The sequence below is a fragment of the Taurulus bubalis genome, assembly GCF_910589615.1.
Source record: "Taurulus bubalis genome assembly, chromosome: 6".
NCBI classification, from domain to species: domain Eukaryota; kingdom Metazoa; phylum Chordata; class Actinopteri; order Perciformes; family Cottidae; genus Taurulus; species Taurulus bubalis.
Window position 1 is genome coordinate 19,439,676 of NC_136594.1, and position 60,855 is coordinate 19,500,530.

The window sequence follows — 60,855 nt, forward strand, 5'->3', positions numbered from 1 at the left end:
GAGAGGAGGAGAGCGAGAATTGTGGAATGTGGGAGAGAGACAAGAAAGTGAATGGATCAAAGAGAAAAAAGATGACGAGACGGAGAGAGAGAAATAGAGAGAGAGATAGAGCGAGAGAGCAGGCGAGCGAGGAGGAGGAGACGGTGCGATTAGTGTGAGCCTGAGCTCTGATTGGTCGAGCTGTGTGTGTGTGTGTGTGTGTGTTTCTAGCCAGTGGGCGGAGGATTAAGCCTGCGTCACGTGGTCCCTTTAGCTTCTTTTCCACACAAACACACACCCTCATTCGCAGAGGGCACACACACATATCCTCTCACATACACACTCACAGCTGTTGAGGCGTCTCTCTGTGACAAACGGCGGGGCAGCCGAGGAGCAGAGCCCGCAGGAGTCTGGGAGAATCTGTTGGCAGCTCGGAGCAAAGAGCATCTATACGGACGATCTGCTCGGATAAGTGGACCGACTGGTTTTCTGATCGCACCCAGGCTCTCACTTTCGGTCATTCATATCCCTCTCTCTCTCTCTCTCTCTCTCTCTCTCTCTCTCTCTCTCTCTCTCTCTCTCTCTCTCTCTCTCTCTCTCTCTCTCTCTCTCTCTCCCCCACTTGCCTTTTCCCGGCTTCTCTCTGGGACTCAGTGTTGGAATTTGAGCGCAGACTGTGAGCAGCAGAGAAAAATAGAGACATGTGTTTTGCCCCAGCTGTTTACTACTTCTGCCTGATCTCTCCCATTCACTGACCGAGGAGGAAATACAAGGTTGGTTGGGCTTGGCTTATTTGTTTCTGGACTGGTTTCTTGTGTCATTACACCTCGATTTTTGTTTGGATATTCATTATTTAGTTTATAGACTCAGAATCTGTCTTTGTTTTTTTGTGTTCCCACATGCTGCCAAAGCATGACTCAAACTCCCATCCCTAAAACTGATTTGTAGTTTTAGGGGAATTCCATGTTGATTTGGCTGCTCGGGCACACACACACGTGCACGCACGCACCCACGCAGGCACACGCTCCTGCCCTATAAACAGTAACCGTGCAGTGAGCGTGAGCACCAGAGAAGATTAGCTGTGGCTGTTATGTGTAGAACAGCAGAGGCTGCATGTGAAGGAACACACAGTTGATACGTCTTCACAAGAAGCAGCCTTCAGCATACGTCTCTCAATAGTTAGAGGGAATGCCCGTACAAACTGAATCAAAACAAGTTTGTTTTTCGTGCGTGTCTCTCTTGCAATCTGCACAATGAGGTTGCACAAGAAACCAACAGCCCAAACTACAACCAGCCGCTGGCTGACATGTGTTGCAGTGGCAGACAAGAGCAGCGGCGGCTCACGCGCCGGCGGGCTCAGAAGAAGAGTTTTCTCTTCCTCATTGTTAAGCGGCTGGAAGATCTGTAAGCTGCTGAGCATTTGGCACACACACACACACACACACACACACACACACACACACACACACACACACACACACACACACACACACACACACACCGTCCTCTAGTTTCACAGCTGGATCTGTCCTGCAGGCATGTTTAAACAAACTGTGTGTGTGTGTGTGTGTGTGTGTTTACAGGTTTTACACTGCAGGTGACTTGTGTGGTTCATGCCTGTCTATGTGCTCTTTTACAGTGTGTGTGGATATAATTAGCCAACGTACAGATTCTTTCCTGGTATTGTTGCCGTTGGGTCGTAACACAACCCAAAGGGCTGTTTGTCTATTTTTAGTGGTGGAGACTCGAACAGCCAGGCTGTGAAGCTTCCCCCAGGCAAGATAAAGATAAGAGGTGTGTGTATGTGTGAGAGCTGGTTGGTGGGCGTAGTATGTTCACTGCCTGTATTGTTGCGACTTTATTATCAGAGGTTTTTTTTCTACTAATTTTGCATGCGCCATTACACGCCCTTTGAGAACAGAACATATATTTTGAAAGTAGGGAGCCAGAGAGACAGGACGAGACAGAGAGATGCAGCAGCAGATACCCGGGTTAGACGCAGGTTTCCAGATTAGCTGCTGTCATCAGATTAAGATGGAGAGTTGTGTGTCTCTGCTCCAGCTCCAAATGTCAGAGGACTAGTGATGCATTATGGGAGAGCACTGTCCTACAGATATGCAGTTAGCTCCCGTGATAGAGACGAAGGAAGGAACTAATTTAATCAAATAGAAATGTGTCTTTTTTTTATTGGATTTGAATACAGTCATGCATGAACATGACTTCTCATCATGAGTCATGATTTGATGCATGAGCTGCAACAAGTAGTTGAGTAATCGGTTAGTCGTTTGATGGAAAGTTAATTGGCAACTGTTTTGATAAATACTTATTTGTTTCAATAATAGAATTTTTTTAAGCGAAACTTTGCTGGTTTCAGTCTCCTAAAAAAAATTAAAAAAAATAAATAAATAAAAAAAAAAAAAAAAAAGATTTAGCTTGTCTTTGTCATATAAACTGAATGTGGTTTTGGACTGTTTTTGAGACAAACTTATAAAATATAATAAAAACATTTAAAGCTGACACTACTGTTCCCCGAGTAGAATATACTTTAATCTACACATCCAATGTCATTTATTGTTTTTTATAGTCCAGTGTTGAAAACCCAGAGGAGTGTTTGATGACGCTCTCTCTCTTTCTCTCATGTCCGGCACTAAAGGTCACAGGGCGAGAGGTTGCAGTCACCTTGCCTCGGGCAGCAGTCGCAGTCTAGCGCCCTTCAGTAAACTCAGCCAGCCTCGTCTGTATCTGCCACATATTAATGGAGCTTAAATCAATTACAATACAGCGCTGTCACACAATGTCATATCTTTAAAGGGTAATTGTGACTCAAATTTCCAACCGGTCACTGAACTCGATCTGAACTTCTGGCATTGTCGTGAAAACGTCAATGTGTCTGATTGGATAAGTGTTGAAACCAATCATCAAGAGAACATCTGCCGTGAAGCATGACATTTAAAGGATGCACATTTGTGCTGTAATGCGATGGATCAGATTTCATTCTTACTCAGATTAATTGTGCACACTCACACCGCCACCCCCCCCCTCTCACCCTCCCAAACCTCCCAACCGTCGATCTCTCTGGATGTGACCAGACTGAGAGGATTCGAGATGGGGACAATGATCTATTGAGAGAGGCGGAGGGAGGGAGGAAGGGAGGAAGCTCATGCTGAGGACTGCTGTAGTGTGTCTTGTGACCGAGTGTACTGGTGTTTGTGTGTGAGTAAAAGGAGGGGGGAGGCCGGGTTTGGAGCTCGGAGGGGGGTGTAACTTTATTTTGGTGAGGCTACAGCTGTTTCAGTCGGCCGCACAGAATTCCACTCATTCTGCATATTTCAAGCGTGCGCGTCTACTGTCAATCATTACTTCTCGGATGTGTTTCTGAGCTGTGTGGCGCATTGTGTACACATTCAATTTGCTTTAGGAGCAATTGGACACTTTGAACAAGTGCAACAGAAGAATAAGTATCGAGGTAAAGGAATTCAAAGCTGAGACGGAGACTGTAAAAGCGGTGTTGATGACGTCGTGCAAACATGGCACAACGGCGAATCATTCCTCAGGTCTTTCTTCTTCACCAACCCGTCATTTTGCGGTTTCATCCCAGCCTGCTTTGTGCACTCAGAAAGCAGAACAGTGCAGGCAAGCAGGAGGATGAATTCAATATCGGGTTACATAACTCTTCCCTGCACAGCTGCCTTCAATTAAAGAGGATTTCTGGGGCGGCTTTTATTCACTTCCATAGTATAAATCACAGCTTTCGTAGTGGGATCAGGTCGTGAGCGAGAGGCCTCATGTGCTCCTATGGGTTCTCTGTTTTGCAGAAAACACGGATATGTCTGCACAATATTGTCGTATTAGAGGTGTTAACTTCTTTCTTTTAGTAAAACGTGTAACTGGATGTCATCTCCAAAACACAGAGATCATCTGCATAGAGGGGATGTGACAGAGAAACCAGTTGAAATGGGGAAAACATTGAGGTGGAAACGCATTGAGCTTCCCTTGAAGCGACTTGACTTCTCTGTGTCCGATAAGAGAGGAAGCAGCGCTGGTTATATCAGGGTCAGAATAATGGCCGCTTTAGGCCATTAGTAATCCTGTGGAAAGCATACGCTGAATGTTGTTGCTGTTGGCTTTCTTGCATATTTGCATTCGTACAGTCCAACATCCAACAAGAGAAGGCGTGAGGTCATGATGAGAGAAATAACTAAACACTTCAAACAAGTTACACGTTGTATCCACGAGGATTTTCTTATACTCTTGTTTTTTTTTCTGAGTATGACTCCTCTCTATACATTAAATACATGTGTCATTCCACTAATCTCAACCATCATTTTAAGTGGCATTTGACCTGAGTGAGTAGCTTAGTGGCATGTGCAGACCAAATCACCTCAACAACCCCTCTGTTTCCCATCAGACGGAGTTCAGAGAAAAGGTTAAAAGGGAGAAGTCACTTCTGGTGGAGGAACCACAACATATTGATCCTCCTGCTGTCAGATGACCACTGGGAAAGCAGCTTGAATCTCTTAAACTTCTCTCTCTGCCCCCCCCCCCCCCCCCCCCCCCCTTCAAGCCAAGACACCATCTGCTCGGGCTCCCATAAGCCCCACCTCTCCCTAATACACCACCAGCTTATCCTTTGCTACTGCAAACTGAAAAATGCAGTATACAACTGCATTTTTCAGCATGTTTTGCCTGTCTCGTCCACTGATTCATCTTTATATTTCACCCAGCATGGTGTGCATGTTATCTCCTGTTAAAGGATATCCCAAAACCAAAGTAAAAAGTCAGGCCACGGTCCAACCAACAAGGGGTTTGTGAAGGATACTGCGTTTGAATCAGAAGTCTCCCAGTTTGTCTTTTTCTTTCTTTTCTCAGACTTCCTCTAAAATGCGTGTTGCATCACAGAGTCAACTCTTTCACGAGCACAACAAGCGTTATTTTCAAATGTATTTCCATTGTCTTTATCGGCTGGGTCCCTTTTTGGCGCGTCACCGAGGGATTTAGGGTCACTCTTGTTGCTTTTACTGTAACAATTCCTGTATCCGGCAAACTGCTTGTTGTCGTGCCAGCTGACTTGAGAATGAACGGTGGGAGTAAACCACCTCGCCAGTCAAGGTCTGGATGATCAAACACGGATCATGTCCTCCTCGTGCGCTTCGTAGGACGGCGTCTCAGCCGAGGGACCCGACTAACGCCTACGTGCTGCTGTGACTCTGTCATCTGGTCATGGCATGTTGTTTTTCAGTATATTGGATTGCTGGTTTAGAATATATATATATATATATATATATATATATATATTACTTTTTGATTATTCTATTGAGTAACTTGGTCAGAAAGTTACCTGCTACAAAAAATGACAACGATCATTTAACTTAAGCGATGGATATTAAACATGAGTGTTGTGTCCATCAGTGAAGCCTTAGTTGTTTGTGTGGTAGGTGTGTTGGTGGAAGTAAGGCAGCATACAAATTACATTGATAATAGACATTATGAAAGTTTGCAACGTGTTCCTTTTGCATTTTGCGTTCTTCGAGCAAATCTGGTTTGCATCCTAATAATTTGCATACCACATTGTCACCAGGGCTTTAGTTTGAGTCCTTGTGCATTCGGTTCAGTTTCCTTCACTTCCTTTTCATGTGCATAATGTAAACATTACAACATTGAATTGCATTCAATTCATTTCATAACTTTGCCTTTCAAATGACATGATTTGTGTTCTGTTCTTCTCAGGTGAGAGTCAGAGCGGCGGCCATAGAGCGAGCAAGACAGGTGACGCAGGCATGAGCGCGGACAGCCATCAGGAGGTGGTGACCACCCCTCCCCCACCGAGTGGAGGGACTAAGGAGCGCTACTTTGACCGTGTCAACGTCAACGATCCGGAGTACATCAGGGCCAGGAACATGTCACCTGACCTGCGGCAGGACTTCAATGTCCTGGATCAGAAGAAACGTGTCACGCAGATCTTACAGAGCCCCGTAAGTCCATTAACTGCTTTTAAAAATGAGGGAAATTCATGCAACCTCCCACTAGACAGGCATCGTTTAGGACAATGGAGAGATGGGAAGCTGCTAAAATGGTTGAAAAAGAAGGTAGAATGTATCAGCTGATGCCATCGTTTCCCCTTGAAGTAACACAATGCACATACAGAACCGTGTTACGTAAATGATACCGACATGTTGCGTTGAGGGTCCTGAAAGATAGATGGTGTCCAGATTCTTGAGGTAAACTTGCAACTCTAAATCCCCTCTATCTGTTAACTTGAGAATTAATGTGTTGGTCTGTTCCTCAATGTATGAATATGGAGTCTGGAGACTTTTTTTCCCATAAATATAATGGAAGGAGTAAAAAGTCCATGAATGTTAGTATATTTTTTTAGAGAGAATAGACCGAACAGGGTGGTTCAGTTTTAAAGATCACTGAATACCAAATGGAGAACTTGCTGCAAGCAAATACTGTTTCGCCTCACTGACTACTAGTATGGGTCATCAGTTCCCATTTTCTCTTCTGTCAGTTATTATTCCCCAATCAAGTGATTTCTAAAGACGTTACAGCATCAAATGTGCTTTTGTTGATGTTGTGACACCGACCACAGAATCAAAGCAATCAGCAGCGTGCTAGAGCCCTATTATAACCAGCTGCCACGCCTCGCTCAGGCTTACTGTCAGAGCAGGCCCAGTCCAGCGGCTCTCATGTTGGGTCAGGTTTTGCTGAGGTAAACAACTCTGTGAGCACAGAGCATATTCCAGCCAACACGCATCATGTTGTGGTTTAATTTTTCTTTCCCTGGAGGTCTAGATTCCTGAGCATTACTGTTGTTCTAGTAGCCAAACTGAAGTGCTGGAGGTACAGTTGGAAGTACGAGGCTGTATCTTTGCCGGAGGTTTTACAGATGGCTGTAACCTGCAAAGATCCGAATTCAGTGCAAAGATTGCGATTATAAGAGGCTTAATAAACACTAGCCACAGCAACACTTGAACACACTTACAATAATTTAATATTTGCTATGCTATAGCCTGAGCGCATTTGCATCCCTGAGGAACTCGGCAGCTAACGCTGACAACAATAATACCCATGAGCAAAGTCGAGCTCAGTGTCGTGCTCTTTGAACAGTTGCTTCACCTCGAGGGAAGATTTTACGAGTTCAGTTCAGCCCACAGGGTATTAGGAATATTTACTCTGCACTATTGACTTAAGGCTGGTCTCTGACTGAAGGGCTCCTCACTGTTGACAATGGGATCATATATTTGCAAAACTGTGTGTGTGTGTGTGTGTGTGTGTGTATGTGTGTGTGTGTGTGTGTGTGGCACTTTTAAGGAGTCCGCAGGGACAGATGGTGAAGTTAAAGTTAGATATGGGATAAGGTTAAACGTTGCATAGGCGATGAATGTCATGAATGAATGTTCCCCCCATGCAGAGTTCTACAAGTGTGGAAGTGTGCATGTGTACTTGTGATTGATATTGGGTAGTGGCCGCCGTGGCTTGGCCCGGTTCTTTTTAAGCTTTAAATGTGATCCGCATTCTGCATATGCCCAGTGTGGTTTTCTTGGCCCACCGTGTTTTGTGCCAGATGTCTGGAAGGGCACCAGCATAGTGCTGCTGATGCAGGTTTCCACTTGACACTTTGTGTATGCCTGTGTCGGTGTACGTGATTGAGTCCCACAAGTGCAGTTGGGGGGGGTGAGCAAAATGAGGAAGTCTATCCCAGGGCCCTGCTCTAACTAGACAGTTAAGCTCGTCTGTGGCCGACCATCACTGGTGTGTTTTGCGGTGTGTCTCCCACAGCTGGCTCCAGTCTGTCCTTATCAGCCAAGATTTATCATGTTGAATTAATGAGAGAGAGAGCTGTGTGACCAGAGCCTGACAACACCAGCACAAGGCCAAGCAAAACAGTGCCGGCCATGGTGATCTGTCAGACATGTCCACCCTTTAAATTACAAACACAAACACGTATTTCATGCCTCTGTCAAAGTCTCAGGCAGGTGCAGAAAACTAATGGAGGGTGCCGACCTCCAGCTGACCTTTGGCTCGATTCTCTGTGGTGTGTTCAAATGCTCCACTTGACGGTGTGCAGTGTTAGTCAAATGACGCGCAACTAACAGGTGCTGAGGAAGAAAAGCCTGTTGATAAACACCTTTTGTGGTACCTGTTGTCTTTGAATGGAACTTGAGGCTTTATCGAGCCAGCAAAGGAAGCCCGGCTCTGTTGAACCTGCCCCGTGGTACCCTCCTCGTAGTACCCCACTCGGCTCCCAGTCAGCAGTGACAGGTGGCTCCCTGTTGGCTGCAGAGGGGTGTTCAGTCCTTACATCAGGACAGTTGGCCTCAGTGCCGGTTTACTCATGTTCAACAACAACAAGTGTGTGTCACCAGCTGGCCGCGCACACGTGTGCCCTCTCTCATAGCAATTTATCTCTCATATTCAGCTGCAACAACAACATCACCAGCTGGGTATCCACACATGGCATCTCTCTCTCTCTCTCTCTCTCTCTGTCTCTCTCTTGTTTTCTCTGTCTCTCTCTGTCTGTTTGTTTTGATTCCAGTGTTATGCGACTAGTGGCGGCTGCAGATTACATGTCTGTAGCGCTCGGATGGCAGGTTGTATTTAAAGTCGGACCAATATAGACCAGGCGGGACTGAATCAACTCAGAGGACTTCATCCACTCGCCTCATTCATGCAGCAGTTGTTTACTTTTTGGAAACGGGGGGCTACAGCTGAACCTTGAACCCATTCAGTCCCTTTGTGTTCTACCAGGCTGTTTGGACTCTTACGTATTGCCTGTATGCAGCAACAATATGCAAAGGGGGGCAAAGTGAGAAACACATGGGGGTGGATGAAAGGGAGGGAGGGGAGGTAATGCATACATGTATAAATTAGAACACATGAAAAGGGACACGGGCACACATATTGATCACCACCTGATAATGGTAGTGTTTTCATCTCTATGCATACAAAAGCAAAATAATCCTCAAGATTTTGGATGCAGTTAATGACATTTAAAACACTTAAAGACATACATATTTGTAGAAATTATTTGAATATGAAATGTCCTGTAGATAAACAGCCGAGCATTGTTTTCCTTCAGTGAACTTCTGGTTAATTTGTGTGACAATCTACTTTAGTTTGAATAATACTGGATTTATTTGGTTATTTTGAATCATACGAGGAAGGAAGAGAGGAATGGAGGCGAGAGATTGTTCAGGCTTTTGGTGGAGTGTTTTGTATGACATGCAAGGATTACAATTTGGCTTGAGGTGGCTCGTGAGGCACACTGAGGGGATTTTCCGTTGCATTTTGAGAGCTTGGATACAGATTTTGGCTGTAAATACAAGTCTCATGATGTCATGGTCGTTAAATCAAGATATTCATTTGTTTGTGTTCAATTCTGTGGTGAAGTCTCTCCTCCTCCCTGTGATGGGAACTAGGTTGGCGTGACAAGAAGTCAAAAGGTCAAAATCCTCCAGAGGCTTGAAATCAAATCAGATGAAATTTAATTTGAGTTATGCTTCCTTCCACATGCTGCTTCTATTTTCTGCATATCCGCTCATCTCTCTTTTCCCCTGCTATTAGATTTTCCTCCCCACTCGTGTCCCCGTCTTGTGGCTCAGTTTTACATCATCCAAAGAAATTACTTCCTGGTGCAAGTGGATGATTTATGGTGCTTTGGCAGGTTGGCCAAGTACCCGCTTGTGTGAGGCAAATGTCACGCCCTCTGTTATGTCTTCCCTGAAGGTCTCATTTGATAATACATTAGTGGTTGAACTCACTGCCGAGACTCCTTTTTTAAAACCTCCTCCGCTCCCCTCGGAGCCACGTCTCGGCGGCTGTGTTTTACTTTTGGCTTTTCACGACATCTCTTGGGAGCTGAACTTAGAACAAAACCTCCAGCAGTGGAGCAGCGCCCTCGGGATTAGAGGGCAACATACTGAAATGTTACTATGTCCACTTTAGCTCGTATGCAACCTCAAAAGGATAGACCAAAAGTCAAAATACTCTCCTGGGTGCTTAGTGTGCAAGCTTTCCACGTCTGGCAACTGAAATCAAAAAGTAATGTTTTAGTCAAAAAGGAAATACATGTTAGTTTGTATCTTGTTGAAACTGATGCATGAAGCTATTCCTACCTAGAAAGGTGCACTCAGTCGAGTGCAGATCTCTGTGATTGAATGAATACAACCCACATTTGGCCAAACCGCCGTCTAGATACTAAGCACCTGTAAGGTGGCGTGAAACTCACTTCATTCAAACTAAAAAGAAATGCGGAAATGAATTAAGGCACAAGCCCCCTTGCCTGCTTAACGGTGGTTGAGTGGGAGCGATGTACTCAGCAGTGTTTGAACTGATAGTGCCGTTAGTTGTCAGCCAAACACAGAGCAAACGTGTTTACCTTACTGTGGGTGAGTGTTAGAGTTGCCTCAGCTGTGTTAGCAGCTACAAATTAAAAAGGGAGCAAATATAACTTTTAGAGACGTGTTTTTTGTGCCACCGATACTAATTCCCGATCATAGATGATCCATATTGGTACAGATCCATTCATTGTTCTGTTGTTTTTTTGCCACCGTCCCAAAAATAATTTTCAACCGCTCTGAAGTGTAAACCATAAAAAAAATCGTAATGTTATCCTTTTTCTTTGTTATAGTCATTTTTAGTGGGCTTTTTACTTTAAATGATTAGAAAATAAAAGTACTGTTTTGGATTAAAACAAATCTTTGTCGTTGTTTTAATGACGTATAATTAGAGCTAATGTAAACGGGTCTTAGTTCATCTCTAATATCTCTGTCGTGCTGTGTTCACGTTTCTCACCAACACGACATTGTACTTGATTTCATTTGAACACATCATGATAACATTATAACTTACATTCGCCCCAATAGTCATTTTCCCTGAACAGCGATAGCGGAGAGCGTTGTTCACCAGATAACACCATCAGAGATCAACGACTAGAAAGGCATACATGCCGATGTCCTGATTGCATATTTTAATGAATATCGGCGGCTAACCACCGACAGTAAAACTTTATTTCACACCCCGTGATGGTTAACGTTAAACTGTGTAATCAATCCACGGTTCGCATGCATGCCGAACCGCGAGGAGGGATTTGTATGGATCACGGATCGAGAGTGGGCCGTTACACCACTCGTGCACACTCACTCATGCATGCATGCATAGGCACTCTCCAATATGCCGGATCGCTATCAGTTCCGACACTGAGCTTATTAAGCGGAATGGGTATTGACAATGAAGTGACCGATCCACATGAAATGTTTCCTTTTTTGCTTCATGTTGCGCCGTGTATTAAAAATGATTCAAGTAAGTTCCATGCAGTGAAGGAGTGTTTCACAAATTCAGTCTTGTGCTTCCATGTTCCTACACTTTCTGTCTGGGTCAACATGTGAGATAAATTGCAGAGCGTTTATGCAGAGTACAGAGCTGTTGCAGCTGGAGTTGGGCAACACATTTCACTGACACACACGCCTTTGAGGTTAGATGGAGGGAAATCAATAGCTTTGGCAAGCTTGCTGCCAGGCACTCTCCTACTTTGTAACAGTGTCACGTTGGCAGCTCGAAAGGACAGCATTGTGCTGACATAGCTGGAGAGGTTGTGGCTAAAATTACAGGCCTCACCTGGTGAGCAAGTGTGTCTGCAAGCTGTAAGGATAATGGGTGTGTGTTTGCATTTGTATCTATCATTACATGCATGTATTTAGTTCTCACGGCAAGTCTTTATTCTGAATCTGTTGAGATGCCTCCTTTACTTATTTACTGGATTATTCAGCCAGTTAACGCAACCTGAGCTTGGATGCCGTCACCAAGGGACCAGAAAGAAAGCAGGTCACGGTGTTCTTCCAGGTGAACTGAGATGCAGTTTGTGTGAATGTGAATCCTGACCTGCTTCAGGAAATGACCCCACAACATTGTGTTCTCTGGTATAAGAAAACCAAATTGGACCTTTGGTATTCAGCTGATAAAACATAGTTTAGTCTCTGTCTGACACAGGCTACTTGTGCGTGTTGTTTTCAAGCCTTTTCATGCTGTGTGAACTTCAACAACCCGATTGTTGCAATGGTAATAATTCAACGTTACCAAAGTGAGTCACACAAGTGTGTGTTTGTGAGGTAATGCTGAAGCCATCACTTCTTTGATCAGTGCACAAGTACAGACGTGCCGGATCGGCGTTGCTCCAACAGTCATAACCGTCTTCCTTTCCCACAGGAGGACGTACGACTGTTAAAGTGCCACCTGCATCTGCAACAATAACTGACCGGGACTAAAGGAAACTTCTCTGTAGATTATATGACTCAAGCTCTTGGAAGACTAGACACTTCCTGTTGGAGTTTGAAGAAAAGTGTCTATTGTCCCTTTGAGAAGGTGACCCACACAATCTAAAATATGCATTTGAAAATGTATTTTTCTTCACGGCCACCAAATATTAAAGTCTGATAAAGTTCCCTTTGCAGGAAGCATCTGCCGTGATGTAATGTCCTTCGGCGAGGTTTGCATCTGTAAGACTATTTCTCAGCAAGTACCAATAAACTCTCATCTTTGAGAACGGGAAATTACATACATTTTTCCTACTTTCTCCACTCTTAGGCTGCGACTCGTACGCCAAAGTGCTGGCCAAGCTCCAATCTGCACGGCAACTTAATTCTCTCAAGGCCGCTGCAGGTCCATTTTGAGAGATTAATTTTTGCCATTTTGGAGCACACACGGAAACCTTTCCTCGTTTCTCTGATTGGATCACATTTATTTCCTCCAGTAAGTGGAGAAACCTGCTAGCCTGCTTGCATGTCAGGGATTTTTAACAGGCAAGGTAGATGATGGATATGTGTGGGGGTTTTCACTCCAGAGGCAAATTAGCTGTAACTGCAGGGATGTGATGTAATGTTGTTTTAAAGGTTCTCTCGATTTCCTGTCTTTGGGTTGTGGGAGTGTCCTTAGTTAAGCAGTCACGGCACAGCAGCTAAAAAGCACGCTTGATGTGTTTTGTTTTTGCTGCAGATGTTGGGGGGGTCCGAAATATTAATGATAGGAACCACTTTAGGCCCCAGAATTAATCTGTTTATATGATGAGAATCAAATCCCTGCTGTCATAATCTTCTTGGGAACACACGTGTGTGTGTGTGTGTGTGTGTGTGTGTGTGTGTGTGTGTGTGTGTGTGTGTGTGTGTGTGTGTGTGTGTGTGTGTGTGTGTGTGTGTGTGTGTGTGTGTGTGTGTGTGTGCATGCTAAACTGCTTTTTAATAGGTTTTGCTACAAAACATTGTCTGTTGTGAAAGTTTGTTGAAAATTGATTGGACAATATTTCAAAAACAAAATTGATTCTGAGGAGGTTTATTTTTTAGCTAATTGGGATTTTTTTCATCCCACAACTTCACAGTTTTAAGTGCACTGCATGTATTTTCTGCTATGACAGGCAAAAAAAGCTCTAAAAGTCCACCGGACACTACCGGCTCGGCAGCAGATGGGAAGCAGACAAAGTTGGTGACCAGCAGGTGAACATGTAGAGAGAAGGCGGAGACCAAAACAGAGCTAAAAGGAGAGAAAAGCTTGGACTTGATGTTTAAATAAGAATCTGTCAGCTGACAACTTCAACTTGAAAAGGAGGATAATAAGTCAGTGTTGTGTTTGCGTCTTGCATTTTATTAATGCAGGTTTAATTCATCACACAAAGACCTTTCTAGTTGAATCAGGGTCAGGTGTCTCTGACTCCAATAAACTGAGGCTCCAATGTAAAATGTGATGGCACAACAGTCTTTGAAACAGAAATGCCCAGAACAACAACAGCAACTGAAAACAAAAAACCCTGACCCACCACTGTCAGACATCCGCAACAGGCTGGTTGCCACAGCAAACTCGCCACTAGGAACCAAAGAATGTCTGGCTTGGGTTCAGAATCAGCAGTTCCCCGGGACTGTATGTGTCCTGACACGGGGGGCTGCTCCACTTTTAACAAAACACCCCCACATGGGCACGAAACCAAAGGCCTCAACGCCACTCGCATAAGACTAATGGGCCGTCCCATGGGGTGACTCGAGGGGGCCAGAGACCAGGGGAAGTTCAGTGTCAGGGATGCTTCTGTGCACAGCTATATTGGAAATGTGTTGATTGTTGCATAAGCACTGAGATGAAATAAAGGCATTAATATTGGATGTTGCCGTGCAATAGGGGTGATCGCATTGTGTTGTGGCCTATTTTCCCTCTCAAGCTATGCGGATCTTGCCACAGATTCCCATCACTGCTTTTACATTTCCACCAGGAAGTTGGACTGTCAGATATTGTCTGCTAACTGTATGATGAGGTGAAGTTGGTATTAGATTAAATCCAGTGGGTTAGTTGCCTGACATCTAATTTAATTGCAAATGTGAATTAGTCTGGAACACCCCAGTTCCTTTTTGATTTCCATGTTATCAATGGAGACCAAGATGCCTCTAAATGCGATAGTTTAGCCCTTCAACCAATACGAGTGATGATACATGTGACGTAGTCCTGAGCGATCAGTCACAGCACATTAGAGCGGGACGGGGGAAACTGCACGTCAACAGAGAAATTAAATCAAACTACAGCGTGCGAAGATGAGCTGCTGAATTGTTAATTAGTGTGTTCAACTTTTGCCAAATCCTGTCATGGTGCGGCAAACACATTTGATTGTGATTCTTTTTTGTGAATATACCATCCAGTTTGTTCAAAGATAGATGGATGGATGGATGTATACACAGTGAAATAGAAGTATGTACAGTGACGAACTAAACGACAAAAGCGGCAGCAGAAAAAATATATGTTGGAAGTCGTCTTTATTAATTATATGAACAAGTGCACAACATATAAACCTAAAAACAAAAGGATGTGAACAGGCAATACACATCAAAGTGTTCATTATTCCTAGATGTCACTATGTATTAGCTCTGCACTGGTCACAGCTTTAATTACATTAGCCAGCAGGGAAAGGTGAGTGTAAACAACCTTATTAAGATTATGAGCTATACATACAGTATTACCTCATCTGCTGTCACACTCTGCAGCCTGGGTTTGACTGTGGCTTTATTGATATACCATGAATATAACAGTTTGCATTAGTTAAATAGGCTTTAGCATCATCACATTCAACACTTTCTGCTCTGATCTTCATGCATACCTTCATCCAAGTCTTGTGATTTCTGTTTGAATTTTTTAATTTAGGAACTGTTTTGTGATGAGTAACATTTACCTTGAAGAGAAGTGAAAGCATAAAAGCACATAGTACTTGACTATACACACACACACACACACACACACACACACACACACACACACACACACACACACAGCCAATCGTAATGCAGGCTGTGAGCTAGCCAGACGGCCAATCTTGACTCAGCTTGTTGGGAAGCCACCTTATCCTCATCCAGCTTCATCGAGTCCTTTGAGGACGATTCAGATTGACACCGAGGAGAATGTCTAATCTGTGATTAACACGTCTCCCTCTTTAGTCCTTCTCTTTCTGTCTCTCTTAATGTTCCCACATCTTTTTACTCTTTCATCCTTCTGTCACCTCTAATCCTCTGCTCTCTTTTCTCCCTTTGACTCTAATCTTCCTCACCATCATCTCTTGCTGTCTTTTCATTAATGTGATGTCATTTCAGTGAAAGAAAGTTGAAGCTCTATGTTCCAAATTAAATAAATGTTCGCTGTTTAAGCTGCATAATACCTGATTGAGGTGTCCAAATCTTGTAACGCAAAGTAAAGTTCTCGACAATATACAATTATCGGATGTTATAAAATGAATATTTATCCATATTTATCCTTTTTTGATCTTGGGGAAATTTAGCTCCCGTCCTCATTGAGATCTGAGGGTTCAGGTTCTAGTTGTTCACACACTGCGTCATCTCAGTGCCATCCTGCCCCATCCTGTTTAACTTTATTCCCTCTCTCCTCTTTCTCTTCCAGGCCTTCAAGGAGGAGTTGGAGAGTCTCATCCAGGAGCAGCAGCGGATAGGGAACAACCCCACCGGGCTGCTGGCCCTCAGGCAGATCGCTGACTTCTTCGTAGCCACCTCCGTGGCCGGTTTCAACACCTCCCCCCTCAGTGAGTGCTCACAGTGCCGTGGCACGTTACACTATCATTTAGCACAACATGCCACCCTTGCACCAGGATGCAACCGCTTTGCGCAGCACTGAAAAACTAAACGCGGCACCAGTATTTGAAGACGTGAGATCCATATCCAAACATGAGCTTTGCGTGCTTAAGGGCATAAATACCCCGAGACAACCCAACCCCAGACTCCGGAAGAGCTGCGCATACTTCTCTGGGTTTTGATCTAGGATTTCTATCCAGGAGTCCATATGTGAAGTCTGCTTCCAATCACGACGCTGGAATGCACAACTAATGCTGAATTACACATCAAATGCAATATAGTAGTTCAGTTCAGCTTTCTTAAGACACACCCCTAATGACTAGGCCTGAGAAACATTGGCAGTAAACTAAGTAGTGGGAGGAGGGCGGTTTACATCACCTCAGTGTGATTCATCTCAGTAATCCATCACAAAAATCCCCTAATTTGCAGAACTTGTGTTGGCGGGTCACAGACCACTGTGATGTACCCCCTAACCAGCGAAAAATAATTTTTGATTGAATAAAAGACGTAATACACAGCGCTTTGCTATCAGTGTCTGATTTAATACAAATATATAATAAAATTAAGTTTATGAATTAAACTTGTATTCTCTTGAATATTTATGAAATAACTATTTTTAAAGGATTTTTTAATGGATGCTAATTTTATATATATTTGTTACAAATCTCACGTGAGGGCCTTTACGTCCCCACATTTGAGAACCACTGGTATATATTATTATATATAGTAGATATATGATAGTAATATTCTATAGTATTGCCAAAGTTGTCCCCTACACCGTAAAACACTGGGCGTGCCCTAACGTACCCCCATTTAAGAACCACTGCTCTAAAGTGTGTAAGTGTTTTAGACAGAGACCCAACAATGTGATGCTAGGATCTGTCTTCTTTTCGCATGTATTTGTTTTTAAGAGAAGTTCATTTAATTAAATATTAAAATACTCATCACACAAGTTGTGCTATTTATTTGGGGCAAATTAAACTTGTTGAGAGAGGTTACCCATATTCTGTCATTTCCCTTTAACCCTTTAACCCTGACCATACCATTGTTTAGGTCTGGGGATGGTCACTCCCATTAACGACCTGTACGGAGTGGAATCCACCACCATGGTGAAAGGCGAGAAGCTGACACGCTGTAAACTGGCCAGCACCTACAGACTGGTGGACCTGTTCAGCTGGGCCCACCTCTCCAACTCCTACATCACAGTAAGTAGCTGCACCAAGACATTTAAAAATAACTGCGCTCTTAAATGTGTTGACAGGTATGGGCTGTGTCCCAAACCAGTCCCTGTTTACTCTACTTTATAGCAAAAATGGCACTGGTGCAACACTACATCTGAGACTAATTAAGTGACCATTATATTCAGAGTAGTGAAAGAGATTCTTCAGACACAGCTATGGTTTCTGAAGACAGCTGGGATGGATATATAAATCGATAACGTTTAATCTATGAATCGTCTGGATTCCCGTGTTACTTTAACATGTGGAAGCATGCTTAAAAAAGATTTAAAAAAAACTGATTTCCTTTTGACTTTTCGCTCACTTGACTTTTGACTAGAATTGTTTCACTGTTTAATTTTCAGAATAGAAAAACGAATAAGAAAAGTCTATCCTTACGAAAGCCTGAGTGAAAGTCAGCTGTTGTCAGATTTACATCCATTTGATCCTTTCTTGTTTTAGGCTCGAGTCAGCAAAGAGCAAGACCACATCCTAATCATCCCCAGAGGACTGTCATTCGCTGAGGCGTCCTCATCAAATCTGGTAAGAAACATGAGAAAAAACATGAGATGGTTCGAGTGAAACAAATGAAATAGGCCATCGTCCTTTTCTGTGTATCTTTTGCCAACAGTATTAAAGCCTTCACTGGACAGGGCGGATGCTTCCCCACTTCACTTAACCAGACATTTGCTTCCTTTAATGTACATTGTGCATCTCTCTCTCTCTCTCTCTCTCTCTCTCTCTCTCTCTCTGTGTGTCTGCTGCTGCTTTCCCGCAACAGGTCAACAAATATTGTAATCAAAGTGTCGGTTCAAAGAGTGTATGCGTTATCGTCGGGCATGGATATTTTCTGACAAGATCACCTTAAGCAGAGTTTACCAATCCAGAGTTGGTGTGGCTGTGTCTCCTGCAGTGTACCAATGCAATTCTCACTGTACAAATATTTTGTTTGCGCTCAGCTACTTATTGTATAAATCACAGACGACAACAGGGTAAAATGTAGGCTGTAAGCCTAAATCCTATTTTAGATCATCTGGGTCACATCCATCTTCTCTGTGGTTGTCTGTACGAGAGCGATGACCACAACGTTGCAGCTTTTGGGAGACTCAACAAAATGATGTTGTCTGGCGCTTTCAGATTGCCCTGATTGTGTTTTAAAGCCATTCTGCCGCTACTGGGCTTCTCCCTCCCTCTCCTCCTCCTCTTCTCATTCTTCTTCTCTCAGCCTGTTTTGATCTTGCCATCTCTATGGTTACACGGTTGAGTTCAAGTGTGGAGAGAAGCGAACAGACTGATCGAGAGGAGGTCATCCAGAATAAAGAGTCTGGGAGGTTGTGTTGGAGTCGGCTGCAGCGTCAGAGAACCAGAGTTCAGTTGCTTTGGTCAGTTTCCATCTCCCTCTCAAGCTCACGGTTTGATCTCGGAGGTGAAGCTGCTGTAATCCTGTAAATGTCCCCACTGAGGGTCTAATAAAGCAATATATAGTCTAATTTCAATTCAGGTTTTTTGGTTCTGGATAACATTCATCTTTTAGTTTAGTTTGATGCCTGAAGTTTCAGCTCCCCACACGTGTACTTTCCATTCAACCGAATCACATTTCAGATTCTTTCTTGTGCGCCTTTTTAAAATGAACTCGTACTCTACTGGACATGTGATTTAAAACCCATCGATGTTCGATCATCTGACAGCTGGCTGCGGCCGTGGGTGTGTGTGGTGACAAAGATGTCGGTAGTTAGTTCTGCTCGGCCGGTGCCATTCCTTTTCCTCTGCTGGGGGAAAGATCAATAGACGGTCATCCATCCAGACATCCATATGGCTGTTAAAAGGCAGAGCGGCACTCGGGACACGTCTCAGGATCTTCTGCTTGACTTGATCCAGAGACTCCACCGGCTGTTAATCCATCAATCAGTGCCAATATAACACCTGCGTTTTGGTCCTTGTAACAAAACACATGTGGCTTTGCCAGTTATACTTAAGTTACACTTTCTTGTGCGTAAAGTGAACTCACTAATGCATTAGTTTGTGATCTTGTTAAAATAAGCTACTAAAATAAAAAACAATGCTATTTCAAGTTAAAAAGAATCTGAAGCATTTTAGTGTCTCTATGGACTCAGGTGTTCGGTAGCACAATTTCATTCGGTTAGTTTTCAGGGGGGCTTTATTTCCTTTACTTTATTATTCTTTTGTTTTGTGCCAATTTTTCTGAAAGGTTTAGTTTAAATATATGTCCTTAAAAAAATGATAACAGTAGCTTGGGTTTGTTTGTGTTCGGGCCAGGTATAATGTCTCAAATGTATGTAGCTACCGCACTCGTGTCGTCTCGATCCACTACGATATCTTCATCAAGGCTTGTTATTTAATTCCACATGTCTAGATTTCATGTGAAAAACATGTGAAATGGAATATTTATTTATTTTTAATCCATTTTTTTAATAAAGGATATCATTTTCATTTAGTTTCAGTTTATTGTTCACTGCTTATCGACGTTGATAACCTGGGGTGCACACAGCCCTGCAGCACTCCATCCCTAGTACATCCTTTGCGTTATAACTTCTCATCTTCTTTATGTGCAGCAGAAATGAAGTGCAGAAGTAAAACACAAGACTACATATTCAGCTGGACTGGGTGTATTTCGTTAGCAGCAGATTTGATGAGGGATGCCCTTTCCTGTTGGAGTAACACACACTTGTACTTTGTGTTGTGAAAGAGAAATGTGATCTCGTTGGTTCTGGTTTGTATCACAGAACAACATGTGGTTGCACAGGGACTTTGTACAAGGTCTGCAGGCAAAGTTGTGTTTTTAGTTTAACTTTTACAGCGAGGACCATCATCTGTGGTCAGTTGCTCCTTCTTCAGGTTTTTAATTCCCCTCATCCGTCTTTATTCTCTTCCCTCCAGGTCTCTAGCTCTATCTTTCCCTGCATCGCTCCTCTCTCTCTCTGTGTAATCTAATAACCGCTAACTGGCTGGTAATAAAGTTGTCAAAGTAAAGGACGTCATGTCCACTATCTTATGTTTCCTGGTAACGCTCCAATGCATTTCCTGGAGCGGAGGAATCGCTGATAATGTGATTTCTGTCATCGCGCTCATTGATTTTGACTTCATGTCTTATTAGTTTACGTTGGAGGGTTATCAGCTCTGTTTGTGCCTCATCATATTCCCTCTGCCTCCTCAGGAGAGCCGTCTAGAAGATGCTGCTGTCAACTTTTCATTAAGCTTGTACAGCTTGTGTCAGAGTGCCTTTGCACCTGTATTTAAAGTTTTTGGCTCCATGAAGTTGGAAACTCACCGAGTGTGTCTCCTCTCCTTGTTTCCCCAGGTGAAGGTCAACATCCTCGGGGATGTGATCGAACAGGGCTCCACCACCCTGAGGATCGACCCCGCAGGCTTCAGCCCCCACGCTGCCATCTACTCCATGCGCCCAGACATCCGCTGCATCCTGCATGTGCAAACTCCTGCCATGACTGCTGTAAGTTCACGTTACGCTGCAGCGTCTTCAAAACCTGCCCTGTAAGAAAAGGACTGTCGATGCTCCTGAATAACCCGCCGAACACCTGAAGCTCTCTTAGACGTGTGTTATATCGCACCTGAAATGATCTGTAAATAAACACTGTTCTGGGAAATGTTTCTGAGATGCAACAAAGCGGCACGTCTCTGCACTCATGAGAGAAGTAAAGAGTTTAAAGCCAATTTAAATGGCAGACTCGGATGAATAAAACAGCTTCTTATCGGTCTCTGCTCTCCTCTTCTCTCCTGCTTCAGGTGTCATCCATGAAGTGTGGCATCCTGCCCATTTCACAGGAGTCATTAGTCCTGGGTGATATCGCCTACTATAGCTACCAGGGCAGCCTGGACGACCAGGAGGACCGCAGAGAGCTGCAGAAGGCCCTGGGGCCTACGACGAAGGTAGGAAACCCAAGAAAAGTAGACACTGAGCTTCTAGCTGAGCGGTCCTCGTCGGTCTTCAAGCAATAGCTCACTTATTCGAAATATGTTTTCGCTTTCTTGGAGATACCACTCTCAGGTTGCTGGCTTTAGCTTCATATTGACTAGACGTTATCAACCTTCTCATTCAACACTCAGCAAAAAAAAATAAAAAATGATTTCCCAAAATGTTAAACTATTCATTTAACTAGCTAGACAACTATCTCTTCTTCAAATATCTCTATTCTGGAAGTGAATTCCCCATTTATTCACTCATTGACATTTCAGGGAATCATTTTATACAAAGTTTTAAACATGGAAGTAAGCCAACCAACTACGAGATGAATCGTGACCATATAACATGTCCTAGCAAAAATAAAAAAATAAAAAATAAGAAAAAAAAATAAGAATGATTTTAGAGTGAAGGAACTACTCACCCCAGAAAATATGAGTTTTCTATTAGCGGAGCTCGCTTTTTAAACGTCAATATCGCAGTTGATCGTGTTCCTTTAAATGTGGGAAGCCCAAATCCTGATTGCCATAAATATTCAGTTAATTGTGCAGCCGCTCGTTGAGATTGTTGCGCTCTAAAGAATGTCTGACTGTTCTTCTGTGCATAATAATGCTGCCTGTAATTTTGTGTGTCACAGATTTTGGTGCTGAGGAATCATGGTGTAGTTACTCTCGGGGAGACCATCGAAGAGGCCTTTACCCACATGTACACGGCCCAATATGCCTGTGAAGTCCAGGTACACACACTCACACTCACACTCACACACACACACACACACACACACACACACACACACACACACACACACACACACACACACACACAGGCTAACTGCTGCTGTTTTGGGCACCCAGCACATTCCAGCACCACTCAGCTTCCCCTGCATGTATTAGACCAGCAGGGCGCAGTTTTTTCTGCTAAATATAATCTCTCCACAACCATTTTTACATTTCCCTGCTCTCACTTTTCTAGCAACACTCCATAAGCCATAATCTCTTGCCTTGTGGGAAATGTTGGCTAAACAGTCTTCCAGCCAGGCTATTAGGAGTGATGAATTGAGTAACGAGCTGATTTGTTGTTGTTGACGTCTGTCAACAACAGCATCTACAGAAGGGTGTTGTTCTTCCTTTTATTTATTTAGCCAGTAGGAAAGCTGAAAGGAAGCCGGCAGATGGGGATTTCAGGAGGTCTGGAGCAAGCAGGGAACATTAATACATATTGAATATGAAATCAGTAATAGCTGATATTCAGTTTTACATTTTGTGTATCTTCTCTTAAAAATCATCTGTATGGTTGACGGGAAGTGTGGAAAGATTGTGGAGTAGCTCAGCTAATTTAGAACAACAAGTTATAATGTATAACACTTAGTTTGGTTAAATTAACGGTTCAATGGAGTAGTTCATCTTGAGGTAGTGTATGAACAGTAATGGATAAATGGAATATGGGTTGAAGTAACGGATAAACGGTTGGATGAATGTTTGCAGGGCAACGTACGAATCCAAAAATGAACCAATTCAACATAAACCCCAACAATCCAACTGTATGAAACAATATTGTTACAATATCCACTTATACGGGTCACAGAACTACAGTGTTGGGATCAACAGACTCGAAGCAATCTGACTTTTTTTACATGGCATGCGGTCACTAGTGTCGTACAGCGGCAGAGCTGTGAGAGATGCCATGACGTGTCAGCGCTTGTATTCAAGTCGATGTCATGTGTGGGGTTTCTCTGCTGTTTTGCCGCTCAACTCTTGCGTGTCTTTGTTCACTTGTGTGGAGGATTGTCGAGATGTTGTTGCATCCCTCGCTGGAACAGGCAAACCAAATCTCCTGATTGACTCTCCCCGGTCAAGCAAAAGAAAACATTAATCCATCCTGCAAAGCCCGGCTTAATTTCTATAAATACATCCCCCCACCATGTTTGTTGTATGCCCTGTGCAGTACTGTACATTATTGGTGCTATGGTAGCTTTAGATTAAGAGGAAGCCCATTTTGGTTTTGGTAAACTAGATGTTATCATTTTAGGTGGCGGATCCAATGCCACAGTTGTTTGATGACAGAAAAGTGTTTTTGTTTATTTTGTGTCGCTTGAGGCATCTGTGGTAAGTTTCTCACGCTTCTCCCTCTGTTCTTTGTGCCTGCAGGTGAAGGCCATGGCGTGCGCTGGCGGGGTGGACAACCTGATAGTGCTGGACTCGGCCAAGGTGAAAGCACAAGTGCAGACCGTTGTCAAGGACGGGTCTATCAACATGAGTGGCAATTATAAGTGGAAGTTGGGCGAGATGGAGTTTGAGTCTCTGATGAGGATGCTGGATAACCTGGTGAGTCAAAGTGAAGGTCATCGTAATCATCAGGCTCATTAAATGGCTAACTACGGTAAACACTTTTCACTTCACTTCCGCGTGTTTTCTGTCAAGATTTATTTTCCTTCCTCGAACGTCAGCACATTTTGGCATTTTGAGACTTTTTTTTTTCTGACAGAAAAAAAGTCCAATCAGTCATTTTCATGTAACTAAATGTCTGTCTGTTTTTCTTTCTCATTCATTGAAAAGATACATTAGTGACACAACCTAGAGGCATTCCAAGAATGCATTGCATTTCTTTTCCACTCCGAGAGAAACTCATGTGTGGGATGTTTTATTGCACATTCACTTTCTTTGTAACCAACTGAAGAGGGACTGGGTCACGACCATGTGCAGTGTGGGCCACTGTGGGAGAAGAGAGGTGTTAGAGAGAAACCTCTACTGTAGGATCATAAAATACAGGGGAAAAGCAGAACTGGGTTTTTCTTATCATCTCTCGGTCCCTCTGTTAGCTCTCACACCCCTACTCTCTCGCTCTCGCTCATTGCCTCTCAGCATGTCATCTCTGACTCATCCGTCTCTCTTCTGACCCCTCATGAACACAGCGGAAAAAACAACTAGTTACTCTCTACATGACCCTCTTACAACCCAGTATACAAATGCAAAGGCCTTCCTGATTTGAATGTGGAAAAGAAAGGGTATAATATGAAACGGGACGTTGTAGATAAAGTGAATGCCAGCACCAGCTGATCGAGTCAAGCTAAAAGGTCAACTCTGGCCATGGAACTGAGATGAAGAGTAAAGGACAAAATGCAAATGTCACTGTCAAGCAGAGTGTGGAAAAATGTCTGACAAACAAACAGCAGGACCGTGTGAGAGTTCAGTGACAGACAGAGGGGGTGGGGGGGATGTGTGAGAAAAAAGGAAAGATGAAGAAGCGGATGGAGGGAGAGGGACAAGAGAGAAAGGACCAGAAAGGAAATGTCTCTCTGACTCTGTCCTCTGTGCTGCCAGAAACCCCGGACTCACAACACTGTGCCTGTCTGTTTCTTTCATTTGACTAACTGTGAAACTAGCAGCTCAGCCAGGAAGGAAAAACAGCATTGTATCCTTATGAATGTATTAAAAAATGTGATCTATTGAATACCATTTGTGGGGTAAAGAGGATCTTCCAACAGTGGATGGAGGACTAAAAGTAAAATGGGGACTACATAATTACAAATGTATAAATTGGCCTCGTCGTGTCCATGATGTTTTGTTTTCTGGCCATTGCTCACAAACCAAATCGTCTACGATCAAAGAACTCAAACCGTTGATGTGGTTCTGCTTCCTGCTGCAGGGCTACAGGACAGGTTACACATACAGGCACCCCATCATCCGAGAGAAGCCCAGGCACAAGAGCGACGTGGAGATCCCCGCCACGGTCACAGCGTTCATGTTTGAGGAGGACACGGACAGCTGCGCCACGCGGCTGCCCTTCAAGTTCCTGCAGCAGCGGCAGCAGAGGGAGAAGACGCGCTGGCTCAACTCGCCCAACAGCTACACCAAGGTCAGCGTGGAGGGCGGAGAAGAGCGCTACAACAGCCGGACAACCACGGTGAGCAGAGAGAGTGTTGATTGGGAAAACATGAGGAGGGGGAAAGATTTTAGTTTTTAGTACTGATTTCTGCGCATATGAAGCTGAACTGAGACTAAACGCTTTCCGAAGGTTTGTAACAAATGGCGTGTGTGTTTGTTGATGCAGTGACAAAGTGCAGTTCATTGTCAGTTGGTGTTGACAGCTTTGTTTTGGTGACAGTTGTTCCTCAGTGAAACAACTGCCAGAGAAAGCTGATGTAAGATCGCCATCTACGGGCTGAACAGAGAACTACATTGGTGTTTGTTCAGCTGCAATGGTTCATGATCTTTGGAGGCTTTTAGCTTAGAGGGATTTTTTTTTTAAGCAATCCAGTGATGTAATATTAGACTTCTACAAAGTCTGATGTCTCACAGGAGACTAATTTGAAGAAGAAAAAAAAATATATCATACTGAAATAAAAGATAAAGATACTGAAATATCTTACTGTGTTTTTTGGGACTTTAAGTTTCTAATGATGGTGGATTCTGCAGTTCCCAGTAGAGTTTCTCACCAGACCAACTCTCTGACCGCTAGATGCCTTTATCTTAAGTCCCCCGGTTTGTAACCCACACTTATATATAAGTATAATAATATAATTTGAGTGTAAGTTCTATATAAATAGGGTTACATATAATGGTTACATGGAGATTGTATATATGTTTTACAGTGCTGGGTTGTTGCTGTTGTTATTTTGAGCAAATAGTTTTGATCTCACCTGTGTTCGCCTGCCTTCCTTCTCCAGTGGATGAAGGCGGAGGAGACGGGAACCCCGATCCGGATCGAGGACCCCAATCAGTTCGTCCCGCTCAACACAGACCCCAGTGAGGTGCTGAAGAAGAGGAACAAAGTGAGTCTGACTTATCTCTCCTCTCCGTCAACATTGTTTTCAACACTGAATGCTTTCCGATGACATCATTGTGTGGTTTGACCTATCACAGATCAGAGAACAGAACCGCTTTGATATGATGTCGTCAGGGCCGCGCTCTCAGCACCTTGCAGGCATCCCTGTTGATGAACCTCGGCGGGTAAGAGTTTCTTTCTTCGGACCTTATGAAAAAAATCTATATTCACTTTGTTTGCTGGCCTTTCAGCCTGACGTTGGTCTGTACGATCACTGTATTGTCTCATGACACTTGACCTGTTACACATAGAATAACAATACCAACAAAAAAAAATCACAGAAATGAAAAGCAAGCTGAATTAATGTAGATTACTTTTCAGATTCAACTTTATTGTGATTGTAGAGTACAAGTACTGAGACAACAAAATGCAATTCAGCATCTGACCAGAGTGCAAAAGAAAGCAGTAAAAGTGAAGTGCAATGTGCCGGATAAATACAATGTAGACGGTATAAACAGTGGATATGAAATGCAGATTTATACAGTATTTAATGTTACAGTCCTGCTAAAGGAAAATCATTTTTGGAAAAAACAATTTGCTGTAAACCAAGTTCTCTGGCATTAAGGCTCAGGATATTATTTTGTTCATACAAATTACATCATTATTATTTTTCAACATTGTCTTCATTTGTTTTATAACTCAACAACACCTGGAACTGAATAATGCCACAGCGTAGCCCACACATCCACATCACCCCTCCAGGTCCAACCACTAATTTATTCAGAGTGTGTGACTATTTAAAGAAACAGTAATAATCTTAATAGAAACGGTACAGGAACACCTTCGATAATATATGCTGTTGCAGAGTGCTAATAGATAAACAGCCCTTGTGTATGAATTAAGTTGTAATAAAACACACTCATACCAGTTATACATCTTGGCCTTTCAGGGCTATAGTATATTCTATGATATATTGTGTAATCCTATGTGTTGAAAGTGAAATTCTGACTTCCAGTACACATTGCTTTCCATTTTACCTCTCTTCAAAACTCTTCCAACCCTGTGATTTGGGAAATTCACAAGTAAAAACAAGCTGTAAACCCTTTACTTCCTGTAAGGGTTAGGGTTAGGGTTGACCCTAACCCTAGACATGGCTGAAATTTGAAGTAATAAAAAAAAAAAAACTGAACTTCATGTAGAGTTTTCCTTCCATTCTGAACCCTTTTTAAATATACACATAATGCACAGCAGCAACATCATAAACAGCAGCTGCTTTTCAATGTGTTTATTTTTCTTCCTTTGTGTTCAGAGTCAGAGACATTAACTTCACATTTCAATTTCATTCTGCTCCAGAAAAAGTCCCGTGTGTCTTTTTATGGCCATGCAGCCCTTTTATTGCCTGTTGAACCAACAATACAGATTTCCCTCATTACTGGTTATTGAGCAATAATTCAAAGGGGTTTTCAGTTATTCTGGCTGATTGGACACAAGTGAAAACACCTGTGTCGGCGCTCCATTGTTGCTTTAATCACCTTCCTCAGTAGCTCAGGAAGCACAGCCAGTTTAATGACACCTCTTGACCACTAGGTGGAGGCAAGGAGAACATTTTGACAAGGCAAAAGGAATCTTAGTAAGTTGATATTTGTACTTAACAAGATAAATGATTAAATAGACAACGATAAATAATAATATATAGGAAAGAATAAGGGTAAAATATCTAATTTAGACATTTTGATGTTGATGGTTTTGTGGTCTTGTTGTCTTGAAGGATCTGGCGCAAGTTCTGGTAAATATCCACAAATGTTTTCTAATTGTTATTGTTTGTTAATTTTTATTTGCCTTTTTTTTCTGGATTCGTTTTACACATTATTTCCCATTCAGAACAGAACACATTGCATGTGTTGTATCAATGTCGTGTTTTAAGATTGACACCAATTTTGTATTCATTTCCACCGGCTTTTTTGTTTTTGGGGACAACCTTTCACTAGTTGTTTTCCCGTGCGTGAGTTCTTGAGAATGAGATGTTGTGTTGGAGCATGATGGTTTTCAGAGGACGTTATTTTGTCAAAAATCAAAGTTGTAAAATGTGTGTTTCTTGTGTGCACACATGTGACTTGTTTTGTGAGTATGACGGTGACTCTGTAGTGTTAATTGCATTAGTACATGTCTCATGCTTGGTGTTTATGTTTCCACAATCTGTTAATAAGATGTTGGTTTGCAGGCTAATTGGTTGGTGATTATATGAGTTCTGTGCGACGTGGTCGACACTGTGATCTTTATATGAGGCTGTAATGAATGATTGGCCCTCTCATACACAGTGGGCGTGTGTGCCTTCTGAGTGCGTTTTCATTTTTCATTTGTGCGTTTAAATCAGAGGGGGTGTGTGTGTGTGCGCGTGTGTGTGTGCTCCCATGCTTACCCCTCTCCATGTCTCCTCCCCAGCCATACGTGCCCACAGAGGAGGAGCAGATGGCTCCCTTGCCTCCCAACCCCTTCAGTGAGCAGTCAGAAAAGGTGCTGCAGGAGTACCGCACAAATGTCGAGAGGAGGCATCTAGGCCCCAATGGTATGACACACACACGCATTAACACACACATACACACACACACACACACACAGACCAGTCCATGAACTCATGAGTTTGCATGTTCGCTGTGTGTGTGTGTGTTTGTTCAAAGGTGTGTGGAGTTGTTTTTTATCTCTTTCACGCTCAAGAGCCCATTCTCACAGAGAGACATATGGACTTCACACACACACACACACACACACACACACACACACACACACACACACACACAATGTACTCAATGTTCTTTGTGTGTGAGCAGCAAACCATCATGCTTCACATATGTGAAGGTTCATTTAACAACAGATTATTGAGTTAAGACAGTCGATCAATAATCAATCCGTAAAGCCCACTTGTAAAGCTCACAGGAAGAGATTAGTTTGAGCCAGCCTGATTTGCGTGAGCTGCAGGTCTTCAAAAGATGTGTGCTCTCATTGAAATATAATGTGTCAGCGGGGCAGATAGTATGAGCCAATGTTGGTCTATCACAGATATCGGTTTATATTTTGACATTAATCATTTGCAGCAATATTATATTTTATAGTTTCTATAGATAACTGTAACCTCAATTTATAGTTATGTATCATAGTTCAATGTTTAGTTTACTGTGTTACTTTGCCATCTTTTAATGTAAAATGTATTTTACAATGTATTTTTACAAAATATCCCGGTCCCGACATACATTATCTTTTATACTATCTGGCAAATCTGTCCCTCCTCCTCCTCCTTCTTTAAAATTGTCTCTTGCAGATTGATTACTGTACACGTTGAGTTTGCTCTGTGCTCCGTCAGCAGTTTTGTTGATAATAAACATCCATAAAGTCTCACGGTTTGTTGCCCTGTCGCCATAGCGGCGACCCCAGTGGACACTCCCATATTCTAACTGACTGCCTTGGGTATCACACACAAACACACACACACACACACCTATGTACCTTTTAACATGAGGGCTCGGTCCCTGCGGGCTCCACTGCTGCCTTCATTGGGTTAACCTTGTGTGTGAGGACGACACACACACACACACACACACACACACACACACACACACACACACACACATATACACACACACACACAGTGCTGTCAATGCTAATCATATTATCCCACTGCCTTTCAGACAAGCAGAGGGGAAATCAATAGTGAACAGATAGTGAATGGGGGTTGACCACTAGTCCCGGCACAGAATCCCTCCACGTTGGAGCGAATTAATGCGTGCGCTTGTGTGTGTGTGTGTGTGTGTCGATCATCCTTATGGAACATGGTGCTAATGTGTGTATGTGCACATGTACCGCATGAGAGGCCGGTGTGACTAAAAGATGGCAGACCGAACAGACAGCAGGTCTTCTCACCCGCCACATGAGCGGGGCCCGTTGCTATGACACTGTTGCCTCTACAGGCCCACGAATCCCCCGATGGCCAATCTGGATGCAAGCTGGAGACCGTCTGTCATGGCCTGATATATGCCTGGGCAACACACACACACACACACACACACACACACCCACATACAGGTCTACTCTCTGATTAGTAGTGTCCAGTCCACTCTGTGTGTTTCCTTTGGAAAGTGTAATTATTTTCATCACTACATGAAATGTGCATATTGCAGGTTGAAAACAAGCCGCTGTAAGCAGATTTCATAGCACTTTCATTTGGACTTGGTAATGTTCGACGTGATGAGACGCGTGCAGCTCATTCTTTATTTAAAAACATGCCCTGACCTCTAACTGAGTTCACTCCTCAGATCTCCACTTTTTGACGGAGAACATATTCACACGTTCACTGCACAGACCCGGCTGTTAAGCAACCACCTCCTATACGCTGCTGAGTGACTGAGACGCCTCAGCATACTGAATGTGTGACTGCGCTAACAAACGTGTTAAAGTGATATGGGAATGCCGTTCATTCACACTAATCAGTGTTCAACGCTAATAAAGTTACGAATGCGGAGCTCGACTGTAGCGTTCACTGTATGTACAAAGGTTGTGCTGAAATACGAAAACACGAGTGATCATTTAGTTTTATTGCATTAAGAGCCATGAAGGAACTTAAAGGGCTTTTGGAGATTTAAAAAAAGATGATAGGTTAGGAAATAAGAAATGTTTTACTCTTAAGTAGAGTATGGATTGAATGAGCATTTAAAAGTAGTTGTTGCTCCTTTTGTAAAATGTTAGCCTATGTCATAATTTGGTACGATACAGTGATACAGTTGAATGTGTCCAACCTGCAGCCTGGACGTCTCTGTTCATCAGTGGGACATGAGGGCGCCACAAAACATTGCAGTGCACACTGGGAAACGGATAACAACCGATCAACAGGGATTTTGGGAAATTTTGTGGAAAAGCAGCTGTGCATGGCCTGATTCTAACATGTGTGTTACCACTAATCTCCCAACCCCTCCCCCTGACCCTTTATCCCAAATCCCTCCCCCCTCTACCTCTCATCCCACTCACCCCTGCTGTCGTCCCACTACTCCAATCCTCTACACCGCCCTGCAATCCCCTCATCCCTCCCTCGCCCGCCCCCCAACCTCCCTGCAGATGGAGAGCACGAGCTAACCTCCGACGACGGCTCCACTCTCTCTCAGTCTCTCACCCAGTCTCTGCAAAGCACTCCAGCTAAAGAAGGTATCACTCACCCAGAGAGAGAGAGAGTGACACTTTGTCAGAATGATCTTAACTGCCTTGCTCTGTGTTTGTGTGTGTGCATGAGAGTAAAAAATAATACAAACTAAATAACTGTTAATTCAGTATGCATTGCCTAAACTACTGATCTGTGCTATGAGTTTGTACTTCACTAATGATTTTAAATGCCAAAACTTGTCTTTCTGCAATAATGAAACGGTAATAATGTCCCCTCCACTCCCAGAAGTGATAAAAGCAAACCTTTAAATACTGCTTTTTAAAGCATACATTGTTCTACATTGTTCAACATATGTTCTACATTTAAAGATACAAAACAAATTCAGAGCCACTGGTTTCTGTTCATTTCAGTACAATATGAGAAGCAAGTTGAGTGAGGTAATCTATCACAGCAGCAATTATGTCACTTAGCCTGAACTGCTTTTGAAAGCTCTCCCTGTTGGGACATTTGGGGACATTGAGGTTTTCAGAGGCGGCCGTCACAACCAAACCTTTAAATCAACTTTACATTATTCTTTTCAGAATGTACATATTTGCTTTTTGCTAATGGTCTTCTGGGTTTGACTTTAAAGGAATAGTTTGACATTTTGGCAAATTTATGTTGATGTGCTTTCGTGCCAAGTTCAATCGATGCCACTCCCATGTCTGTACATTTAGTCTGGAAATTATCTTAGCATAAAGACTTGAAGCAAAAATATGCCTACTACCACCATAAGGCTTAATAATTAAAATGTGGAATCACTGGTTTAACTTGTTCAGAACAAATGTAAGTACGCAACGGACATTTCTTTTGTTTTACAGAGAGTTACATATTGTAACTGTTTCATGATGAACAGTTTTTCCGTCCCTTTTGCTAAGCTCAGCTAGAAAACCCTCGTAGCTTTAAATGTAAAATTATTGCTTTTTAAAGAGCATACATCACAATGTTGTATGCGAGCTCACTCAACTGTGAATGTTGCAGCGTCCTTAAACGCACCACAAACCAGAATAGTTATAACGAGTTCACATCAGGACGAGATCTTGTGCCTCTTTGTTGCCTTTGGTGTAAAACAGCTCAGACCTGCAGGCTTGGTAACGTGAACATGCTATGATGTCCCATCACATGATTTCTGGGTTATTAAATAGCCTCTTGGATCTACAGTCTCGTCTCTATTAACCAAGAGAGTTTTGTGTCTGACATTTGAAGCCAGTCGGTGTGCATCCTCGAGAGACAAAGATCACAGCGGCCTCCTTACAGGTTGTAAATAATGATGCCGTGGGATTGACTTCTTGTCAGCTTCCCTCCAGCACACACACGCGCGAAACCACACAAAGAGTAACACTTAACCCACGACAGCACATTGACTTATTCTGACATCACCGCGATAAGCTCAGCCCATCGCTGTGCTAAGGTCAGGTCAATTGTTGCGTTTTGTGTAAAGAAATTAACACAAGAAGTCATCTCTGTTAATGTGTAGAAACATGATGCGTCTGCTCTGCATTCCCAAACACGCATTAGCAACACCAAGACAGAGATGTGACACAGACATTAAGGCGGTAGCTTTAAGCCACTGTTCAAAGACCTATTTATTTTAAGGTGAAAGGAGGACAGACTGACTGGGCTATCGGGTCACTGGAGTTTTATGCCGGGATATTATAAAAAAAGTAGAGCACTAGGACACCATGTCTCTTTGTGTTCAGCACACAGTTCAAAATGTATTAGTGTATTTGGTACAGAAGGGACTTAACAAGCCTCACTTTAACTACATAAGCACAGTGAGGCCTTAAATACTACTAATAATAATAATAACAAAATAGAATGCAGTCCATTTTTGTTAAGACAGTAAAAGAGAGGATGTCATTCAACTGTAATTTGTTGAGGCTGTGGCTCAGGCTGTTTACTGTTAAATACGTCTTATTTTACATGCTGCTTCTGTCATTTTGTCCGAATACATGGATTCTGTTACATTACTGTTCATGTTGGCGAGGTCCCTCCTTGTATGATGCACATGTACACTGGCTGAAAGTTCATAAAATGAGTCGGTTAAAACTAACGAGCAGAAAGAATTCTGTTACAAGCATTTCATTTCCTGCCTTTAAGTGTATTCATGGTATGCACCATTAAAAATACGATGATAATGTAAATTATATGATATGGCAACATATGGAGGAAAAGCCACGTCGCATTAAGGGTCTTTTCGTTTTTACATTTTTTTATTGAGTGCTTTTTTTTTTACTTACATCGGACATAATGAAAAATCAGTGTTTCCCAACATGCTATTTACCACAAATATTCTATGATAAAGATTTGATCAGTCTGTTTTAATTATAGCTCTTAAGTGTTAACTGTCTTACCCCACATTATCTCCTCTTACATTTTAGTACCCTTTGACTTTGCGCAGAGGTTAGCCGTGTGACGCATCGTGCATATCCTTAATTATTAGCTATAGGTGTTGTCTGTACATTGGGTGTGTCTGTCAGAGTTGTTTCTTGATCCCTCTCCTCACAAGACCTTCTCCTCCCTCAGACAACCACACGGGCCTGATGAACGGCAAAGACAGCCACGGCGACGTGGACGAGGAGCTGTCCAAGCGTGTCAGCCAGCTGACCACCAGCGTGGAGAGCGTGGTGATCACGGTGCGTGCCGGCGAGAAGATCGAGGAGGCGCTGTCCCCCGAGAGCTCGCCTTCCAAGTCCCCCAACACCAAGAAGAAGAAGAAGTTCCGCACCCCGTCTTTCCTGAAGAAGAACAAAAAGAAGGAGAAGACGGAGGCCTGAGAGCTGACGGGACGGGACGGGACGGCCGTCTGCTCAGAAGAAGAACGCGTGACGGCGGCGGCCACCTTCTCTGTTTTATGTCTGTGTTTTATTTTGTCTCTGTTTTCAATGTTCTATTATGTTTTTAATTTTATTCAAATTTTTAACAAAAGTTTTTATTTGCGAAATGGCAGACAAAACGGATCACGTATAAAAAAATAGGAATTGGTTTTCCACGACAACAAAAAAGAAAGGTCTCTCCTTCTGCTAGAAGACATCATGTTTGTGAAATGTTGGGATGGGCATGTGGATGCACACGATAAAGTTGCAGCAGATTTGGAGTGACGTGGGTGGGTGGTGTGTGTCTGCACATGTGCACACATATACACACATATACACACCTATGCAGCGCTCCAACAGGCTTTCTGGTGTCATGTGAGAACATTTAGATCCTGAATAACTGGCTCCTCCTGTTGTGTCCCAGGCTGAAAATACTGGAAACCACCTCGCTTATGTCTTGCGTCTAAATCCAATTGAATTCAATGATTACGTTGCAACATGAGTGTTCTTAAGTTAAACTGCACAAGTTGAAACTAAATCTTTTTATTTTTAAGTTTTGTTTTTTTACATCCTGGCCACCTGAGTCTCCACAGAGATCTGAGAGGCCACATGACATGACACTGGAAAACTGCTCTCAGAATGAACAGCCAAAGGATTTGTGTTGATGTATTTAGCTTCTGATACACACCTTTTCTTCATGTGATTGTGGTTGAACTAGAAGAGATGGGTTAAAACTGGACTGGACAACATAGTGAGGACAAAGGCTGGCATTTTATCACAACTAGAGCTGCTGACTCACTCAAATATTTATGTAGCATTTTCACATCTTTTCCTCTTCATCTCAATGTTGTTATTGCCAAACTAAAAAGACGAAACAATCTCATTTCAGTAGTGCTTCACCATTTGTGTCTAGTTTGTCATCTCATGAAATGTGATCTTTTTTTATTCAACACAAATTTGGTATTAGTCAACTCTGTTTTGTACTCATTTGTAAGCTTTTACAGAGAATTACAGCAGTTACGCACGTTTTCTCTTTTTGCAAGAACTGAATTTATACGGCCGACTATGTTCTTTAGTGATGCCTGATTGCTGAAATTATATTCTAATCTTCAGAGTACACAAATTTACTATATAACACAGATATATTAACTGGATATGTTGGTTATAGATTTTTAACTATATATTTTTTATTTTATTGTGCTGCACTTTTCTTGTGGTATATAACCCATTTCAGTTGCAGGTGGTTTCATCAGTGAAGGAGATTGTGAAGTAATTTGATAAAAGTTGTGCAAGTAGCAAGCAAAGCATGTCGGAGAGCGGTCAGGACCCCGAAAGTGAGTCGAATGAAGCGGGAAAGAAAATAGTCACTCTTTGGTGTCGCACATGAAAAAAAATCTCTAAGAAAAACAGGAAGTGCAGTGTCGAAATACTAAGTCCAAATATCTGCAGTGGTCACTGAAATGAGAGTCACGGGTCGTGAAGTGTGGAGCGGTGACACCTTTTTGTTTGGTGTGTTTGTGCGTTTGTTTTTAAAGCCATATTCTATTATTTTTTCCCAACAAGGGTTGCGATCGTCTGCCTGCTCGGGCGTCGAGGACCCTAACGAGACCTTTTGTTAAATCTCCCCAGTGACTGCATCGACACCCCTCAGGCTCCCCAACACTTTATTTCTTTTTCAGTAGCTTCATCCACAGCAGCTTTATTTGCCATGTATTTCCTCCTGGAACTGGAACATTACAAGGAGGCCGTATGGACATTTTTATTTTTATTTGATCGCTCCGAGAGCCAAGTTGTCATTTCAGCTTCTAAAGCCTCCCCTCGTGTAATTTCTCCAGTAAACACGACCGTGTTGTAACTGTCAGATGACCCACGGTTGAACTCTGCAAAGCCAAAGTGTAATGGGTGGCCACATACATCCTCCCCCAGCCGTTTAACCTGATGTACCAATATCCCAGCTAGCAATGTGAAGTATTGGATTTTGGGGGTGGAGGGGGTGTTTAGTGACATCTTTAGTGGTAAACGATGGCTTTTGTCTCTTGGCAAAGAGCTGCTGAGGTCACACGACTGGAAGATGGAGAAGGGAGGTGTGAGTTTGGAAATGGAAGTGTGTGTGTGTGTGTGTGTGTGTGTGTGTGTGTGTGTGTGTGTGTGTGTGTGTGTGTGTGGTAGAGGAGGCAGTGGGTAAGGACAACCTGACACTAACGCACCATCTTGTCATCACTCAGACCGTCTTCTTCTTTCATGCCATCTCTCCTCCCGGGAAGTTCTCTTTTCATCCTCCATGTTTATCGCAGTATGCTTTCTTTCATTCTTTTAGTTTGCAGAAAGCGCTAGGCTTTATTTTTTATTTTTTATTAACCATTTTATGAGCAAATTGCTCCCAGTTGAACTGAATGTGCATTGGATCCTTGTTTTTTTCTCCACTTTTATTTCCGACTGTTTGCACCTTGCTTTACTAATGCTCTCTATCAACCTTTGTTTCTGTTAAAAAATAAATAACGAGTTTTGCTTTGGCATGCCAGAATGAGCCAAGCTACTTTGTGACCTGTGAAAATCCTATATAAATGGTTATCTAATGGAGTTGCTTTTAGATGTATTGCTAATCAGTGTAAATTCACAAATAAAGCTGTATTTTAAGAAACGGAAGCTCATTTTTCATGTTTGTTCATCACAATTTGCATCATTCCTCAAAACAGTTTTTATGTTCGACATAATCCATGCACACTCATTTTCCTTTTTGCCACAACCATGAATTCAGAAGAATAGACCGGCTTCAAGAAGAAGGACCTATATGCTGAAACACAGTGCTTTGGTGTTAAATGAGCAGGAAAAAACAGCAACTGGTGCCTTATAAGATGTTGAAATATCGAAACGAATATATTGTCTGTGAATAGTTCAATCAGGAAGTCATGACACATTTATGCCAATGATTGACTAAATGCACGTGAAAATGTGACAATGATCATAACGGAGGCACCGGAGATATGGAAGCAGACGTGCTGTGAACTGCAGAGTGAGCACAATGCCACATTGAGCTCTGCGTCGCTCTGTGAACACAGAGAGTAATCTGACACAGTCAATAAGATGTGGTTTCTCCAAGATGCTGTATATTCATTGAGGAGGTACGCATTACCTGAAATGCACCCTTCAGTATGAGATATATTTTGTTATTGGCATACTGTAAACACTGTATGTCATTTTGTTTACAGTGTAAACTCGTGTATGAGAGCAGTGGTTTCCAATGAGTGTTGGGACTGTTACTGGTGTGGTAAATAAGAACGTCTCAATTCTGTTTCAACAAATTTGTTTTATTTTCTGGATTTTTTTTCTAAGATGATTGATGCTTTCTTGTGAAACACAGTCTAGTTGTATTTTGTTTTAAGTAGCCTCGAGCTGTTGGCCTTCAGCAGAGATGAGGAGTGGGCTGTAGAGGTCTGGTCAGCTCATTTTCTAACTCCACACCCCTGATTTCAATTTTTTTCTCTTCATTTTAGCCCAATTCCCTCAAGTGACATCACATGATAATAATTGTATTTCAAATAGCTCCCTCAGGAGCCACAAAAGTTGTTAAACTACTTTTTCCAAGTACAAAGTAGTCCCTAAGTCCTGTAAACAGACTTTGATGTGTTCCCCTTTTAAGGGTTAAAAAACCTGGAACCGCTGCTTTAAACAATCGTTACGTTGTTCTATTGTTTGTATGAGTTGGTGTGACTTCTTGTTTGGCGTCCTTATGATGTGTCCACAGATACTCACTTTACTGCCAAAGAGTCCGCTTCTCTCTTCACATTTTAAATCGGCTGCACTCCTCCCACAACGGGACGTCCGCCTCGTGTCGGTGCAAACCTGTCGCAGCTGGACACGCCGTGGTCGTCTGTGTTGCGCAGTGTCCCGGCAACTTTGTGTGCATATGAGCAGCCGGTGTGCCTTGACTGTGTTTAAATACAAACCCTGTGTGTCATGATAGTGTGTGCTAATGTCCCCGGACGATGTGGGAACATTGACTCAATATTTACATCTTGAAGTATAACTAACCCCCAGTGACCTTCCCTTACCGGGCTAAGCTGCTGCAAATATTATTGGTGATGTCCATCGCCTCTTATGATGTCACTTTTATTCCTAGAAAGGATTGGAAATGATTTTTTTTTTCTCACCTTGGCCTATTTTCCTTTGTTCTCTTCCTGGGAAAACAACACAATTCAGCGTCTACCACTAGGGCCAAAGGTCATCATTTTCAGGATACACCCACTCATTTAGTTGACAATTTAAGAAACGGCTGAATGGTTGGAGAAAAAAATACTTGAATGTGATTTTAGTGAAAGGCACTATAAGAGACACATCATGGAGTGTCTTCGTGAGAGGATGCCATGAGAAAGCCTTCATCTAAAATCCTTTCTGTTTTACATGTAGCTTCCATATATAGCATTGACAGGTCTGTAATCCTGCGCTGGCGTCAGTGAATGTGATATCAGTGTACAGCACTTTATTTGGCAACGTTCCTGAAATGAACAATAAAAAGCGTATGAGCAATCCTGTGACTTGTGTGTCTCATGATTGAGGAAATGTGAAGTCTGTTCCTGGCAGTTAAATCAATGCTGTGATGCTGATTCACTCATTCAGCCACTTCAATAGGCTGAGAGGTTTGAATTTCTCCATTTTGTGGCGAGTCTGAATAAAAGTAGTTTTTCTGTAAATTCAACTGCAGTCCAACATTTGGTGGCAGTAGTGGGATGGTGCGCCTTTGTGAAGTGGAAACCAGTGAAGGACATCGACTATGGGGGGGGGATGAGATTCTGAGGTCATTTGATTGGTTTGCTGTTCAGACTTCAACTCAAGTGTATGGAAAGACAAAAAACAATAGAAGAGATTCAACTTTTGATCCCATGTGAAATTGAGTTTGGGTCGATTAAAGCTTCATCTCTCATAATGTGTTCCTCTTCCTATTTTGCTGAAAAGACGGATGGAAGATCAGCGGAGAATGTGTATTCATTAGTATTTTGGCACGTTTTTTTTTGTTACAGTATATTGTCTTTTCTATCAATTCAGGAAAACAAAATAACTTCATAATGTAGTCTTCAGTCAACAGTTATTTTGGAATATGTCTGATTACATTAGTGGCCCTGAAAACTGAGTACAGTGCAATTCAAGAAAACCCATCAAAACATCTTCACCAACTTGAGAACTGAAAGTGAGAAACAACCAAATACAGAAACGCCTCTCGTAAACAGACACACACAGCCGAGTACAGAAAAAATGCTGAATGTTACAACGGAAATGAGTTCTGAAAAAGTTTCTTAGGGACATTCATTCAAACATACCGGCCATATTAGTTTCCCAAGATAGACTGCTGTTGTTTTGTAACATCAGTGTGTTTGTATGCTGTGAGCCGTCCAGTTGGTGAAGAGGTTTTCTTCCTTTGCTCGTATTTATTCTATCTCCTTGTGTTTTCTTGAGTTGCTGTGCATTGAGCCTTCAAGGCCACCGTTCTTTCAAAGGAGTGTCCTTTTTCAGACTGAAGCTCTTCAACACAGACACATACGCATGCATTATATATATACACACACACACACACACACACACACACACACACACACACACACACACACCGTTCTATTGCATCATGTTCAGCACATTTAAGGAGGTGAAGAGGGATTTTCTCCTCTCCAGACAGCGCCACGCTGTGAGTGTCAAAACAATGAACCCACTTGCGTCCAGATGGATGATCTGCTCGTGCAGTGTGGAAACCTTGATAGGCCTTTTTTTTCGGGACAACCCTACCCCTCAACACACACACACACACACCAAGCACCACCCCAGAAGAACCTGCTAGACACCACAACACACTTCTCAGCTACCAGAGGCTGCAGTGATGCCCAGATGGGATGAATTAGGGACTTATAAACAACATGAGAGGTCAGTTTGGTCTGAGCGCAAATTCACACCCCATGGGACCACACACACACACACACACACACACACACACACACACACACACACACACACACACACACACACACACACACACACACACACAGCCATACAAGCTGGTGGTAAATGTTGTACATCCAAGAAGCATCATGTGTGTGAGAGAGAAGAGAACATGACGAGTGAAGAAAGGAGCAACGGCTCTTGACTTGCTGTCAATGTGCCATGAAGTAAATGTCCTCAGATTGTCGTCACAAAAAAAGACTTCTTTAATTATTTACCTTTCATTGTGTTCCATGATGTTTGACATGGCAGAAGATGTTTGGTGTTGACACTTTTATCTGACATGAGTGCATGTGTCTTGACGCACGCTCCGCCCTGCTCTATGCCTTTATCCGCTAAGGCCTCTTAGAGTGCTCAATTAAAGCTGCTTTTATAAAGTTGTTTTCAGCAAAAAGGCTCTAAAAAGACAAACTATGCTCCCTGTCCAAAGTAGCAACTAGCTGATGAACATAGTGGAACATTTAACTGCTGAAGAGGCTGATTTCTCCCATAGGAGTAGGAAGAGACCAACAACTGAGCTAAAGGAAAGTGACTATTGGACTTAAATTAGCCAGAAACTGGATTCAAAAGGTTAATGTTGCTCGTTATCTGATGGAAGTGTGAATAAGCAACTGTTTGCAAACAAGTTCGCCACATCAACCTAAAAGGAGACACCACTGTGTTTACAGCTTTTTTTCTGCTGCTCACAAAAGGCCAAAAATAATCACTTCATGCAGGTTTAGTACAGTATTATGTAATCTACATCATGTTTTTACCTCAGTGGCCTGTAATCAACAGAACGAAGAAAGCCACATTGTCTGCAAAAGTGTCTTGTGATGAGGTCATCACGATGCAATATACTGGGAATACGGTACTGCTGTGTTATTGGCCTTGTTGGCATAATGGTGCTCTCATAGCACCGTCCTGCATCACCGAGCGGGTGAAAAGTGCAAGTTAGTGTGTGTGTGTGTGTGTGTGTGTGTGTGTGTGTGTGTGTGTGTGTGTGTTGGGGAGGATTATTTTGTGCAGTCACTGTTATTGATCAACTGCTCTATCAAATCCTTGAAGATATATTATGTTCATTTTGTGCTTCGGGGCAGTAAAGATCTCACTTATGGTCCCTTAATCTTTAATTCATTGATAGCCACCATTACAGATGTTGTTTGGGAAACCACGAGGAAATCTGCTGAGCAGCGTTATCTTGGTATTTTATCATTCCTTCCCCAACAGGCAACACAGTGCAATTTTTTAAGCATCGACATTAAAGGGCAGGGGACACAAGGGAGTCGTCAACAAAGGCCCGATGGTGAGAGAAGCTTGTGACTGGCACATCGGCTTCACTGTGAGCGACATGATGAAACAACTAACTATTCACTCACTGCAGACCAAAGTAACAAGTGTGTTGCAGTCAACAAGTTGAGCTCAACATTTCATAAGCATCAGTGGATTTGATATTATATTAGTGCTGATATAATTGTGCTTGCTGAATCTACAAATTATAAATTGCACACTCAAATCTATCAAATAGTAAGTTTTGAATCGCTGCTCGCTGCAATAATTATATTTTTGTGCGATCGGAAGGTGTGTTTCCGACAGGAAGAAATTATTTCTAATATACGTCAACATGTCACAGCAGTCACATGACTAGGTTTACTGATTGGCTGGAGGTATTCTCTGACCTCAACTCGCCATCAAACTATCTCCGCTACTCTGGTGTGTTTTTTGTGTTAGTCCATCTTCAGTGTACGATAGTCGAGTAGTATATATACACATATATATATATATATATATATATATAGAGATGGCAGAAATGTAAACGTTGTTATTGTCAGAAACTGGTCTGAGGTAAAATTCCAGCAACACATAAATACAGAATACAACTAAGAACTGCAAAAGAGCGATTCTACAAAGGACTACAATATAACAGAATAACAACACCCAACAAACCAGAAGCAGTGGCTACATGTTGGAGCTAACCGACAGGGAAGTGATGCACATGCAGTGTCCTTCAACAAAAGCCATGCTGAAACTCCCACTGACTTGAGCTCTGGAAACGTATGAAACGCTGCTTTCTAAACTCTCTTACAATTGATAGATCCATGTGATGAAACGCGGCGACTGCTGTGGGAAATTAGTGGCATAGATTGCCTTTAGCCACAGTATCATTTGTTCTGCTGTCTATTGACTCACTTCTATGGGTTATATATAGGCCACTCTGTCACATGCTCCTCCCATTGTCGAACGAGACCTGCATCCTTTTGCTATGGGAAATATAATCCTTCGTGGGAGATCAATAGCTTCCTATTTCCTCTTCACTTGTCAAGAATACAATAGATTTAAATAGCGCGGACTGGCTGTCTGCTCAATGTTTTAAAAAAGCACCATTTATTGGATACCAAAGTATAGATGAGGATTTACTATTGGTTAAACAGAGCCTTCCTACCATATGCACCACATCACCTTGACCAATCTGACCTGATGTTTATTAATATAACTATAGACTGGTTCAGGGATCAATGTTGTTTTACACTGGGGATGATGGAGGGACATGTTTGTGCATCCTTCGCAGAAAAAGGAAGAGCTATGGCTACTCACTGTGATCTATTGTCCCTTGACAACCACACACACACACATTGACCTTTAACCTCCTTATCACCACAAACCAGGGATCCAGGAAGGAAGAGACAGAGACGCGCACTGGTTTGAAGGGCTTGTTTTGTCCTGCAGGTGAAGAAGAACTGGCAAGACAATTCTAGGGTAAAGTGGGCCGGACTGCTTGGAGGGGCTGAAGTGGGCTACACTTGTGAATGGCTTGGTTGCCCTGGAAGTGACGCCCCTCAAAAACATTTAAATGAAAAGGGCTGGACTGGACCAGTACACTGGCAGCTGAACTGGATTTGACTGAACCAGACTGGACAGACACAAATATACTTGACTGGAATTATATAGATATGCCTGTTGGATTCTTTGAGGAGTTTTAAACGGGAAATGCATCCTCAGACACAGTTAAATCAAAGCCTAGTTTCGATACTATTCATGGTTGGGTTCATTCTTTTGTATTTATGTTCAATAATTAGCGTTCTATTTAGTAGTTTTAGAGTCCGCCATTCCCAAAAGTGAAATTCAGTCACAAATAGTCACACAAGATACATTTACTGGTGCTTTGAGTAACAGTAAGCCATCTAAACTAAATCTAGACTCAAGCAGGATGTGGATACAACATACCAGACACTGCAGCCCTGAAGCAACAAGTCAAAGCCACACGTGGCTGTTAGGTGGCAGATCTTCAAACCAGCAAGGCCCACAGGGCTGAAGAGATAAAACGGCTTTCATATTTAAGTCTTATTTTGTCCTGTGTTGTACTAGGTTGAGTGAAACACCCACTTTCCCCCGTCCTACTCCGACCCCAAGATATTGCAGAAATTGTCCGACTCCTGCTAAATAGAAAAGACGCACACGTGTGTGCGTGACGTGTGTGTTGTATGGGGTTGCCTATATACAGTAACATCCCTGCGCTAAATACCAGGGTCAGGAGGCCTGCTGAAAAGAGGGTGTACATGTTTGCTGACAATGTCATACTAGAGACACTGTATAGTCTTCTTATTCTCCCGTCCTTCCTTTCTTTCACTATCTGCCACACCCCACTAAAGAAAGGGGGTGGGGGAGGAGCAGAAGGCAACAGAAGAGACGCCTAGCTCCCTGAAGGGGTGCATGTGCCATAAAGGGGGTTTATAAGGTAGCAACAGGCTACTGTGAGCTGTATCTTGTAGGCCAATCCTCCTCCTTTGTGTCAGCCACTATCTACAATGGCACGCTCATGGGAGGCTTGGATTTCCCTAAGTGACACTGAGTAATGGCTAAGAATGCAGGCAGATCCTTCTCCTCCTTATCAGTACAAGCCCCTACTTATCTAGCCTTGAAGTATAGAGTGAAGTGTGCCTTTGAAGGAACGTTTTGACTTTTCAAAAGTGTATATCAAATGTCTTGACAAGTTAAAGCAGCTACAGTTTGGGCCAGCGCAACAAGCTATAACCACAACTCTGACATGTTATTAACTAATGAAGATTTTGTGATGAGCTTTTTGGTAAATAGTGACTTGTTCACACACTCAAAGCATTAATGTAGATTATTGAAAAGTGAAGCCAATTCTGAAGTTCCTTAAACTTGACTTCTTTCTCAAGGCCAGCAGGGGGCTACTCCTCTGGCCAGTAGACATTGTAAACATGAGTTGATGGTCTCAATCTCTACTTCAGGTCTTCTTCAATACAACATGATGTTCATTTAGTAAAATATGGTCCTATTTAGAGCTAAGTAGACCATAAAGAAAGTATGCTTTAGGGCCTGGCTAACTTGGGATTGACAGGTCGCTATCACAGCGTTGTTTGGTCTGGGAGTTGTCTGTGTTTTTCAACTTTAATCCTTTCAGAGTGTGTTTTCATTTCATAAAAGTCGTAACATGTTTGTCGCCTCAAGATTATTCAGCGTTCGGAAGTACTTAACTCCACCCTTTTGCGTAATTTCTGCCGACAACCAAAAACCAAGATGGCGACAGCTAAAAAGCCAAACACAAGGCATCAAAACCCTCGTCCACAAGTCAATAGGTGACGTCACAGTGACTACATCCACTTCTTAAAGACAGTCTATAATTTGGGGACATTTCTCTGGCCACCTGACAAGTATAACTCCAATATTCACTTTCTTTCAGCTCTGTTGTTGACAGCTGGCTCTTTAGCTGCTAAATGTTTAACTATGTCACTTACTTACAGGTGTCTGCCGGAAGCAGCTTTCTGCAAATTTTACATTTTGGCCAAATAATTCCCCCGTGTTGTCATGGGGCCCAAAAAGACTTTAGTCCCATAGACTTACATTGGGAAAGAGACTTATGTTAATCAGTGGATCATTTCATTTTTAGGTAAATTTACCTCCCAGTATGAACACTGAAATAGCCCTGATTTAAAACTTTAGGTCCTAAAAGTTGTAAAATGCACTTACAGCCAAATCTCGAGTTTCCTATTCAAACATCCAACAGACAGAGACCAACATTTAACATTCACGAGTCATGTTTCTGGCCACCTCATGAATTTATCTCCAACATTCATGATCTAACCAATATCAGAGATTTTTTCATGTTTGTCAAACAACATCTTTGCTTTGTTATTATAACAAAATGTTTTTTTGCGACTTTAAATGTCGATACCTTAATTAAACGGTGGGATGTTAACAATGCAAGCTTATCATAGACAATAATGGGATATGCAGCTTGTCTCAAAAGTTAGCCACAATAATTATATTGAGGTGATTTTCATGCAGTATTTATTTTAACTTATACTGGGCTGTATTTCACTCTGTGATCTATTTCTCTTGTGAGCAAAGCCTGGTGAGTGGGAAACTTTGTGATTGTAAAAAAGAAAAGAAAAACTAGCTCATTCATGTATTTTCATTTCAATGGATACCAATGGCATTACTGTGCAAAGACATACTGTGAGAGTCTCATAAAGCTATTCATTTCCAGCACTTGAGATGTGTGTTATGTACACACAGACACATATCGTCCCCCTGGGATCCGCCAATCGTTTTGTCTGGCCTGGATCTCTCTTTTGTCTCCCTCCCTCTCTCTCTCTCTCTCTCTCTCTCTCTCTCTCTCTCTCTCTCTCTCTCTCTCTCTCTCTATCCCACCTCCTGTCTTCTTATCCTCTCCCACCCCCCCTTGTCCCAAAACCTAATATTAAAAAAGGATTACCAAAAAAACAACATGGGTAATTTCCTGCCGCCCTGTGAACTATCCCCCTGTTGAGAAGACTCCCAAACCTCTCTCTCCTTTCTACCATCCCACTCTATCGCTGTCTACCTTTCTATGGCCTGCCAATAGAAATTTGGAGGGGTGACAAACACAAAAACAGCGGGGGGATGGTGGTGTGAGGATGGTTTGGGGGGGGAAGGCAGAAGTCTATTTCTTCCTGTCTGCCATCTTGCTCTCTCCATAGTCTGCCAGCAGAGATTTGGAGGGCAACAACAACAGTGGGGGATTTTGAAGGGAGGAGGGAGAAATGTGACTCCCCAGCGACCATCTCTGTGCTGAGGCGAGAGAGGGGGAAATAAAGGAGGGAGAGCTGGATGGAGGCGATGAAGGGCACAGGGGAGGAGAGGTGTAGCAGACAGAGCAGAGACGTGAGACGTGGAGAGAGGAGCTGCAGAGAGGGAGCAATATGGATATGCATGCTATCGAGGAATTTGAGCCCCTGCTTGCAATGTGAGCAGCATCATGTGTGGTTTAGAAATTAAACAGACAGGGCAGAGGAGTGGACAGCAAGATGAGGAATGGTTTCTGCTCTTTTTAAAACATCACTCAAATAGATCTACTTTTTTTCTATCCAAAGCAAGTAATTACAGTAACTTCTGCAGTTTACCAAAAGGAGTTTTTCAATTGTCATTTGTCAATAGATATCTCATTTGACAGCTTAACAGTCAAAAAAAATAATATTGCTGCATCAGAATCAGTGCATGCATTAACCTGACGTTGAGCGGCTGCAATAAATATCCAGACTGACATCACAATGGCAATACATAAAGGAAGAATGAAGGCAGGAGGTTGAATATAAAATACTGCTGTAAAAATGTATAATGCAGGAATAATTAATGTAACATTAATTGGGGATTTTATAAGGATTTTATTTTATTTTTAATCACGTTTGCTAGCAGAATTTGCTCAATTTCATGCTTCCCACAGGGGAAATCATCTTCATTAACACAATAGCACTGTGTTTGATGTGGGATCATGCAAAAGCTTTCAACCCACATTTGACCGATCCCTTCGTCTGTTCACCCGTTCACCCCGGAGCTGCAGTTGGTGAGGACAAACAGGTGTGTCCTGTGGCTCATTCACACCAACTTCAAACAATCTTTGGTCACTGCTGTGGCCTGAAAATGGTGAATAAGTCTGCAGAATTTTGAATGCAGTAATTCATGATATTTTAGAATATTTGATGATTTCCATTCATGTCTTTTTCTTCTGCAGTAGCCTATTATCTTGCGTTACGTTTATGAAGTTTTAATATTCACCTGTGACAGCTACACAGTAAAATAACAGTCCTTCACTATTGGTTACAGGGCAGTTCCTGTCAGCACTGCTTTGCAACATGGCTGTGGCTGGAGATGGAGGGAGTAGAGAGACTATAGGGGGAAGGGAGGAGAAGAGTGAAAAGGAGGAGAGAGAGAGAGAGAGTGGGGTAGTGAGAGAGTGCTGTTGATTCATCCTCTATCTGTCATGTTTTCCTCTCTCTTCCCTACTATTCAGGAGTCACACTGACCTCCATTCACAGACTACTAACAGGGGCTTCATGTCTACTGTAATGCTACACTCTGGGACTCCACACACACACACACACACACACACACACACACACACACACACACACACACACACACACACACACACACACACACACACACAGACTGTACAACTGCAACACAAAACCTTTTTCGTATGCACTTCTACTCCATCATTCCAGTTACACAATGTTTTCATGCACACAGATGTGACAACAATTCATCCTTTATCTCCCGATCACTCTACAATAAACACCCACGTGCACACACACACACACACCCATGTGCACACACAGACACTAATGCACACACACTGTATAATACATACTCAGAATTGCAAACAATCCGGGTGTACATATGCATAAATGTTTCATGCGCATGTCCTCCTTTTGCCTCTGCAGAAAGTGGTTTAAACAAGCGTCACTCATGTATGCACTCACTCACTCTCTCTTTCATTCACGCACACACCCATATACACACACACACACACACACACACACACACACACACACAGACACATTGTCTGCATGCACACTTAAGCTTTTAGAAATGTTTTCAGAAAACCCATGATGCACACACGCGAACTTAAGACTAAGTATTTTCTCCCTTTTCTTTACATCTCACACACACACAAGCTCTTACAAAGATGCCCACACGCACACACACTAATATATGCCACTCAACACATGCCCCCTTTGACTGGCAAACAATATATTCTACCGCCTTTTCCGTCTTTATTACGTACACACACTTAGACTTGCAAACAGTCGTCCCTCCCTCCCTTTCTTCCGCCATTAGCACACACACAACCAGTATACTTTCCGTACAGTGTGTGGGACAGCTGCCAGAGCGCCTACATACATCCCAATGCCCATTATAATGCACACATTGTGGTCCAATCCCCCTGGATCAGGAGTGGGCTGACAAGCGCCTCACTGTGCCTGAGGTCCCTCCCGATAAGCCATTGTAAGCCTTTCAATATCACAATATAGGCTCCCGCTCCTACAAGACAGAATATGGGTCATTGGGTCAAAGGGACTAAGTGCAGTGTATTACATCGGAATTATGAATGTGTCTCCTCTTCCCTATCCACCACAGATAATCACCTGCAGATTATCCCTCATTGAATGTTGCCCTTAATCAAACTCTGCTTAGGGAAAGTAGACGATGTATGTTGACATGTTTTAGTGTAGCCTAAACATGAGCGGGATCGGATCACTGCTAATCAGCCACATTGAAACAGTTTGACGTGTTGTTGCAGCCGACCTGGGAGATCGCCCGAAAAAAACAAGAGCAAGCTATCTGAAGTGAGTTAAATTAACAAAACAAGGCACCCGAGTAACCTGGGTCAAGTTAAGGAGGGATTATTGAGACATGAATACGAGCACACGAACAAACCACCTCCTCCAAAGAAAACAACTATTTGAGATGTGGTGGAGGGGACTGATCACTCTGGGTCAGAGGATAACTTATTCTTATTCATGAAAATGATTATTGACTTTCCTGCTGAAACTTAGATTTGAGGCTGAATAAAATTCTCATGTCCGTATGATAAATATGAAGCTGAGCATATAGACAGGAAGTAGGGTGAAACAGCTGTAGCCTGGCTCTGTTCAAAGTAAAAACTATTCAACCTACCGGCATCTTTCAAGCTCACCAATTACATGTTCTATACTGTTTGTTTCACTCTGAAGAAGAAAACCAAATTGTATTTATGGTTTTGCTGTTTTGCTGGAACTCTTTCTATTTGGTGAATGAACATGAGAGTAGTATTGATCGGCAAAATGTCAAAGAAAAATGGGATTAATTCAACATGTGAGACAACATTTATTGCTGCGATTAAATTATTATTTTAACCACAGTTAGCCAATTGACAGATCAAATTTCCACATAAACTCATTGATAAGGAAGTGTTTTATGAAACTTGTGAAAAGGTGTGTTTTACTCCTTTTGTCTGGCTCTCATCTCTCTTACAGTTAAAAGAGGATGAATACAAACTGAGCACAATGATTAGGCGAGTTGTTTTTATGGCCAGGTTGTGTGCTCACTGTCTGCCTCTGTCTCGTTCCCTTTCTCCCTCCTCAGCTTCGGCATTCCTCCCACCTTCGTAACCGTGCATGTGACCTGGTTAGGAGTAAGGGTCATGGGCCAGTAGTGAGGGGGCGTCGGGGCGTTGAGGAGGGGGGGCGGCTCTAAGCCCTTCTTGTTATGAGCAAGGCCCCCCTGTCTGCTGTCTCTTTCAGTGGGGAGCTGAAATGAACTCCATGGGAGGGCACGGCGCTCCGTCGCAGGCGTCTGCTTGCACCACCCCACCCCAAAGCTGAGGAGGGCCAGCCATCTGCGCCCTTTGTCTACGGAGGGGGAGAGCTTCCCCATTTCTTTTTCCACACACCCCTTCAGACACACAAACACAACGACAAGAAGGACAGCAGAATTTAAGATTTTCTTAAGGTGGAGGAGATCCCACCCCTCTCTGTCTGTTTTCCCCATCTCTCTCCACTTTAAGAAAGAAAGAAACACAGACAGACAGACAGACAGACAGACAGACAGAAAGAAAGAAAGAAAGAAAGACAGAAAGAAAGAAAGAAAGAAAGAAAGAAAGATAAAAGGAAAGGATTCATATTGGAGTAGCCCCGTCTTGTCCTCTGCAGCTGGCTATGTGGAGCTCTGCCCCTCCTCTCACTCACTCAGTATGAAATATCAACTTTTCTCTCGTTTCTTTCTTCTCTTCAGTCTCTCCCATCACACTGACACACAATGAGAGGCTGTGTTTTCCTGGGAGTTGCCGATTGACTTGCTGAAATTGTTCAGCTCATTGTCTCTGCCCAGACTTTTTTTTTGGGGGGGAGCAGACATCCCCCAAAAAAGATAATGTTTGAATTATTCAAAGGAGAAATAACTTCTCACCAGAGTCGTTTTCAACCAACAGTGGATTAAGATTTGTTCATCTGAATATCACACATGATGCAAATGCGCACAAAAAAGAAGAAAAGAAGAAAGAGACGCCTCCCTGTTGACAGCCGCGGCTTAAGTCATAACTCATTTTAATGTCCGCCGAGAAGCAGAATGGATGAAATAGTGGAAAAAGGTGACATCTGACATGTAATCAGCCATGGAAATGGGATACTAAAGGCCCATTCCACATTTTAAAAAAACCTCCCTGGGAGTAAAATATCACAGAGCGGGGTTCATGACCACAGAGCTTAACAATACAAATCAAATCGCCATTCAGGGGCTATGAGAGTGGGAGATGAATAGAGGAGAGCTGTTTGCTTTTGATGAAGCACAGATGTTCAGTAGGGAGCCATATTTAGCTGCAGAGGACCCATAACCGGGGTGCAAGGCTCGACTACAGGAGTGCCTTCTGTCGGTGTTTATGTGCACGAGAGTTTGTGTTTGTGTGTGTGGTTTATGTAGATTGGCACACACATGCACACGCGCCTTAAACATTTATACATGTGCTGGCCTGGCACCGACAGTCTCTCCATGCCCATAAAGTCCTCACTCGCCCACTCACTCTCCCCCATCCAGCCCCATTGTCTGAAGAACGGCTCAGTGAATGGAAGACCTAGTTTTGGCGATAGACGTTGGAGGACCCTCTCCTCCACTCTTTCCCTCTGGCCCCTTTTGTTTGGCTGGGCCTCCTCGTCGCTGTAGGCCCATCCTGGACCTACTTACCCAGAAACAGCCAACTGCTATGGCCACCCTGTTTCCACTCAAGGTCAATGGGAGAACACAGAGTATCTTAGTCCAAAAGTACATCATATATCATTTTGGAAATAGTTATACTTAAGTTGAGGTAAATGTATTACAATAGCAATTAAAAAGCTTAAAATGTTTTCAATAATCCTAGTTAGGCGGAACTTTACACAGTAAATTTACATGAAGCATTACTTGCAAGTAGTCAATGTTTTCTAATAATGCATTGCTCCGACTGGCAGCCATTTGCAATGCCAATTCATTAGCGCCATTGGCTGTGGCTTTCACTCTAACACTTTGTATTTAATAGACCAGGAAGTGGAAGAAAGTATTTGAAAAGACAAATGCTAATATTTAAGAAGTATTTGGATAGTATGTTGGTTAGAATGAACGTGGTCCTCATGGCCCTCTGAGAATGAACAATCAATCAGTCTCTGGACATCTTTGCATCTTGAAGCCAGTGGACAGTACACATGCTCATTTACACATCCAGCAATTACGGAACTACATTGCTATTTATTTGTTTCTGTCCACCTAATAAATGAAAATACAATATTCACAAAGTACAATTCGCAATTAGCTAGCCGCTAACTGTCTGCTGCTGCTTGGTACTGGACAGGTAAAACATGTGGGGTTTATCACAGCTTTCTCGCTGAAAACGGCTGCCTGTTGCTTCTGGAAACAACACTAATGAGAGCAGTGAGAGTGCGCAAAAACTAATTTGTACAACGTAAAAGCAAAACAATGAGCATAGAGGTGCTAACACTTTCCACAGAGCTGGAGGGAACTGTAGAGCTGCACTGTGGATTCAACCCCTTTAGTTATTTGGAATATTGTTAACAAATTGGATTGATTAATGCAGCTTTCTAAAACCACATCCCAAGATTGTTTCTAGCAAACTCATAAATTGTCTTTCCTGATAGAAACCCAGCCGCTGAAGAGCAACCAAACCATAATTACATTGTGTATTCTCAGTTTCATGTATTGAGAGGAACAGGATGAGTCACTCAGAAACTGGAAGGCTCTCTGTTTCTGTGTGTTTTGGTTCTTCGACTTCTTTGAGAGAATTTATCTTCACATCAGTTTGAAGGCAGACGCCACTATATATAATCATTATGTGACTTAATTATCTAGTACAGTTGGGCCTTGGTTTAGTTCAGTTAGGATTAAGACAGGATTTGATTAAGGGTTAAGGTTTCAGATGTGGAGCTTCATAAGGATCGACATTCAAGTATGTGTGTGTGTGTGCTCGTGTGTGTGTGTGTGTGTGTGTGTGCATTGTGGTGACACTTGATCTTAATCTCCATGGTTACCAAGAGGATAACAAGCAGCATGTTGCAGTCTCAACCCTAATTTCATTACTGAACGTTTTAGCTGCGTGTGAGTTCTCCAATCCCTCCCTTCCTATATGTATGTTTTCATGGCTTCGTCCAGATATAAGATTGGAGATTAAGCGCCTCAAAAACTATACATATATTTCCTCTGATCATCGCTTGCCATAAGGATTTAGCTGCGGCAGTCATGAGTTCAGGGGGAAAAGGGTGTGTTTGAGCCAAAAGCCATGACAGGGCTGGATGACTACGTGTGTGTGAGCGTGTATGTATCTGTGGCTATGAGTGTAAATGTGACTGGTATGTATTAGTGTATGTAATATATGCATGTGTTCCATACCCCCTTGGGTTTTAAATGAGCCCTTCACCCCCTCCTGCTCCCCTCCTCTGCAAACACACACACACACACACACACACACACACACACACACACACACACACACACACACACACACACACACACAGCCTACAAAAACGGCACTAAATGGGGCATTTAAGCTGTCAGGGTGATGAGTGCAGGGCGGGAGTTGGGCTCCAGATGACGATGTTGTAAGGAGGCCGCTGAGGTTCACACCCCCTCACTTTCAAGATGATTCGTTGGCTATTACGTTCCTCTGCTCCCTCTGAGCCTCATCAGACACGCAAGCGAGATAAGAGACGCCGCCCGTAAATGATAGCTAAGTGAGGGATTAGCGTTGTTTGTCAGAAAATGGTAATTAATATTACTCCCAAATTAATTTAAAGCGCTGCGGTTATCTTATAAAACACAGTGCTGAGAAATGTTGCTCTCCGTCTTTTGAGGCAATGTGCTACCAAGAAATATGGGCCTGCAGGAAGAATAATCAGACTTCTGGACCGTAAACCTTTCACCTGGAGCCATACACGTATCTCTCTCTTTATATAAAACAAGATATATATCTTGTCCCCCATGGTGGTGGACACTTTGGCTTTTATAGAGATTGTGACTGTGTCTGTGCTGTTATTATCACAGCCTCTATGAACATCAAGTTGTGCTTCAGCCGCTGAGCCGGCCTTCAGTGACTCGTGGACAGCCACTAAAGAAAATGATTCTTGATCCTCAGCAGCTCTTCAGAGGCAGGTGGGTCGCTGACAGAGGGCAGGATGGACTTGCATTCTGTGGTGGTGTTTCAGTTTCAGGTCCTGCACACCCACACAGTTGTTTTCAATTACTCTGGCTGATTAGACCTCTCGTTAAGTTGGGCGGAGCTATAGGCCATTGGAAATGACGTGAGGCCAAAGTTCAGGTGAATGATAACGATGACTCAAGCCAATTTTGCCACATCCGTAAAGTCCTGAGCATTTCAAACATTTCCACAAGGCTCAAGTGTATATATCTTTATTCATTAAAAATCTTTGAATATGCAACCTGTTGCTAGAAAAGATGTTAAAAAGTTAAAACGGTTTGTATAGGGAACACAACCGACAGTACCGATAGCTTGAGCTCACAAATGGGGTAAGGGCTACTCGTAACCTCTTAGGCTATTTAATCAATATCTTGTATTTATTTTTCCAACTTCATTAGATTGATGAACACTTGATGACATCAGTTTTCTAATAATAAAATATTAAGAACAGCAAAAACATCACTTTGATTTTCTCTCTCTGTAGGACTTCCTCATTATCGCAGTCGAGGGGATTTGCACCACCAATAACTGATTAGAAAAGCAACATGTCATCTAGTCGGTCACATGGGCCGAACTTGACACAGAAAGATAAGTATGTAAATGACGGAGAAGAACTGGTTGCAGTTTCACTTTGAATGTACAAGTAAATAATTGAGGCCGTTTTATTTGCTTACAGGCAAATTTTTATCTTTTTATGGATTATTACATAAGGACATGTTTTGAATGACTGCATATGTCCAAAATGATTCACTTGTCACCTTTATATGTAACTAGTGACTGTATCTGATCAGTTTGGAAGCCCTTTTCCAAATTGCTGACAATATCACAAAGTGATCATTGACATTACTGTGATGTTCATTTTAGTTTCTGGAAAATCTTTGAATTGTCAGCTTTAAACTCATGTCTCAGCCTTTGGTGCTTGAGTAAACGCAGTGATGTTAGCTCTGTCTCAATGATCACATTCTCAGTTCAATCATTTTGATGAAGATTATAAGCAGCTATTAAAGTTGAACAGGCAAATATCACAAATGAGACATTTAGGAATTAGGAATGTACCCCCCGACAATCCGGGGTAATGTAGCCGTGCTTAAGTTCAGCCTCTTATCCTGCGGGACACCCACTCCATTTACTCACACACACACACATACACACACACACACACACACACACACACACGACACCCCCAGGCAGCGCACCCTCTCCTGCTGGGCCTCGTCTTATCCTAATGGGATTGCTACGGTGGAAGTCTCTCAATAATGAAAATAATGAAATCAGCAAGGACCCAAAGAAAGGTTACTGCTCTTCTTGCAGGCAGCATCCCCAGCCAGACTGAACGCCCCCCCGCCCCCCACCACCACCCCACCCCCGCCTTAGAAGACAGACAGAAAAACACAGAGGGGAGAAGGAGGGGAAGGAGTGGGGGAGATTTGCAGACAGAACCCGAGGGGGAGGAAGGTGAAGGCCTGAGACCGGAAGAAGTAACTGGGGACAAATAAAAAAAATAAAAACCAGAGGTACGCAGGTGAAGGGGTGATAACAGGATGTGTGTTTGTAGTTCCGTTGGTTGACCGATGCATTGCTACACATGACAAGGACTTCCCATATGTGGTCAACGTGGCTCCTTCAAGACTCCAGACACGGTGTTATCAGTTTTTTATTCATGAATTCAGACAGAAATAACACAGGTTTCCCCCCCACCAAAATAAAAATGTATTTAGCAGGCCAGGACAGGAAATAAACAGAAACAAAAAGGAGAATTGTGGGATGTGTGAGCAGAGTTCCTCTGGGACAGGAAACGGGAGCAGTGACAACAGGAAGCCAGTGTGAAAATGACAGAGGGAGGATTCCCACAGCATCTCCTCTGCTGTCTTCTCCTCTCCTCTTTTTCCTTCTTGCTTTCTTCTTCTCCTCGGGCTCCTCGTCTCACCTTGACTTCAGCATCTCTAAGTGCCCACAATCATCACACCACGGAGTCTCCAGGGTTCTGAGGCTTCTTGTCTACAGCTACAAGAAAGATGAAAGTGTTATTGTGCTTGTGTGTGTGTGTGTGTGTGTGTGTGTGTGTGTGTGCGTGTGTGTGTGTGTGTGTGTGTGTGTGTGTGTGTGTGTGTGTGTCAGGGACTGTTTGTGGATTGTGTTTTATCATTTGGTGTTCTTTGAGGATAAAATAATGTTGGCCATGTTGAATACGTTCATCTGAAGATGTAAAACAAAGAAATGCACTTGGCGGCATTTCAATGTGCAAACTAAAGGCTATGCATCTCAACATCTTGGATTTGGTTGACAGACGTTTAATAGACAACAATCCAGAAAATCCACAAAGAGAAGGAACCATTTGTCATGCAGATCATGCCAAGCCTGCATGATTATTTACTGGCCAAGTGCAACTTCACAATTTACGGCATTGTGTCTTCATCATGAAGAAGACAATCCGCTTATAAATGAGGTTTTGATCTAAATACCTCAGTGACAGGTTTGATGAGATTCCATGAAAAGACCACAAACAACACATTTAACGATAAGACACATATTGTTGTCGAACAACTATTAAAAATAGATTATTTTGTGTAGCCACTGTGTTGCACTGGATGACATGTTTCCTGTATTAAGATGAACACAGGCATGTAATTTATTTTGAGTCAATCCAACACACACGTCGTCCAGCTGCTCTAAATACTACTACACCAAATCTGTATTAATCCACTGCTGAAAATAGTCCTCAACTAATGCAGTATTTACTGTGTGAATAATGTATGCTAAAAACTGCATTGCACAGCTGTTTTAGGAAATGATTCATCCTTTAACAAAAATAAAAATCCAAGTATATATTTGGTACCTGTTGTTAAAGTATCATGACTTCAGGAGTAACTAATGGACAAGTGAAGCTGCAGACAGTGTGGGGCCAGTATTGATATACAGACTAACACATTGTCAGTGTTGGGCTGTTCTTGGGATTTGTTGACAATATAAAAAAAAAGAAGTAAATATCAGTAGGATTTCTTTTCTTCTACGAGATGTAGTTAACGTTTGTTATTTGATCAATCAGAGGAAACTGGCTTCATGGCTCAATGGGAAAGCTTTCATATTGTCTGTGTCAAACCAAAATGTGGATAACCCCGCTAAGTTTGAGCATGGACTGATCCACAGAAGAGACGTTGCATATGGTTTATTGTCATTTGTGAGACAGAAGTGGATGCAAATAATTACGAATTAACTTATCTGGTTAGTGAGCTCGCTCACTACGTCAAAAAGCTTCCAGTACATACTATTTTGTGAGGAAACGAATGTCCTACTTCCTGGTCTGATCAGGCTAAACCATCAACAGGGATGGAGTCTCTTTCTCGTCCTATTTATCCATTACTGCCCTCCTCCTATACAGGTCATTAGCTCTTTCAACCTGTAATCTCTCTCTCTCTCTCTCTCTCTCTCTCTCCCTGTCCCGCATACGCCCTCTCTCTCCGGCCTTCCTCTGCTCTCTCTCCTCTAATTTACAGAGGAGACAAACTGCCCCAAGGCCCTCCTGTCTAATTTGGCAGCATCCCACATCAGAGACACGAGGTAGAGGCGGGTGGCAGGAGGAGGAGGAGGGGGTTGTAATGTTTTAGGGGAGCGCCGTGCCACACCTCCAGTGGAGCTGCAGAGACAGCAGTCTGAAGCCCCCGTGGATAAATGGCAGGTTAGCACGGAAACCAGGAGCAAACAATGCTCACAGTGGTGTGTGTCGCTGCCGAGAGAAAGGACCTGCCGGGTGTGCTTGTGTCCCCCGCTCTGCCTACCCGTCTAACTTTCCACTTTAACTGGGTTAAAACGTTTGTGTGTGTGACCATTTGTATACATGTGTGTGCTGGTTTTATGTGATCCCTTTAAACTTTTAATAAGCATGTCTGACTTGTCTGCATTACTTTGTATGGCTCTACATGTACCCCTGTGTGTGTGTGTGTGTGTGTGTGTGTGTGTGTGTGTGTGTGTGTGTGTGTGTGTGTGTGTGTGTGCATGCATGTGTGTCACTCTGTATCTCACCCCTCCTATGCCTGGGGGAGTGTGTGCATGTGTGTGTGTGTATGTATAATTGTCTGCAAAAGTGTTTGTTTATGTTATCATTCTTTTTTTGGTTCCACTCTGGCCTTCGAGTTAATTTTTGTTTAGAGATGTAGTTTGCTTCATTTTCTGTGTGTGTTCATAACTTTGTACACATCTGCACATGTGTGTGTGTGTGTGTGTGTGTGTGTGTGTGTGTGTGTGTGTGTGTGTGTGTGTGTGTGTGTGTGCACTCAGTTTAGCCCTTTGTTTCAGTTCCTTATGCACCCAAGTTTGTTTGTTTCTCTGATGTCTGCAAATATTCTGTATGTTTCTTTGTGTGTGTGTGTGTGTGTGTGTGTGTGTGTGTGTGTGTGTGTGTGTGTGTGTGTGTGTGTGTGTGTGTGTGTGTGTGTGTGTGCGTGTTTGTATGTATTTGTGTAAGTGTGCACTCACAGGCTCTCTTTCCGCCGCGGCCATTGTCACCAGATGTCAGTGCCTGGGAACAGAGGCGAACAATGGTCACCAAGAGCCAAAGGGCAAGTCGCCTCGGGAGGGGCAACACCAGTCTGCAGTCTAACGGGTTTATGTTTCATCCACCCTGTTGTTTCATCAGCATGTTTGTAAGTGACTTGGTCCTTTGGGTGTTTTGTGTGTCCTCTCTCTCCGTAGAACACTGAAGTGAAATAAATAAAATAATAATAGTGAAAATATGCACCAGGGAGAGTGTTGAGACAGGAAGTGAGAATTGAGATAGAAAGGTGCAGATGTAGTCACATCAGCAGCACTGATTTGAGGAATAGGGTGGGGTGCAGCTGTATAATGTGTTGTTTTGATACTGTATCACAAGGAAGGGCTGAGAATATCCTGGAATGGAGATAATACCCAGGAAGCCTTTCCCAAGCGGCCGCACGGTTCAAGCCAAACAAAAGAACAGCCCGACTGCAATCTTGATGAAAGACAGATTAGTATCTTGGACAGAAAGTCCTGACAAAGCAGACAACCACACAGCTCGGGGCCCTTGGGAAAATAAGCACACCAACAGTAGCATAGCCCGCGGTGTCAAGAAGAGGTCAGCTGAAGAGGCTCCCACGGAAAAAAAAAAAAAATGCTTTGTCACTCTCACCCGGTCATTTTCCTTGAACGAGCGTTCCCTCTATCTGATGGACGGCGTTTTGAGCAAGCAGCAATTACGCTCAGGCACCTGTGCTAGCTTGCAGTCGGTTTGCACAGCGAGTTTTGTAAATAAGGTGCGACGGAAACACAGTGGCAGCTATTTGTTGTGTACCTCGGGACAATTCATTCTGGGATTTGCAGATTTGTGTGCGTTTGTGATGTAAAGTGCCACAAAGGTTGGTTCACATGTAAGCCAGCAATTACAGTAATTGATTTGTGGAAGGGGGGGAAACAGGACATGTATTCAGTGTTTGTGTGTCAGGCTTGACCTCCCATGGAGAACAAATACTTATTGTGACTGATGAGGATAGGACATAAAGGTTAAGGATGAGGGTCTTTCTCTGAGGCCTTGTTAACCACACCAGTGGACAGAGGAGAAAACAAAAGAGAGAGGCTGATTTAGGGCGTATGGTTCCACCCTGTAGCTGACACTCACTATATTCAATCTTTGGAAGTAACCATTTATAATGTATTCTGATATGCATCTTTGAATTTGAAATGCTTACAGTGTACAGTGTTTTAGGCATGCTGCTCTGTTTTGTTTCACCTTTAGTTTCAATAAAAGTTCATACTTTTACTCATTCACCTTGCGGAAACAGCACATAGGCAGAGGTCAAAAGGCCAACTGGGTGAAGGAGAAGCACAAGAGTGCTTCTGGTGTTTTGGAAAGCTAAACAGACAGGGGTACAGGGCTGTGAAAAGGTCAGCAGATTGAATGGCCACTCTTCAAATCTCTACGCCCTGCTGTCAGGACAAAGGTTTCACCCTGGAGGGCCGTGCATGTTTATCGTCAAACGATTCGATGATATTCTCTCAACTATCACTCAATTTCGTTAAACCCTTTTCCCTCTTTTCCTCTTCAGTCAGTTGCCCTTTTTTCCATTTCTTTCCGCTCTACCTCCCGGGTTGCACATTGTAGACGCTGCCTAATTACCCATGAACGCCACCAGTTGAAGTGTTCCCCAGAGAATGATGTAAATCTGTGACATTTACGAAAATGTCAGTGACTTTTCAGGGGAAACGATGAGGGCCGGGAGAGACCCATTATAGCTTAGCGTTTTTTATTGCGTCAATGTGTCTCCCGTCCCTACGTTACCGCCTTCAGAAGATTTGAGAGTGTAATTTTGCTGGGTACTCTAATATGTCCTCAATCCACAGAGACTGAATAGATGATGTTGACTCAGCGATGATGCAAGATGGTTCCAACAAACAAAACTCTATCATTTTTCCCGAGAGAATTGTAATTAGATCAATGTTCACCGTGCCTCAAAATGGTTTCATATCCCCTGAAACCAAATGGTTGCTTATGATAAATTATGGGACTATGCACTGTCATCATCATCACATTATGATCTTCATCATTGTCAGCTCTACCATCCTCATATCACCACTGCTCTCCATTTAATTGTTGAAATAATATGTTGATGAACAAAATAAGTAACAACAGTAATGGTCGTTTTTTTTTATCACCGCAGTGAAGCTGGCTTAAGGTGCACACTGGAAAATGACGTCATCAAAGGTTACGTGCGAGCTGAGTGGTGTTTGTGCCGGTCGTGGCGCGTGGTTGTGCCCTTTGACCTGTTGTAAAATGTCTGTAACTAGGCGTTCGCTGCGCACACGCTCTGAGCTTTTCAGACATTTATCGACAAATAGTGCACTGGTAAAAGCACTACTAACATGTTGGAGAGTTTTACAAAGAAGGCCCATTTGATTTCAGATGCTTTCAAAACAAAAGATCTTAAAAATAATATTCAATATTAATACTTGACTTCTTTCTTTTACAGGGATTGTCTAAAGACAGTTACGTAGTCCATGATTATATGAGTTGACAGCTACTTACAATTCCTCCTCAGCATTGTGAAATTTGGTTAACTCTGTTTTGCCAGTTACAATCATTGACTTCTTGCTTCTTCGCAGCACAATTTGTTGATATGCCCTCTGGCGTTTCAGAGAATAATGCAACGAACACCATGACGAGCATTAACACCTGTGTGCCTGATCGTAGCGCCCACTCCATCTGTGGAGGACCACGCCACAGTGCTACGCTAGAGTAGACAAAGCCGAAGACTACAGCCATGCTAGCACTTCTGTGAGGCTACACTTAACTACAGCGGAGCTTTGAGCTAAATGCTAACGTCACCATGCTAACATGCTCACAATGACAATGCTAGCCAGCTTAGTTTAGCAGGCTAGCAC

General features: G+C 42.8%; 1 protein-coding gene across 1 annotated transcript; it reads left to right on the forward strand.

Annotated features, from left to right (window-relative positions):
- Positions 1-5,756: 5,756 nt before the first annotated feature.
- Positions 5,757-36,639, forward strand: add3a (adducin 3 (gamma) a; the record flags this gene model as incomplete). Its single annotated transcript, XM_079220060.1, has 14 exons — positions 5,757-5,951; positions 15,895-16,033; positions 17,136-17,287; positions 17,762-17,842; positions 20,619-20,768; positions 21,062-21,205; positions 21,874-21,972; positions 23,384-23,560; positions 24,882-25,139; positions 25,903-26,007; positions 26,099-26,185; positions 28,443-28,566; positions 31,104-31,190; positions 33,712-36,639. 14 exons carry the CDS (start codon positions 5,757-5,759, stop codon positions 33,960-33,962), a joined length of 2,049 nt encoding a protein of 682 aa, XP_079076186.1. The 3' UTR covers positions 33,963-36,639.
- Between the last annotated feature and the right edge of the window lie 24,216 nt (positions 36,640-60,855).